Source organism: Lactuca virosa, chromosome 3 (genome assembly GCF_052849685.1).
Source record: "Lactuca virosa cultivar CGN04683 chromosome 3, Lactuca_virosa_CGN04683_v6, whole genome shotgun sequence".
NCBI classification, from domain to species: Eukaryota; Viridiplantae; Streptophyta; class Magnoliopsida; order Asterales; family Asteraceae; genus Lactuca; species Lactuca virosa.
This window is the reverse complement of record NC_136428.1, coordinates 30135731-30207819: the sequence shown is the minus strand read 5'-3', so window position 1 is coordinate 30207819 and position 72089 is coordinate 30135731. Positions and strand designations below refer to the sequence as shown.

Here is a 72089-nt window from a genome sequence, read left to right as displayed (position 1 = left end):
TCTAGGAGGTATAAAGTTCTGAACTTGGCTTGCATTTCTTTAGATCATGTTAACTCTTGAGCCTTGAAGCATTTTGGTCCCAAATCTTGACATTTATGAGTATGGCATACTCTAGCCTGTATAAGTTGTCCTTTCAGACGTTTTGAGATGTATAGAAGCATAAAAAAACGATCTTGGTTCTTAGTTCTTCCCCATGCATGTACTAGGATGTCCTAATGGATTAAGAAGTTAGGGTTTGTTGGTATTAAGCACGTCTAGCCATGCAAAGTCATAAAGTTGGAAACTTTATGACTTATAATGATATTTTGGGCTTAGATCTGGATTTAGACGTAATGAATTGATGGATTAAGCTCTTAATAAGAAGTTAAGGTGGCCAGTTGCGTACGTTGGGTGTACCAAATGGTACGTTGCGCATACGCGGTTAAAACCTCGCCTTCTTGGTCAAGCTGAGTACGCCCCTCATAAAGCTGAGTACGCACAACGTACTCAGTTGAGTTGACTTGGCTGGTTTGTTGACTTTTGACTTTGGCCAGGATTTGACCAAGTTTAACCTAAGGGTATTTTGGGTACTTTGAGTTGTATTTGAGATTGATCACTCTTTGGTAAATAGGTGACGGTTAGAGCTGATATTCGGAGCAGAGACCTATTCAGCTATTTGTTCAGACATAAATGTGAATTTTACCTCACTGTACTTATGGTTCGAAGGCACCAAGGTCGGCCCTTTGGATTAGATATCCTGTTTTGTTGCGATACATGTTCATTGGTTATGTGATTAGACTGGTTGTGTAAGACTACTTGTGTTTTGTTGATTACTGTTTGTTATTGTATATGTCGACATGTTATGGGTTGATGGGTTGAGGCAGACCAGCTGGTGCTGAAGGCCAAAACACCCAGGGCGGACCACATAGACTGAAGGCCTATAAGGCGGTCCAGTCAGGCCAAAGGTCTGGAGAGCGGTCCAGATAGGATGTAGGCCTTGGGAGGCTGTAACGCCCCGATTCTCAGGTATTGTTTAAATAAGAATTTAATTGGTTTCAAGTCCTACTCGACGAGTTGGTTGCCCTACTCGTCGAGTAGCAGCGGGCTTGGTTCGCGTATTTAATGGCCTACTCGCCGATTCCATGAAGGGACTCGACGAGTAGGAGCTGGCAGATGAAACCCTAAATCCCGAGGTTTTGCACTCTATTTAAGGAAGCATAAGCCTCCTTTGGCCTCTTTGCAGTCCTTTGAGAGCTCAGAAAACCCTAATTCGTGTGGTGTTTCATTCTTGTGTGTCTAAAGCTTTGGAGAGGAGATCTTTTGAGAAGAAGAGCTTGGAGAACAAAAGGCTAGGAGCAAGGAAGTGTGGGAAATCAGAAATCTACCTCAGATAACATCATTTGGAGGTATCAAGTCGTCACCTTTTTTTTTTCCTTCTAGACCTCTTTTGGTTGAGATCTAGGGTTTTTATGGTTTGATTGAGAAGATGAAGTGGGATATGGGCTAGATCTGAAGTCGTAACTTCAGATCTGGACCCTTCTGGGGTTCTATAGTCATAAAGCCCCGAATTTGGTCATGTATGAAGCCTCTTTGAGTATGAAACCCCCATTGTGAGCTTGGATTTGACATTAATAGCCTTTGTAGCTATGCATGCACGTAAAGTTTGCAACTTTACGTGAAAAGCATGCCTTAGAAGCTTGGATCTGTAGTTTGGAGCCGCTGCATGGCTCAAATGAGTCTGTATGGCAAAAAGGATTCAAGGGACTCGGCGAGTCGCATGGTCCACTCGGCGAGTCATATGAAGATAGGCATGGACTCGGCGAGTTGGAAGAATAACTCGGCAAGTCCGATGAAGATTGCCGTAGACTCGACGAGTGGATGAACAACTCGGCGAGTCGGTTGAGGTTGCCCCAATTTATGTATGCGCGGGTAACTGTCGAGTTGCAAGAAGGAAGCTCGACGAGTGGCCTTAGGGTCTCGATCGTAAACCAAAGGAACTCGATAAGTCACTCAGGTGACTCGGCGAGTGAGTTAGTACTTCAAGGAACTCGACGAGTAGCCGAGGGTACTCGGCAAGTCAAGGTCAACATGGACTGCTGACCTTGACTGATAACTTTGACTTTAACCAGGGTTTGATTAGTTGGCTTATGGGTATGTTTATACTATGGTAATAGGTGGTGGAGTTTGTGGCAGTGATCCGAGGGTTGAAGTTTATCTACCGAGACGACATCTGCAAGGTGAGTTATCCTCACTATATCGATAGGGTCTAAGGCACCAAGGCCGGCCCTTTAGTTGTTATCGTTATGGTATGTTACATGTGGATATGATCTGTTAGATCGGAATCAGGATAGACAGTATGTTATGCTCTTATGATCCGTAGGGATTAATATGTTAGTGACCTGCTAGGTCAGTGCTCTAGTTATGAGAGATTGCTATGTTTGGTGATTAGTGAGATAGATATGTTTGATGTTTGTATATGCCAGTATATGTTAGTTATGCGCACATGGTTAATTGCTTGTTGCTTAGGTTGAGGCGGTCCTGCTTTGTGCTGAAGACCAACACACCCTATGAGCGGTCCGGGGAGACTGTAGGCCCACGTGGCGGTCCAGTCATGCCAAAGGCTCAGTATAGATTCAGTTAGATTGTAGGCCCTGTAGGGCGGTCCAGTCAGGCCGATGGCCCAGTATGAATGTTGATTGATTGATTATTACGGATATGGTATTATCAGTGTGGTATTGGTATTTTGGGGGTAGCTCACTAAGCCCTCGGGCTTACAGTTTTCAGTTTATTGTTTCAGGTACTTCAGGAGATCATGGCAAGGCGAAGGCGTGACCGTACCGCTCCTCATCCTTATGATCTGGCTTTTGGGACACTTTGATCGAATAAAGATTTGAAAACATTTTTGTAAACAATACTATTGGGTTTTATTTATGATTGAAAAGTTTAAATTTGGCGTAAATTTTATGGGTGTTACAGAGGCGGTCCAGTCATGCTGAAGGCTCATGTATGAATGTTGTTGTTTGTTATGTTGTGTGGTGGTACTTTGGGGGACTCACTAAGTTTTGGCTTACGGTTTTAGTTTATCGTTTCAAGTACTTCAGAGGATCGTGGGAAAGCGAATGCATGATTGTGTACATCTTCCTGTTTTTATGATATTGGTTCTTAGGATACTCTGATTATGACTATACTTTTGAAACAATGGTTTTTCTTATAAATAATTATGGTTTTTGGGTTGTTTTTGAAAAGTTAAAATTTATTGTGATTTTTGGGTCGTTACACACATTTTCTTTTCTAGTGGTTATGTGTCATTGATGTGGAAGTGGCTTGTGGAGTGGTTTGGAATTCTTCCGGAACAACCCTTTTCATCTCTTGATTTGTAAATGATGCTTAATCAGGTTAACATTGAAAAAAATACTCAAAATTTGAAGTTGACATTAATCTATTGCACCATTTGGATGATCTGGAAAGCTAGAAACGCAAGTGTTTTGAGGAATGAGAAGCGAGCTACAATGGCGATTGTTGATGATATTAACATGTTTACGTTTAATTGGATTAAGAATAGGTCTAAATTTAATGCTATTAATTGGCATATATGGTGTAATTTTTATTTATCTTGTTTGTCACGTACTTTGTATTGATTTTGCTTAAACTTTTGTTTTCTCTTTAATGAAATGTTTGTTGTTAAAAAAAATGAAAGAAATTTTAATTGGTTTTTAACATATCTGTCAAAGAAATTTTAATGTTTTGAGAAACTAATAACTAAGGTTTCAAGAATTAATAACACATAAAAAAGTCAATTTTAATACCATCACCGTTATCATCACCATCACATTTTCCTTTTTATTATTATTATTATTATTATTATATGTTAGCATGTTTTCTATGGGTCTTTTTTTCTTATATATCAAGTTAGGTTTTTGTTTTTAGTCGCATTAAAAAAATACCAATAAATATGTTTTGAGAATGAATTATTAACCATACATAAAAAATTAACAATTGATTTCTAACTATAGTTATGGTTATTAATATACTTAAAAAAAAAAGTTTATTAAGAAACAAACGTATGCGACTTTTTGAAACAGACTATAAATGCACAAAATAAAATTCTCTACTCTTATCATTCTTTCCGATAGCTTCCATTATACTATAATTTATTTATCATATACAAGTTTTATCATTTATATATTGTAACAAATTCTAAATTAAAATGAATCCATTATTTAAAAATATAATAATTATTCCGTTTTAATTAAAGATCGATATTTTTTTTATTATAAAGCATCGAACTGATGTCACATCTCTAAAAACAGAATGATCTTTTTTTTTTTTTATACTGTTTATACGATCTTTAATAATATATATTTCGTACAACAATAGTTTAATTAATAATTCTAAAATTAAAATGAATCCATTATTTAAAAATATAATACTTATTCCATTTTGATTAAAGATCGAAAATTCTTTTATTATAAAGCAGACTGATGTCACATCTCTAAAAACAGAATCATCTTTTTTTTTTTTTTACTTTATACTGCTTATACGTTCTTTAATAATACTCCGTATATATTTTCGTACAACAATAGTTTAATTAATAATTAAAGTGTAACATTGAGGTGGAAAGTAGCTTGGGTACCATGATTTTGATTTGTCTACCTAAACCTATCACGAGCACAAAGCGTGCCCCACGTTCTTATCCAAGCCACACAAGTTCTTATCAACAAATGTTACATTTATATAATCAACTTAAATCCACAACCTTACTTGTATTTTCTATTTTAATATTCTGAATCGTACAATTACAAAAACACATTATCAAAACAAAACAAAACAAAAGCTAATAAAATAAATCGAAGTTCTATTAAAATTTATATATTTAAATGAAATAAATTAACTTAACCAAGGATAAACCACTTGGTATTTCCAAAAAGTAAAAAGTAAAGGGAAGCGGAGAAAAAAAGTTGGGAAGTAACAAAAGTATAGTCCGCCAACCAAGTAGGAAAGGTTGAAGCTTCCTCCAGACTTCTGGGAAGTGGTGTTGGTGTATGTTTTTCTTTGGTTAATAACTTTTTAATATATTTGGGAACTGGGCCAAAGAGAATGGGATCAGGATTAAACTCAAAAGATTCATGTTCGAACTTTATTTAGTGTGTGAGGCCTGTCTACAACATGGGCTAAAAAAGAAATGAACTCCAATCAATGAATTTGTAAAAAAAAAAAAAAAAAAAAAAAAAAAAAAAAAGAGAGATAGAGAGAGATTGAGAAATTAGGGTAATCAAATAATGTTTTTCAAGAGTTAAACACAAATTAAGAATATTCTAAAAATAGTCCGATAAATATATGTTTTTATTAATTCAAATGATTTCTGTAGATGGCAAATCCAAATGACATGTTTTGGCTGTGAAAATGTCATTTTTGACCATTTTGCATTGCCGTCTACTAATGTCTGCGAAATAGTCATGAAATGTATTTTTTAATACAGTTAAAATTAAGTAGGAAATTCCCGTACTTTAAAATGTGTTGATTTTAGCTATTAAGTTAAAATACAAAAGGGAATCTATGCACATATGTTGATATAAATATTAATTTATTAAGTTATAATATGCAAGTAAAGGTTAAGTGTTATAGTTGATATATTTTATTTTACGTTTGAATTTTATTGCGTATAATATAAAAAGCAATAGTACAAACAAGTGACATAAGTGTTATACACATATATGTATTAGACACAATTTATCGTAAAATGGAATTTGCTCAAGATCCTAAAAAATAGAAGCCGTTAGGGAGGAGGGAGTCGTTCCCTCCCAACCCACTGAACCCACTGCCACATCAGAATATCTCTTTGATTTTTTTTATCTTTCCCAACCCATAACACACGGAAATCCTATCTTTCTCAACCCACTCAACCCACTCAATTAAAAAAATATATTAAACAACTAAAGTAAAATCTTAATTAGCAATAGAGTTACCGCCGGTACTATTCTCTCTTCAGCGTGTTGTTTAATTGGTTTCACTAACCCACTTCATCCTCTCTCTCTCATTTTCTCTTGTACCATGTGTTTTAAGATTTATACCTTAGTTGTTTACTATTTTTTTAATTGAGTGAGTTGAGAAAGATAAGATTTCCGTGTGCTGTAGGTTGGGAAAGATGAAGATTAATCAAAGAGAAAAGATGATATGACAATGGGTTCAGTGGGAACGACTCCCTCCTCCCTTAGGGAGGAGAGAGTCATTCCTTCCCAACCCACTGAACCCACTGCCACATCACTTTTTCTCTTTTATTTTTCTTCATCTTTCCGAACCCACAACACACGGAAATTCTATCTTTTTTAACCCACTCAACCCACTCAATTAAAAAAAAATACAAAACAATCAAATGTAAAATCTTAATTAGGGAGGAGGGAGTCGTTCCCTCCCAACCAACTTGGATCTGGATACCAACTTGGATCGTGATATCACTTTCCGAACTGATATTTCTACTCTATGACTGGGTTACAAGAAATTCAGCCTAGGATAATCCAAGTGGACACTTACGTTTCTAGGCACAGAAAACGTAAGCCAAAATGCTAGAGAATTCTGTGAAAGTATGATGAAAAATGAGAGCTTAAGATCGTAACCCTTCTGTAGAGGAAGAGCTGTTTATATATTAAACAATATTAGGGTTTCATTAGCGTTGGACCGTCATTAGTCGCTTTGGAAGCAAGTAATATTAATCCGAATTTAATGAGGATTTAGGGTTACCAAAACTAACGAGTTTCGTTAGTTTTACCATAATCACCCTCAAGAAATTGAATTTTCCACTATGTTCCCATATATAAAACCCCGCGGGGGTGCTGCCCCTCGACCCCGCCCGCTGACCTGGCAGCGGGACCCCAGCCAGGGGCTCTGCCCCTTGGACCCCGCTAGGGGCGCTGCCCCTAGACCCCGCCAAAGGGGCGCTGCCTCCGGACCCCCGACTAGTCGTCGAACCGGCTTCTAATTCAATCTTATACATGCGTGCACTCCGCACCACCCCGTACATATATTAGAGTACAAATTATAAAGCCCCTTAGCTCACATGTTAGTTCCAGTTACTTAAAATGACGTGATAACACTAAAATCACCAACACTTCATCATGTCTCTCTACTTTCTCTTTCTTATTTTATCTTGTAGCATGTGTTTTAAAACTTGTACCTTAGTTGTTTTGTATTTTTTTTAATTGAGTGGGTTGAGTGGGTTGAAAAAGATAGGATTTTCGTGTGTTGTGAGTTCGGAAAGATGCAGAAAAATAAAAGAGAAAAATTGATGTGGCAGTGGGTTCGGTGGGTTGGGAGGGAACGACTCCCTCCTCCCTTATAAACAAAAGATCATAGTTGATATTTGTGTTGCACTCGTCATACTCATATGATAGTCACACTGGTTGTTCTAAAAACATGGAATGAGAAACACCACAATCTCTTAAGTCACTCTCTCTTGTTGAGGCGACCAGTGACCAAAACAAAACACATAACGACGGGTCTTGGGGTTATGTCGACATTCCTCCAATAGTCGGTGTGATCTAAAAGTACGATGACTTTACTTTAAAGGTTTTCGAAAATTTTCATACTCAAGTCTCTCAAAACTTTTATTAGAAAGTTAGCAAAAAGCTAACATATAATTACAAGGGAATCGGAAAGAATAGGGTTTGAAAAGCACGCAACCCAACTAATAGAAAGTTTTTTATTTCTACAAACAAACCAATTATAAGAGTAATTGATCAAACTATCAATCAACATATTTTTTTTTTATCTTTTGATCACTAAAAATAATACCGTTCCTAAAATTTCAATGCAACCACAACATAATCATGACAATCTCTTCCACCCATAATTAAATTATTATATATTAGATGTATGATGTATCCCCAGAATTTTGGTGCTACTAAAGCACATAGTCTATATTTCTGAAATTCAAAGAGGTTATCATTTCCACGAAACAAAGATGATTTTAAATATTCCATGAGAAATTTGAATTGTCATATAGAAGTTAGTATTGTATGAAGATTACAATTTTATATAAACATATTATATAGCTATCAACTTTGCTTTTCAAATACTCTACCAAACATAGGCCAATTTAATAGTATATCTTTTTGACCGGACATTTATTAAAGCAAACAATGTACAAACAACCAACATTTGTTGCTCAATTTTTATTGACTGTTGCTCAACTTTTATTGACTGTACAAGCTTCCAGGTCCACTATAATAGAATTGGCTACAACTAAGTAACCAAAAACGAAACAAAATAGTGGTTACATGTATAACGTGTACAAATAGCATATAAACTAATTAGACATATATATTGCCTGTCCCAAAGGCTGTATATAAACGAATAAAGTTGACTTTGTCATTTAAGACACTAAAATAAGTTGAGAGACGCCTTTTGAAACTGGCCCCATCTTTGTTCAAGTGTCCCAGTGTAGCCGATCGACATCCTGACCAAACCAGGTGAAATTCCAGCCAACGCCTGCTCCTTTTCATCCAATTCACTGCTTGTGCTATTACCCGAACAAGACATAAGAGTCTCATGGTAGCCCAAGCTAACAGCCATGAGCCCAAATCGGGTGTTGCTTTGCAACCCATTCATCAGCTTGTTGGCCCTTACTTCAGTCTCCATGTCTAAGCACAACATCCCACCATATCCATACTCCTTGTTGAAGATAGCCTTGGCAAGATGGTGATCAGGGTGGTCTTCAAGGCCTGGGTAGATGACCTTGAGTCCCATTTTCTTCATCCTTTGGGCGTATATGAGAGTCCTATGAGAGTGCTCTTTCATCCTAAGACCCAAGTGAGGGATTCTTTGTGATAGCTCGAATGCAACCTTGGCATTCATGGTTGGACCTAGCAACATCAATGTCCCTTGGTGAAGGTCCATCATTGAGTTCACCAAACTTGCAGCACCACATACGGCTCCTGTAAATTAAAAACAATATAAAATGAGGATAATGCATTTCATGCATAATAGATAATACATACACCAAGAGCAATCTTTTTACATCGTGTCACATAATCAACAAAAAAAAGATAATAGCAGCAATATGTCTACCACAATGACACAAACTATCCAAACGTGTGACATAATCAATTCATAATATTTTTATATTTATAAACCCACTATTTAACTTACAATTTTTTTTAAAAAATAATCAAATAAATACATTAACAAGGTGGTAAATTAAAATAATCTAAATATAAATAATTTAATATTAGTATCCTTTTATATATATTCATGAAATGTTTTTAATGATATAATATGTTCGAAAAAGTATATATCTTTCAGCTTATACTTTTATAAATCAAAGCAATACATTTAAATATTAAGAGTAAGAAACAATATAAAAAACAAAGACTAGAACAAATAAGCTATTATGTTGTTAAAATTGGTGTGACTGAAACTTTCAAATTTATAGTTAGCTTTGTGAAATGAAATATAAAACCGTTCGTATTAAATCGAATAACAATAGTATTTAACTGATAACGTTAAAATAAAACTAAATGTATTTTTATGTAATGAAAAAAAAAGTTTTCAAGTATGCAACTCTGTAAGAAATTAGTACATATCTGAATTCTGATGTTATATAAGTGTAATATATTAAAAGTAAGGGTGTAAATTGTAAAAGAGAATATAAGGGGGTGGAACTAAAAAAGTTTAATATAAATAGAAAAAAAAATGGATCCGAATATCTCTGTAATGATAATTAAATGGGTTTAAAATATTGAGTGGTCCATACCAATATACCATATTACATTATTACCAGAACAATTTCATGCCACTGATAAAGTAGGTTGCATGGGAAAGTAGCAATTTCACACTAGGGTTGCATGGGAAAGTAGGTTGCATGGGAAAGTAGCAATTTCAGAGTAAGGGTTGCATGGGAAAGTAGGTTGCACAATACTAAAAAAAAAATAAAAATTTCGAAAAATTTTTGAAACTTTTTTCACGGGGGCCGAAAAAGTCAGGGGTTGCCGTCGCCACCATGGACCCCCTTAGGTCCGCCCCTGACCATGAGCCCAATCATGTTTCAGATACGAATTATGATTTGTTCTGATTAACCGAACTCTAAATAATAATTCATATTATACTTTAGCGGCGCAACTTGTTGTCCGTTTGTCATATACGATGATAACTAAAATATAATTTCAATTTAAATTGACTTTTTCGGTTACAGAAAAATGTGAATTATTTAACTTGGCCTTTGGTTATCGAGAAGAAACTATACTTTAATAAAAACATATTCAACAATTTTTAAGGATAAATTGTTTAAACATATCTTAGTTTTCGTATTTCAATATTTTGGTATGAAATTAATCATCCAAAATATAGACTAGAAGATTTCTTGTGTTTGTTTTTATATATTTTTTAGTTTTTGGCAGTTTTTCTAAAATGCAAGAAATTTGTAGTATTTAAGGGTGCGTTTGGTTGTAGAAAAATTTCCAGTTTTCTAAGAAACTTTTTCAAGAAAAACAGAAATTTTGGAAAAGCGTTTGGTTCGTTCAGTTTTCCAAAGTTTTCTAAGAAAATGAAAATTTTCAGTTTTCCAAATTGTATGTAAATTAGAAAAGTGATTTTTACAGTTTTTCAAAATTCTAAGATGGAAAATGAAAACTCCACCCGTTCCAACCAAATGCGTTTTCATTGAAAATTGAAAATGAAAAGTCAATCCTGTTTTCTGAAAACATTTTCATAGAGAATGAAAACAGTTTTCCACAACCAAACGCACCCTAACTTATCCGTTATATATATATGATACGGTTAATAATATAGCCAGAAAATTGTAAAGAAAGTAAAATTTGGAGTTGCATGAGTGCATGACGTGCATAAGAAAGAGACATGAATATTGTCAAAAGATCGTTTGGAACGTACCAGCAATTATGTCTCCTCCGCCGCTGATATACTTGGAAATACTATGGACTATAACGTCGGCACCCAGCCTCGCCGGAGAAACCACCATCGGAGCGAAGGTATTGTCAACCACCACTGTAACACCCTTCTCATGGGCTATCCTTGAAAGCTCCGGAATGTTGGCCACAGTCAACGTCGGGTTAGACATGGACTCAAAAAACAAAACCTTGGTGTACCCTTCCACGATTGCCTCCTCCACCTTCTTCAAATCCCTTATGTCAACAAACGTCGTTTTTATATTGGATGACCTAGGAAGAAAGTGTGTGAGAAATGCATGTGTCCCACCGTATAACGTCGGAGACGCCACTATGTGCTCCCCGCTGCTCACCAGCTGCAACAGAACCGATGAGATGGCGGACATGCCGCTAGAGGTGCAGTATGCCGCCTCAGTCCCCTCGAGAGCTGCCATCTGACGGCCAAGAGCGAGGACTGTGGGGTTGAAATGGCGGCTGTAGATGAAGAAATCCCGATCAGGGCCTAGCTCTCCGGTGAACATGCGGCTGAGGGTTTCAGGTTCCATGACGGTGAAGGTGGCGGAGGCCTCAATGGACATGTTAACTCCACCATGCTCTCCGAATTCATGTCGAGCATTAGCCAAAGCCGATACAGGGTCTTCAAATGTTGCTGCTGGTAGTTTCTTGGTGATGATATCATCGTCCCTGTTAAAGTCATCGGGAGTCATCCTCTTCTTTGAGGAGGAGGAGGAGGAGGAGGAGAAAACATGGGTGTTTTGAATAGTGCCTGCCATTGACGGAAATTTTGTAGGAAGGGAATTGAAACCAGTTGCAAGAGAGCAGTAGATGAAGGAAATGTAGGAATGAGTGACTGCTTTTATAGGGGCATTTTTAAAAAAAATATATATATATTTTCTGATAAACATGGTTGTTTGGTGTGAAAGGATGGCACATGAGTATATCCATATGTATATTTTGATTCAAGAAATATATGTAGTTTAATGAAAAATACATTTGACTATCTCTATTAAATTAATGTGTTAGCATTCAAGAAACACTCTACGCAAATTCTGTTGAAGAGTTCCTATGGGATGATTAGTTTATTACCATTACCATCTTTTTTAAGTTTTTGATTCACATGTCTTAATAATATTATTATGTAATGATATATTTTTATTCATAATTGACAAATATCACCTTTTTTAATCAAAGCAGCGTTTAAGAATCAAATAATGTAGCTTTTGATTTGTTTTAAATATAAGATTTTTTTTCAATAAATAATTGGATATTAACAATATCAACTAGTCTTGGTATGTATTGCCCCCTAACTAAAAATCAGATCCAGCAGACGAGAAGGAAAATTCCGCACTGCTAATCGACTAATAATATTGTGATTTTTGAAACTCCATGGTCATTGATACAAACAAGCAGAAACGGGATACAACTTTTGATTCTGTAGTTGAGACTCTTTTCATTAGTTTGCCAATATGAACCTTTAATAAACATAATCAAAATATATGTTTTAGACACGTTAGACTTGAATTCTGCTGCTTATCCTATCTTGTTTAAAAAAAGAACATAAAACCTAAGATGCACTTGCATTTGATTAATATTATCTGCTGAATTGTTGCAATATATATAAAAGTTAACACGCAAATTGTGTAATATATATGTTTGTTAATTTTTCATGTTTATATTTGAAGGATTACAAAATTGATGTTGAATAACAACCATGGTTGACTTTATACGAACGAAAGAAAGTAATTGTTTGTTTTGATTGTCTCTTTCAACACATGATTATTACGAAAGAAATAATATCGTGATGTTATAGGCACATGGTTTTTTCATAGACGTCTAGAACCTCTTAAACAATCATTTCGATGTTAAAGCCTTGGGAGTGGTCTCATAGTTTTATCATTAATAAGCTAGGATTTTTATATTTGAATCATGTTTAGTTTATATGAAAGAAATAATTGTTTGTATTGATTCTTTCAACACATGATTATTATGAATGAATAATATCGTGATGTTATAGGCACATGTTTTAAACGTAGACATCTAGAACCTCTTAAACAATCATTTCGATGTTAAAGACTTAGGAGTAGCCTCAAGTTTTAACATTAACCAGCTAGGATTTTTATATTCGATTCATGTTTAGTTATTTGGTTGAAGATCGTCAATAAAGATACTTAATTTCAAATGTATATTTGCTCCATGTGCTTTGTCTATTGGCCATGAAGAGTAACTCAATCACACTAGCATCCAAATAATTAGTTAATTTTTTATATTAAAAATTTCTAGAAACATCAATAAGTTTAATATCTAACAAATATTAAATATACATGTTGAAACTGCAAAAATTGTCTATGTGGTTATCAAAAATATATAGTTTTGGTCTAAAAAGTTTTGGTGGTATATCACTGGTTATATTGTGGATACCTTGTGTGGTTTTGGTCTTTATAATTGATTTTTTTATGTGATTTTGATCCATACCCAACCTGAAACGACCAATATGCCCATAAAATAGTTATTTTAATTTCCTTTTATTTTTTTCATATTTTTTAATTAAAAACCAAAAAAGAAAATCCAATTTCCACTCCCTTCTTAAGTCGCCGTCTTCCCCATCCTAACCTTACCCTAAAACACATCATCATCAACCTTGTTGCACCATCTCAACAATCGAGATATAAACTAATGTGATTATTACCATCTTCACGCTTCATCATCATCTTCATCACATACGAGTGCAATTGGTAGTGAAGGTTAGATCGATTTCCCCAAAATTGGAACCTAAGGCTTGGGTTGAATGCATACTCGATAATGGTAAAGAAGGTTAGATCGATTTCCCTAAAACCGAAGTTTGGCGGCCATGATGATGGTCTAGGGGAAGTCTAGCTTGTCTCGCCTCTCATTCTCCATCTTGTCTTCGTCGTCTTTGTAACATCCAACAACTATGTTTCATATTCGTTTGCACCAAAAGATCTCGAAGAGGAAGGGTGCGACATTTTTTAGATCTTCATCACTATTGAATTGTGGCTTCTATGAGCCTCAATTACCACCTTCCTGCTTTCCATGGGGTTGTTTCCTAAGTTATTCTTGTAATCAAAAGTTTGATTACCTTTTTTATTCCCTAATCTTTTCTCGATTTTGAGTTTCAGACTGATTATTGACTTAAAGAACCTTCCTGTTTTCCATTAGATTTGTCTTGAGGCAAAAATCAAATGCAATTTTTATAAAATTCGATGAAAGCCGACAACAACAATCTAGGTTGAGAAGATAAAGACGAGATGAAGTGGGAGTTGGATGCATCCTACCCGGAGAAGAGGAGTAGACGACAGTGATGTGGTTAGGAAAGGTCACGCCTCCGATGAAGGTGGTTTGGGTAGGTGACGAAGTTGGTGCCGATGGTTTCCGGTGGTGGTTCCAAACGAGAATGGCGGAGTTGGCGTTGGTTTTCGACAAGAATGGCGATTGTGGCTGTAGTTGGCGGCGTTGTCAATGGTTTCGTGTGAAAGAGAGGACAGTGAGAGTGGGATAATTTTTACATTTTATTATTTAAATAATTTAAGTAATATGACAATTAGAAAATATGAAAAAAATAAAGATAAAATTGTAAGAATGGTCCCTATGTTATGTCAAAACTCGCAAGTTTGGCCCAAAAAGGTTTGGACTCGCGCCAGTGGTCCAATTGTTTGGTTTTGTTGCGAGTTTGGTCCGTTTCATAAGTGAAAGTGTGTAAAATGACCTTTTTGCTCTCTCTATTTGGTTTTCCCTTTTCTTTTTATTAATTTTGTATTTTTATAATTAATAATTAAACAAAAAAGAAAAGAAATATAACCCTATCCCACCCAGCTCCATTTTGATGTTTCTCTCCCTCTCTCTCTAAAGCATCACTGGAAAAATTGGAACATCGCCGAAGCTGTCACCACTACTGGAGTCACCACCGCCGGAGATTTGGAACACCGCCAGCTTCGTCTTGATCCTTCTTCGAAGACGCTGACGATCCGCCATCCTCCTTCCCACAAGACTTTGTGGCGGCGCTGAAATCGACCTCATCGACGACGACTTCCTCTCCCTCCTTCTCCGACGACAGTGTCGAATTACGAGTTTGTACTGGAAGACAAAACATATATGTTCACCATACTCATCGGCTTCAAATTCGTGGCTCGATTTTCAGATATGTGGCTCGAGGATCCATCGTATCTCTTTCTTCGCCGGTTTTCCCTTCTTCTCCAACATCGCTACCCTCACCTTTACATCTGGGTTTTTGCGTTCATCAGATTTCGTGTGTGTGTGTGTGTTCATCAGATTTTGTGTGTCTCTGTGTGTGTTCATCAGATTTTGTGTGTGTGTGTGTGTTTATCTGATTTCATGGGTGTGTGTGTTCATCTGATTTCGTGCGTGTATGTATGTTTCATTTGATCTGATTCTCTATGTGTGTGTGTTCATCAGATTTGGTGGAGATGAAGTGGAGAAATAAGTTTAGGTGGAAATGGATGTGGAGGACGGTGGTGGTGGCATACAGTGGTGGTGGCGGACGATGATCGAACGATGGTGGTTGCGGAAGATGTTCGTGAGAGTTATTGAATCTATGAATATGTTCATCAAACACAAACTCAGAGAGAGAGAGAGAGAGAAGGAGAAAGAGAGAGAGATAGGTGAATATTTTCTTTTTTATTTTTATTTTTTTATTTATGTAATAAAATAATTGAAAAAAGGGAAAATACCAAGGGCAAATCTATCATTATAAAAAAGTTTAAAACATTTTGGACCAAACTCGCAACAAAATCAAACTTTTGGACCACTGGCGCGAGTCCAATCTTTTTTGGACCAAACTTACGAGTTGTGACATAACACAAGGACTATTCTTGCAATTTTGTCAAAAATAAGTTATGAGGACATTAAAGTAATTTCAAGTGTGTAGGGACCAAAATAACTAAAAAGATCCAAAATTGGACCACTAATGCACCACCAAACTTTTTGGATCAAAACCACAGTTTTTTGACAACCACATGGACTATTTTTGTAATTTTGTCTAAATATAATTATAAACCTACAAAATTTAAAATATTTCAATTTCAGGATAAATTAATCTACATAGTCGTTACATAACGAACTTTAAGTTGTAATGAAATCATATATACTAATAATTAAACTATAAGTATTATAAAAGACTAAATTGGACAAATGGTCCCTGTGGTTTGGTCAAAATTGTCACTTTGGTCCAAAAACGTTTTGACTAGCACCACAGGTCCAAAGTTTTCATTTTGTTGCGATTTTAGTCAAATTTAATTTAGAAATATTTAAAATGACGGATTTACCCTTTGTACTTTCTTTTTCTATTTTTTTATTTATTTAAATGTTTTTTCTGATTAAAAGAAAAATAAAAAAGAATATCTCTCTCTCTCTCTCTCTCTCTCTCTCTCTCTCTCTCTCTCCCTCTCTCCAGTTTCGTTCCAGTCAAGTACAGCAGCCCCAAACATCCTCGACCCTTACTCTTTCCTCCCCTCATCTCTCACGCGTTGACCTCGCCGGAAGAAATAAACAGAAGCAGCAGGAGTCGCCGGAACGAGCACCATCGGCTGCCACCGTTGTTCTCAGCCCAATCCGTCCTCCCCCTGTCGTGACCTATTGCCACCAAACACCCCAACGTCGCTGCTGCCTTCCACCTGTTGCCTCCGTTCCAGCATCTACCAGCAGCTCCCACCCATGTACAAACCACTTTTGAATTCGATTTGTTCAGATACAAAAAAGGAAAACACCACCGGTTACCTGTGACCTAAAATCAAAATCAATCTTGAAACATTAACCAAATTGAATCATCCATCGGAAATACATCAAACAAACTGGGTCAACAAAGATCAGAGAGATAGACAAGAGCAAATCAACTAGATAAAAGAGGGAAGGACATGGATTCCACAACCATCGCTTAATCTGAATCAATTTCTGATGTGAACCCTAAACCTAAAATTGATTTTTGTAGATGTAGGGATGATCTTCACCAAAACGAATCTCTCAATCGTAACAATCAAGACAAATTCCACAACAATCGCTAAATCTGGAGGGTAGGAAACTGTAATTCGCCGACCACCGCCTTCGCCTCAACCGAGAAATCCAAAAATCGACATCAAGCCAGTGGTGCTCGTCGATTCTCAGGAGGTTCGAGATCCAAAGAGTATGTCGACCCAATCACTTTGGGGTTTTCCTTCACGATGGATGGCCACCATAGGAGGTGAGTGTGCCTCTCGGTGGTCACCACAGTAACACCACCCTTGGTGGTGTTTGTCCTCGGCGGTGAATGGAGAGGAATGGTAGCAGGTGGTGGTGGTTCTTGGTTTGAATAAGGAGGAGGATGGAGGAGGTCGGGAAACGGTGGTATTGGCTGGTGAGATACGAACGAGAGGGAGAGATGGTTTGAGTGAGGGAGGGTTATATGTTTCTAGAAAGAGAGAGAGAGAGAGAAAGAGAGAGAGAGAACTATTTCTTTTTAATTTTTATTTTAATCAGAAAAGATTTAAATAAATAAAAAAAATTGAAAAATAAAAAAGCATAAGGGCAAAACCGTCATTATAAAAATATTTAAAACAAATTGGACCAAACTCGCAAGAAAATAAAAAGTTTGGACCTCTAGTGCTAGTCCAAATCTTTTTGGACCAAAGTGACAATTTTCAGCTAACCACAGGGACCATTTGTGCAGTTTTGTCATTATAAAAATATGAATGGTTTGGGGCCATAAATGGGATTGGTCAGGTAATAAAACACGTATAACCGTAATCGTACAAGTATCCCAAACCTACGAAAACTTTTATAAAACATCTCATGTTTGTTCTCGTAACCATATACCAGGCCAAAATCCAGTCCCAAAAGTGTGTTTCTTCCGTTAGGTTCTAGTACTTTTACCATACCTACTTTTGGCGATTGTCTAGACATTTTAAGGACTCTCTTTAAAGACTCGTGTCACTTAAAAGATGTTTTAGTCATGTAATAAATGTTGAAATATCTAGAAAACAGAATAATCATCTCAGGATATCTATCATGTATCATGAACGAATAATGTTTTGTAGAAAATAACTCGTTGCCCTCGATACGAGGGTATAGTTTGTTTTCATAGTGATACTGATATATATATATATATATATATATATATATATATATATATATATATATATCAATTACTTAGATTGATGAACTTAGTAATGAATTATGTTATAAGGGGTTAACTGTTTATGAATTGTGTTATAAGGTGCCGATAGCGATGGGTGATGTATGTGTCATAGTGGGCATGGATTGGATGAGCCGGTTTGGAGCCGTGATTGACTGTGAGTGTCAGATGGTGACCATACGAGACCCTAGTGGGGGAGTACTTATTGTTTATGGTGAGGGAACTAGATCGAGATCAACTTTCTGCTGATTTCGTGTTCCTGCAAAATTTCAGCAAAGGTAGTTTCTGAATTGTTAGTCAATTCTTGATTGGGTACTTGGACTTCACTTTAATGTCTGGTTCGTACTGTTTCTTTGGCATTCCTCAGTTGATTCTAGCCGGTAGCCTTGATTCTGCTCTTGCTTCGGGTTCCTGCAAAATATCAACAAAGGTAGTTTTCTGAATGGCCTTTTGACATAAAAGTCCTTCAGTTTTGTGATTTTTGCCGGTTTTGTCCCTGCAGCGATTTTAGGTTCATTTATGCCTAATATTTGAGAAAACCTGTTTATTTTTTTACCTTTAATCGGATTCAGCAGGTCACCTTTAGACTTATTGGAGCTGAGTAGGACTGCTTGCTGGCGTGGTCGCTGACTTGGAGAGCCACGTCAGCGATGCTTCGTTTTTGAGAAAAAAGGAACGCATGAGGTGGAGTAGGGGTGTTACGGGTTGCGAACTCGTGACCTTGTATTCCCCAAACAAGATGGTGTAGGAGGGGTGTTACGGGTTTCGAACTCGTGACCTTGTATTCCCCAACACCCCTATAAATACGATGCCTCCACCTGCATTAGAACATTTCTGGCCAAAAACTCTCTTCTTCTCTCTCTGAGAATCTTAACCGTAAACACTCAAAACGCCTTCAAGCTTTGGAAAACATCGAGAAACCACGTTTGGAGTCACTTTGGAACGTCTGGAAACGCTCATCTCTTCGAAATCAGCAATCAGAACCCTGTTCTTGAGTTTACGGTCCAACCTTCAAAGACCATAAACTCTGTTCTTGAGTTTACGGCCGTAAACTCGCCGAGCCTTCAGAAACCGTAAACTATAGATCACGGCCGTAAACACCTTTTTGGTGGTGCTTTTGGCTGAAAACTCATTTTCTTCGATTCAATCAAGTCCCGGTAACATTCCTCAACCAAATTCAAGTGTTCCTCTAACACGTTATCTATCGAAATCGCTAATTTAGATACATATATGTATTTATTTGATAATAGGATTCCGTTAAGTGTCACGTGCAACAACTCAAGGATCTTCATTCAGTCAACGATTTCACAACAAGAACCGTGAGTTCATACCCCTACATTTTCCGTATTTTTAATGTTTTCAGGGGGGGAATACAAGCTAAACATAAATGTTTTCAAAACTCATGCAATTCTCATACTTTAACCCTTTTGTACTGTGTTGTGCATAAGGGACGTTTTCACTAAAATTGCATAGTTTTCCGGATTCGCTATTCACTATTCATGCAAACTATAATCGGTATAGTTTGGGATTTTTCTAAAACATATCAAGTATAGAAACTTTCACTACTAAACATATGTGCTGAAACAGAAACCGTTTACAGTTTACATCACTACTTTATCATGGTATTCATAACTGAAATTATCACTATATACGGTATACATACGGATTTTCACTACGGTAGAACGCTACTACACTACATGTAAACTAGATTGTACGATACTGTGAGGCGCTACTTCACTACTGTACCCTTAGGTGTACAGGGATAAATCCTACCACTGTATAACCAGAGTCTCCTGGAGGGAGAGCGTGAGATTTGTGAATAGATCTATTCGGGACTGACAATCCCACATCTGGACTGCTAGCTACAGTTAGGCGGGCACGCCTGAGATGTACAAATGCCATTTAACTCGACGCCTGAAGAACGTTGGAAAGGTCTCTAGTCATATCAAGCATGGTTATACGACTCACAATATGTATAAATCACCTTTAGTTTACAACTTAACACTCTTCAACAGTTTTATTTTTACTAAATAGAACTGATACACACTACGTAATCTGGCTAAGGCCAGGGTTTTTCAAACAGAACCGATTATGCAATGGTTTCACATGCAAAATACTCATACTTCATGATTAGTTTTAGCTAGTCACATGAGGTAATATTTTCGCACATCACTACGGTTTTCCGTAACGAACATTCATGGTTTTATACGAAATCGATAACGCTACCTTTTCACTAAAGAAAATATCGGATTTTCTTGGAAACATACAGATATTCATGGTTTATTACAGAATTGATAATACTACGTTTTCACTAAGGAAAATATCGGATTTTCTTGAAACTATTCAAATATTTTCCGAACTCATCAACGATTTTCACTACAAACCACCGCTTATGAACTCACTAGCTTTATGCTGATACTCTTTTAAACTGCTTGTATTCTCAGGAAATCAGTAGACAGGTGCCTGCTGGGTTTTTGAAGAGTTGAAGCAATAAGAGTTTAATGTTATATTCATACAAGTTATATGATGTAATTCAAACAAGTTTCAGAATTGATGTAAACATTTTTACTTAAGTATTTACTGTAATGGTTGTGTTGCTATGATTGCTGTTATTCATTGGTTGTGATGCTATACATGACGTCCTCCACCCTGGAACGTTTCCGCCATCGGTTTCGGGGTGTGACAGATAGGTATCAGAGCCCTTGTTTATAGCGAACTAGTATACCGTACCTTACGTGGTATACAACTATAAACACTAAGGGGCCTAAGTGCTCTACGCTAAAAGTATACTTTCAAAATATAAAGTATTTTTATAAAAAGTATACGAGCATGCATACATAACAAAATTCGTGTCGCTAGTAGAAAAGAACAAAAGTATTTGGATGCTGGAACGTTGCGGTTAAACCTGGGCAGTTATGTAATCATGTCTAGGGTGGATATAGCCTGATCAACTATATTCAGTCGAGACATGACCAACATGTGCTTGGGAGTGACTGTGGTGTTACAGCAGGCCTAAAACTTACCAAACATCATCTCACATAAAATGCTATAGGAGTATTTTCGCTAGAGCCAAACTTAGTATACAGATTCACTCTAAGTGTTGATACCTCTTCTTCCTTAAGCGATAACTTACTTGTATTAGTAACCTTTTTGTGTTTATCGCTCGGTAGAATACTTTCATTATTAGGATGAGATATATTTTGTTTTATATCTCGAGGAATTACCATCCTCTTCTCCCTGATTGTTTCTAGAACAAGATGCCTCCTCGACCAAGACCCATCAGAAGGAACGACAACACTCCGCCACCACCACCACCCCCACAATTCGACCCCGTCATGTTTCAGGCAGCAGTTACAGCCGCCGTGACTGCAGCAATGGCACAAGTGAATGCTGGTGGGGCTGGAGGTGGAACCGACCCACAGAGACAAGATGGAAGTCAGGGACATCAAAAGGAGTGTTCCTACAAGGACTTCATGACTGCGAAACCCAAGCCCTTCGAGGGAAATGGAGGTGTCATCGCCCTGACTCGATGGTTCGAGAAGATCGAATCCATTTTCAAAATTTGCGTTTGTTCTGAAGCAAACAAGGTGAAGTTCGCCGCCTGCACCTTCACCGACAGAGCCTTGACCTGGTGGAATGGTCGAGTCAAAACCCTAACCCTGCCAGTGGCTAATGTCATGGGTTGGGAAAGATTGAAGGAGCTCATGCTCGCTGAGTACTGCCCGAGGGGCGAAGTGCAAAAGTTGGAGCACGAACTTTGGAACTTGAAGATGAAGGGTTCTGACATTGCTGCTTACACTGCTAGATTCTGTGATCTGGCACTTCTCTGTCCGGGAATGGTCACCCTGGAAAGCAAGAAAATCGAGAGGTACATCTGGGGGCTGACACAACCAACAAAAGGAAATGTCTTGGCTGCGAGGCCGACCACATTTGAAAGCGCCAAGGATCTGGCACAGACTCTGATCGATCATGGAATCGATCTGGATGAAGTGGCAGCTGTCTCTGAACCACAAAAGGAAAGCAGTGGGAAGAAGAAGAAGTTTGGTAACAAACGAAGCAGGAGCCCTCCAAGAAACAACAAATAGTGGCAGTTCATGTTGTTATTGCTCCTGTTGCTGCTCCCACTGCTGTTCCAACCACCCAATCTCCTACCGGCGGTTATGCTGGAAAACTACCCCTGTGCAACAAGTATAAACTTTCACCATCACGGACCCTGCCGTGAGTTGATTTGCAACAACTGTGGAAAGAAAGGACACACAGCTCGATACTGCAAGACACCAGCTCAACCAACCAACCAGGCTCCGGGACCGGGCGCTGGTCAAACTTGTTATGGATGTGGAGAGGTTGGGCACTTCAGGAGAAACTGCCCCAAGGCAACAACTGGTGGCAATGCAGGGAGAGTTCTGGTGATGGGCCAGGAGGAAGCAGTTGCTGATCCTACCGTTGTTACAGGTACGTTCCTCCTTGACAACTCTTTTGCATGCATTCTCTTCGATTCTGGTGCAGAGAGGAGTTTTCTTAGTCATACATTCAAACATCTAATCAAATGTAAATCCCAACCTCTAACCGAAACATTTACCGTCGAGATGGCTAACGGAAAGAAGGAGAGCACTAACGACATATTCATAGGCTGTACTCTTACCCTAGGCAATTATTCTTTTCCTATCAATCTTATGCCTGTGTCCATCAAGAGTTTCGACGTCATTGTCGGCATGGACTGGCTAAGCTCCAATCGTGCTGATATTCTTTGCTTCGAGAAGGCTATCCGTCTCAATCTTCCCTCTGGCGAAGCTCTCATGATTTATGGAGATAAGCCTAGCTCGAACCTCCGTATCATTTCATGCATCAAAGCTCGGAAGTATCTGCGAAAGGAGTGCCATGCATTTCTAGCTCACGTTATAGACGTGACGCAAAAAGTTAAAGACCTCGAGAGTCTTCCCGAAGTCTGCAACTTCCCTGATGTCTTCCCTGAAGATCTCCCAGGAATCCCTCCCGAACGCCAAGTCGAGTTTCGTATCGACTTGATCCCCGGAGCTATTCCCGTAGCTAAGTCTCCTTACCGCTTAGCGCCAGCGGAAATGCAAGAATTATCTAGTCAGCTCAATGAGCTGATCAGCAAAGGATTCATAAGGCCGAGTTCCTCACACTGGGGAGCTCCGATCTTATTCGTGAAAAAGAAAAATGGATCCTTTCGGATGTGCATTGACTACCGAGAGCTGAATAAGCTGACTATCAAGAACCGATATCCCTTACCCAGAATCGACGATCTCTTCGACCAACTTCAGGGAGCCAGTTATTTCTCAAAGATCGATCTGAGATCAAGGTACCATCAATTGCGAGTTCATGAGAATGATGTGCCCAAAACAGCATTCCGAACTCGCTATGGACACTATGAGTTTGTAGTAATGCCCTTTGGTCTAACCAACGCACCAGCAGTATTCATGGACCTGATGAATCGGGTGTGCCGCCCTTTCTTAGACAAGTTCGTGATTGTGTTCATCGACGATATACTTGTCTATTCGCGGAGTGAGAATGATCATAAACAGCACTTAAGGCAGGTGTTGGAAACATTAAGGGCAGAAAAGCTATACGCGAAATTCTCGAAGTGCGAATTCTGGATCAGGAAGGTGAATTTCCTTGGACACGTGATTAGCAAGGAAGGAGTACACGTGGACCCTTCTAAGATCAAGGCGATTGAGAACTGGTCTGCACCAAAGACACCCACCGAAATCCGGCAATTCTTGATTCTCGCGGGCTATTATCGCAGGTTCATCCAGAACTTCTCCAGAATCGCTAAGCCCTTAACTACCCTGACGCAAAAAGGGGTAGCCTTTAATTGGGGAGTCAAGCAAGACACTGCGTTTCAAACATTGAAGCAGGCCCTATGTAGCGCACCTATCTTGTCCCTGCCCGAAGGGACAGAAGACTTCGTTGTCTACTGTGATGCATCCAATCAGGGCCTAGGGTGTGTGCTCATGCAGAGAGGAAAGGTCATCGCCTATGCCTCGAGGCAGTTAAAAACACACGAAGTCAATTACACAACTCACGATTTAGAGTTGGGAGCAGTGGTCTTTGCGTTAAAGATCTGGAGACACTATCTCTATGGAACCAAGTGCACTATCTTCACCGACCATAAGAGCTTGCAACATATTTTCGATCAAAAGGAGTTAAACATGAGACAACGGCGATGGGTAGAGTTACTCAGTGACTACGAGTGCGAAATTCGCTATCATCCCGGAAAGGCCAATGTGGTAGCAGATGCACTCAGTCGAAAGGAGTATTCAGGACGTAAGGTGAAGGCACTAACAATGACCATCCATTCCCATTTAACCGCGCAAATCAGAGAGGCTCAGCTGGAAGCCTTAAAACCCGAGAACGTGGCAAATGAGTCACTGCGAGGAATGGACAAGAACTTGGAGGTCAAAGGAGACGGAGTGTACTATTTCATGAACCGGATCTGGACCCCAAAGTTCGGCAGGTACAGAGAGGTTGTCATGAATGAGGCTCACAAGACGAAATACTCCGTTCACCCAGGTTCGGATAAGATGTACTTGGATCTCAAACAGCTCTATTGGTGGCCAAACATGAAAGCAGGGATCGCTACCTTCGTGGGCAAGTGCCTGACTTGCACCAAGGTGAAGGTCGAATATCAGAAGCCCTCAGGTCTACTTCAACAGATGGAAATACCTGAGTGGAAGTGGGAAAGGATAGCCATGGATTTTATCACCAAGTTACCCAGATCTCCGAGTGGGCACGATGCCATCTGGGTAATTGTCGATCGATTAACAAAGTCTGCCCACTTCCTGCTAATCAAAGAAAACTTCAAGATGGAGAGACTCACCCGAATCTACATTCAAGAGATAGTTCGCCTTCATGGGGTACCTGTATCTATTATCTCCGACCGAGATAGCAGGTTTACCTCGAGATTCTGGCAATCACTACAGAAGGCTCTTGGAACTAAATTGGATATGAGCACGGCTTATCATCCGCAGACTGATGGACAGAGTGAGAGAACAATTCAGACCTTGGAAGACATGTTGAGAGCCTGCGTCATCGATTTCGGCGCGTCATGGGACACTCATCTTCCTTTGGTTGAATTTTCCTACAACAACAGCTACCATACCAGCATCAAGGCTGCGCCGTTTGAAGCCCTCTATGGTCGTAAGTGCAGATCCCCTCTGTGTTGGGCTGAGGTGGGTGACACGCAGCTAACCTGGGGTCAAGCCCTCGACAGAAATCTCACTGGTCCTGAAATTATCCGAGAGACAACCGAAAAGATTGTGCAAATCCGAGAACGACTGAAAGCCTCTCAAGATAGGCAAAAGAGCTACGCCGATAAGAGACGAAAACCCTTGGTGTTCCAAGTTGGTGACCGCGTCCTTCTGAAGGTCTCACCCTGGAAAGGCATGATACGTTTTGGGAAGCTTGGAAAGCTAAACCCAAGGTACATTGGACCGTTCGAAATCCTTGCTAGGATCGGTCCCGTGGCATACAAACTTCAGTTACCCCGAGAGCTCAGCAACATCCATCCCGTCTTCCACGTCTCGAACCTAAAGAAGTGTCTATCCGATGAGACACTTGTGATGCCTCTCGACGAGATTGAAATCAACGAGAACCTCAACTTCGTGGAAGAACCTGTCGAAATCATGGATCGAGAAGTCAAACGAACGAAACAAACTCGCATCCCGATAGTGAAGGTTCGCTGGGATGCCAAGCGGGGACCTGAATTCACTTGGGAGCGCGAAGATCAGATGAAACAGAAATATCTGCATCTCTTTCCTAATCCATGATTTGTATTATATGTTCAAATTTCGGGACGAAATTCCCTCTAACGGGGGGATGATGTGACAACCCGAAACTTTGTCCGTTTCCGTTACGCGAGTTTCGTTAATAAAATTTCGAATTTGTTAACTTTTCCGTCAAACTTCTTGGTTTTGAAAATAATCTAGTTATGTATATAATTAAATTATTTATGAGTTGGAACCAAAAATCGCGCGGAAACCCAAAAATCTCAAAAAATTAACATTTCCGGTCTAAGTGAGGATTACGACCGTAAACTAGCTTACGACCGTAAACTCGTTTACGACCGTAAACTCGTTTACGACCGTAAACTTGTTTACGGTCAGTGAAGTGTGGACCCCCCACAACACCCCTATAAATACGATGCCTCCACCTGCATTAGAACATTTCTGGCCAAAAACTCTCTCCTTCTCTCTCTGAGAATCTTCACCGTAAACACTCAAAACGCCTTCAAGCTTTAGAAAACATCGAAAAACCACGTTTGGAGTCACTTTGGAATGTCTGGAAACGCTCATCTCTTCGAAATCAGCAATCAGAACCCTGTTCTTGAGTTTACGGTCCAACCTTCAAAGACCGTAAAGTCTGTTCTTGAGTTTACGGCCGTAAACTCGCCGGGCCTTCAGAAACCGTAAACTATAGATCACGGCCGTAAACACCTTTTTGGTGGTGCTTTTGGCTGCAAACTCATTTTCTTCGATTCAATCAAGTCCCGGTAACATTCCTCAACCAAATTCAAGTGTTCCTCTAACACGTTATCTATCGAAATCGCTAATTTAGATACATATATGTATTTATTTGATAATAGGATTCCGTTAAGTGTCACGTGCAACAACTCAAGGATCTTCATTCAGTCAACGATTTCACAACAAGAACCGTGAGTTCATACCCCTACATTTTACGTATTTTTAATTTTTTCAGGGGGGGAATACAAGCTAAACATAAATGTTTTCAAAACTCATGCAATTCTCATACTTTAACCCTTTTGTACTGTGTTGAGCATAAGGGACGTTTTCACTAAAATTGCATAGTTTTCCGGATTCGCTATTCACTATTCATGCAAACTATAATCGGTATAGTTTGGGATTTTTCTAAAACATATCAAGTATAGAAACTTTCACTACTAAACATATGTGCTGAAACAGAAACCGTTTACAGTTTACATCACTACTTTATCATGGTATTCATAACTGAAATTATCACTATATACGGTATACATACGGATTTTCACTACGGTAGAACGCTACTACACTACATGTAAACTAGATTGTACGATACTGTGAGGCGCTACTTCACTACTGTACCCTTAGGTGTACAGGGATAAATCCTACCACTGTATAACCAGAGTCTCCTGGAGGGAGAGCGTGAGATTTGTGAATAGATCTATTCGGGACTGACAATCCCACATCTGGACTGCTAGCTACAGTTAGGCGGGCACGCCTGAGATGTACAAATGTCATTTAACTCGACGCCTGAAGAACGTTGGAAAGGTCTCTAGTCATATCAAGCATGGTTATACGACTCACAATATGTATAAATCACCTTTAGTTTACAACTTAACACTCTTCAACAGTTTTATTTTTACTAAATAGAACTGATACACACTACGTAATCTGGCTAAGGCCAGGGTTTTTCAAACAGAACCGATTATGCAATGGTTTCACATGCAAAATACTCATACTTCATGATTAGTTTTAGCTAGTCACATGAGGTAATATTTTCGCACATCACTACGGTTTTCCGTAACGAACATTTATGGTTTTATACGAAATCGATAACGTTACCTTTTCACTAAAGAAAATATCGGATTTTCTTGGAAACATACAGATATTCATGGTTTATTACAGAACTGATAACACTACGTTTTCACTAAGGAAAATATCGGATTTTCTTGAAACTATTCAAATATTTTCCGAACTCATCAACGATTTTCACTACAAACCACCGCTTATGAACTCACCAGCTTTATGCTGATACTCTTTTAAACTGCTTGTATTCTCAGGAAATCAGTAGACAGGTGCCTGCTGGGTTTTTGAAGAGTTGAAGCAATAAGAGTTTAATGTTATATTCATACAAGTTATATGATGTAATTCAAACAAGTTTCAGAATTGATGTAAACATTTTTACTTAAGTATTCACTGTAATGGTTGTGTTGCTATGATTGCTGTTATTCATTGGTTGTGATGCTATACATGACGTCCTCCACCCCGAAACGTTTCCGCCATCGGTTTCGGGGTGTGACATGTGATGAGAGGCCGAGTGCATTCTGCACTGAGATAACAGTCATGATAGAGACTCGTACGTTGATGTTTCGGGAATTCAGAGTTTGTGAGGCTTCAGATTGTCATGGGGGTTAGGGACCCCATTGTTAGCAGCAGATGGTTGGCAGATGTCACCAACATTTTTCGTACCAGACGTTGTCTCGAAAGGAGACAAGATCTGACTTACTTCCTGTCTCCTGAGGGATAGAGCACGAGATTGATATGAAGAAGTTGGTAGTGAGTTGAGTGATGATGCGGTTAATGCTATGTCATGGGATGACTTTTAGACCAGATTCTGGGCAGAGTGTGCCCAGGCGATTGAGGCGCAGCAGTTGGCGCAAGAGTTGTTAGATCTCAACCAGACGACTGAGACTGTGGCAGAGATCACTGCCAAGTCTCGGGAAAGAGCTTATATGGTACCACAGTATGCAGCAGATGAGGAAATGAAGAAGGTAAGTTATCAGAACATACTCTAGAATGATAGCAGGGAGATCATGAGTATCTCGGGGTGCAAGACCCTGAATGATATGACTTCTTGAGCTTGAGAACGAGATATGGACTTGGAGCACATTGGTAAGAGGGAACCAGATCAGTTGCTTATAGTAAGGGGTCTCGGGAGGAGACCGTAGATTTCAGATTAACTTCTGAGAGGCCAGCAGGGTCAGATTCGGTGCAGCACTTGCGGGAAACTGCACAAGGGAGCCTTTTGTTCCAAGGGTTGAGTAAGTGTAACCCTGAGTTATCCTTGGTTTGTGTCTGAATTATATTTTCAAAAGATGTCATATGCCAATTGCATGCCGAGAAGCATTAGCGAATTGTGATAGAGCAATTCCCCAGATTACGGGATTGGGAAAGTACAGCGTCATCTTGGTTTATTCCAAGACTGAGGAGCAGCACGAGAAGCACCTGAGGGAGGTGCTAGAGACTTTGAGGAGGGAGAGAATTTTCGCAAGGTTCTTCAATTGTGAGTTCTGGTTGCGAGGGGTGCAATTTCTTGGGCACCTTGTCAATCAGAAGGACATTCTAGTCGATCCGGCCAAGTTAGAGGCCGTGATGCAGTGGGAGATTCCGAGGTCTCCAATTGAGATTCAGAGCTTCTTGGGTCTAGTGGGTTATTACCAGAGATTTATTCGGGTTCTTGGAGGTGGTGTGATCTTTTGGACTGGCTAGTATTGAAACACTAGCAATGGTAAGCGTGGTTTTCAGCAGATTGGGCATAGAATGGTAAGAAGGATTGAGAATCCTTCCAGTATTGTGTGGTGTAAGACGTTAGTTGAATCAAAGTGGGGGGAGAATCATCCAAGGATTCAGAAGTAGGAGCAGTTTTGAAACTGGGATAAGTTTCGCATCCTTGTTAGGAAAGAAGACAACCCAAGCAACTGTATGGTTTGCAGATAGTGTGAGATGGAAGTTCGGAAAAACTTGCCAATAAGGAGATCGCGTTCCCGCAATGTTTGCTAGAAAGCCTTAGGGAATCAGGTTGGGGATTCCAGTCAGGACAGGAGTTCAGTTGAGTGCGGGTCAAGCGCGTGTTCGATCCAGTATGGAGAGTGTTGTAAGCCTGCGGGTGTAGTCGTAGCATTCACTAGCAGCCAGATAGTGTTAGAGTGTTGTAAGTCTGCGAGTGTAGCCATAGCATTCATTAGCAGCCAGATAGTGTTAGAGTGTCGTAAGTCTGCGGGAGTAGCCGTAGCATTCACTAGCAGCCAGACAGTGATAGAGTGTTGTAAGTCTGCGGGTGTAGCCGTAGCATTCACTAGGTTGGTAGATAGCGTGAGTGCGTTGTTAGGACGCGGAAAGAACAGTAGTACCCACCAGTTCGGGTGTAGCGGTGAGGATATCCACGGATTGGATTTCAGAATTACCCAGACGGATTAGACCTGGTTAAGCCAGCGATAAAACTATAGGAGCGCCACTCTAGTTATGGGATTAGAAAAGCAATGGACCATGTGAGGTCGTTTGTGATTTAAGGCTACCTTTGGTCATGTAGCAATCACTTTTAGTCTTGGATTTGATGACGTCAGGATTCGACACATGGAACCAATCGGTCAGATCAAAAGGCCGTTAGGGCCACAGTGACAAGATAATTAGTAGCAACTAGTTCCAGAGAAGGATTTTGTTTAGAAGTCGTGTAAGGCGACTAAGTAGGGAGTCCTTTGGCTCCGCAGTCGGGCTGGAACCCGGTATTTCAGATGATTCGCGAAAAATTGAGACCAGGTAGGTCTCGGTAGATGTTGGGAAGCAGCCATGTGGCAGCATACAGTTTCAGGCAGTTCAGTGTGTCAGGCAGTTCAGTGTTCAGGCAGTTCAGTGTTTCGGGCAGTTCAGTGATCAGTTAGTTCAGTGTTTCAGACAGTCGGTGTTTCAGGCAGTTCAGTGTTTTCAGGCAGATCAGTGTTTCAGACAGTTTTGGGTCTCCAGTAGTAATGGTATTTGAGGACCTCATGTATGATAAGCGTAACAGATTGCTGAGTAATGCTTAGTAACCCATCGCGGGGTTCATCTATAATGATTCAGTATGAGTGGTTTGTTAGGGATTCAGATCATCTAGAGACAGCAAATTTCAGACAGAGTACATGTGATCTTGTTGCGAGGAATTCGTTCACCTGTGGATTTTAGGGCTTTACGAGGATTGGTCATGGCTGACCTAGGAAGGCTAAGGTGTGCCCAGGATGGTGACCATTTTACTAGAGTAGGTGGGCGTGTAAGGAATGGTAAGGAATGATTTCGAGGACGAAATCTAATTTAAGTGGGGGAGAGTTGTAACACCCCCGTTTATTTAAATAAATTAGTAAAATGTGAGTCCCGGACTGATTTGTGAAGAATTTTAGAAGTCGGGGGTTAAAGGAGTAAGTTTGGGATTAAATTGAATATAATTTCGGAGGTCAGGGTGCGTTTGATAATTTATGGACTTAAATTGAAAAGATTTGAAGGCTGAAGGGTTTATTGGTAATTTAGGGATCTATTATGGAAGAAATTTATGGGATCAGGGCTTAAAATGTAAGTTTTGGATTCAGTTTGTAAAGATTTCTGAAGGCAGGGTTAAAGTGTAAAATATGACCTTATTTTGAAAGAAAAGAAGGAAGGAGGGATCGAATCTATCAATATGGGAAACTTATTTATGGGATCAGGGTATATAAGACCCTTCACCCGGTGACTCTAACCCTAGCTCATGAAGGCAGCCGCCATCATCGGAGATCCTCCAGCAGCCACCCTCGCCTCACCTCACCTCCCTTCCAGCCGTCGCAATCTCCCAGCCGCCGTGAAGACAGAAATCGGTGAAGCCAAATCGCCGGACGTAGCGTGTAGAGGGGGAAGAACCACGGTGGCCGGTCGAATAAGCACTGTGGAGGCGCTGCTACCGTTCTCGTTGAAGAGCACCCCGTCGTTGGACGTTCTCCTGTTGCGGCTGGCACTTTTTCCCGGTCATTGGCGTCGCCGCTGTGGACGCTAATCTCGCTGCTGCTGTTGTCACCATTTCCCTCGGCCACAGCTGAAGACGAAGGCTGCCATGGAGCGCCATGGCAGTAGATGACCAGAAGAGACCCTTAGTGGCTGTCGTTGCTGCCCTTTTCTTCCCTATTTCTTCCGATGACTGCCTCATCGTACCTCCGTTGCCGCCGCCGTCACAGTTCCTCCTTCAAGACCGAAGCCCAAGTGTGGGTATATTTCTGTTGTTAGTGGATGTTGGGTGTAGTGTCATTTGGCCGGAATTCACAAGAATCGCCACCACCACCACCGTGAGTTGGTGGCTGCCGCCTTGTACCGCCGCCGGCCACCATGGTGTGGCTGTGTGTGTGTTAATTAGTGTGTGAATTAGTTAGTGTGTATTTTAGTGAGTGTGGATTATTTTGGATAAAGTTTGTAACTGTAATTAGCATTGAATAATAAATAATAATAACCACCACCGTAAGGTGGTGGCCGCCGCCGTGAGCCGCCATGGACCACCACTACCCGAGGTGGTAGTGGGTGGTGCCCCACAAGCAAACCCTAAATTGACCTAGCAAAACCCTAATGGGCTTAAGGATTAGTTTTGGGCTTATTGGGCCACGTTTGGGTGAAAAAACCCTAATTAGGGTTTAGAAAACCCTAATTGTGAGTAATTGGGCCTTAGACTTATTGGACCCACTTTTGGGCTATTGAGATTAGATTGTGTATTAAGCCCAATTTCTCCATATCATTGATCTAGTAGAGTAAAGGACTTAATGGATTAAGTCCTTAATGGGTTAAGTAAGAAACACTTAACCCTAATCATCATTTTATGTGAAACCCTAATTTCACTTGGGCTTTGTGTTGGGCCATCCAAGAACAAGCAAATGGACTAGAACAATTTAATGGGCTTTAGGGTAAGGCCCATAAGAGGGTTCGGGCCCAATTTGGAAAATTGGGCCATCGTTGGGCCTAAATGGTTGTATGGTATTGGGCCCTTAGAATGAGACATGTTGGACCGGACTAAACAATTGGGCCTTATGGGAAGTCCATGTAGAGGTTTGGGCCCAATTTGGAAAATTGGGCCAAAGGTTGGGCTTTGAGCCATAGTTAGACTTTGGGCCTTTGGATTGGGCCTTGGGACCGAGTCAAGCTAAGTTAAGGGTAAAGTAGTATTTTACCCCAAGCATGGAATTATAGATATGTGATAGAACCCAATTATTAATTGGGTGTTATTTTGGTGTTGATAGTTCGGGAATCTGTCATCCAGCAGCTGGGGTTGAGTCTGCGGGACTTCAGCAGTGTGGGATTGTGTCTACGGGACTTCAGCAGTGTGAGGTGAGTCCTCTTCCAGTAGGAACGGGTCTAAGGCCACAATGTCGGCCCGTTTAGATGTTAGTAGTACCGGACTTCGGTCCGATGTCGGGCGGGGCCCGATGCAGTGATTTAGCTTACGTGTTATATGTTATGTGTTTCGGACTTCGGTCCGATGCCGGAGTGGTTCCGAGAAGTATTTTAGTATGCTTGATGTCTTTGTGATTCAGGCATGTCTATGTGTATGTGTTCCGGACTGCGGTCCGATGCAGTATGCAGTATATGTGTTATTGTTATATGTTATGATTATGTTATGTTATGTTCAGTCAGTTCCGGACTTCGGTCTGATGCAGAGGGAAAGACCCTAGTTAGTTCCAGACTTCGGTCTGATGCAGAGGGCGAGGCCCTAGTTAGTTCCGGACTTCGGTCCGATGTAGAGGGTGAGGCCCTAGTTAGTTCCGGATTTCGGTCTGATGCAGTGGGCAAGGCCCTAGTCAGTTCCGGACTTCGGTCCGATGCAGTGGGCAAGGCCCAGTATGTGCTTTATATGTTATTGTATGGTATGTGGTAGTTTGGGGAGACTCACTAAGCTTCGTGCTTACAGTTTTCAGTTTTGGTTTCAGGTACTCAGTTTTCAAAAGAGGAGCTCGGAAAGATTGCAGTGCACACACCATTTGTTCAGCCTGGGATGTTTATACTCTGATATACATAACAGTTGTTATATTATTCTGAGGTACATTGTTGTGATTTTTCTATGACGTATGATGACTATGGTTTTATTACTGATTTAAAACGAAAATTTCAGACTGTATTTTTGGGATGTTACATCTCAGGCCCTAAAAGTGCATGATAAATACCGCTAAAGGGGCGAGGGTTCGAAACTCGCCAGCCCCCGTTTTTGCATATATGTTGCTATCATTTTTCTAATAAAAAAAGAGAAGGTAAATTTAGGCTAAGGGGGGAAAATGAACAAATTTTCAAAAATATTAGGCATAAATGAACCTAAAATCGTTGCAGGTACAAAACCGACAAAAATCGCAAAACTTAAGGATTTTTATGTCAAAAGGCCTTTCTGAATTGTTAGTCAATTCTTGAGTCACTTCCTCCATTTCATGGTATGATGGTTCTGACGTGGCATCAATTATACTATCTTGTAATACTATTTCTTCTTCTTCGATTGTTTCAGCCTCATACGGTTCATCTTCCATTATCCCGTGATCATCTAGGTTTTTCACAATCGATGTCGAGATTCATGTTTTCACCTTCAGATAGTGATTCTCCAGGAATGTCGACACTAAACTCACTTAATTCCATTTGTGATGTGTATTCGCTTCATCTCTTGTCTCCCCCTGACATGGATACTCATCTCCAAAGTAAGATTATGATCCATGGAAAGCAACATCTCAAGTTATATACATTTTATCTTTTGTGGGGTCATAACATCTATAACCTTTTTTCTTATCTGCATACCCAACGAACATGCATTTGACTGCTCGTGGTTCAAGTTTACCCACATTTTGATGAACGTATGCACTACACCCAAACACTCGAGGTTCGAGACCATTACTTTCGGTCAGATTTGTGAGTTCTTGCATTTTCTGTAATGGGGTTCTGAGTTCGATAACACTTGAGGGATTTCTATTCATTAAGTAGGTTGCGGATCGTACAGCTTCTCCCCAATATTTTCGTGGTACTTTAATGTCAAACAATGAGGCTCTTACAATTTCAAGTATTTGTCTGTTCCTTCTTTTTGATAAGCTATTATGTTGAGGTGATCTTGCACAAGAGGTTTGATGTCTGATATTATTTCCTCTACAAAACTGTTGCATTCTGTTGTTTATGTATTCGCCACCATTATCAGATTGTAACACATGGATTTCTTTTCGGTACAATGTTTTAACAGTGTGATGTAATTCTTTAAATGCCTGGTAAACTTCATCTTTGGTTTTTAAGAGGGGTATCCTGATCATCTTTGTGCATTCGTCAATAAAAGTCACAAAATATTGAGCACCATTTGGTGTAGGAACCTTAGTTGGTCCCCACACATCAGAGTGAATCACCATAAAAGGAACAATGGTTTTATTATTACTTGGAACATATGAGATTCGCTTGTTTTTGGCTAACTCACACACTCCACACTTGAACTCATTGCCCATTACATTCAAAAATAAATTGGGTTTTAACTTCCTAAGATAAGTAAATGATAAATGTCCTAGTCTTCGGTGCCCCAGCCATGCCACGAACTTATTTTCTTGCCAAATTCTGGTATTGAGAGCTTGACTTTGATAATTCTCTTCAAGATAGTACAACCGTCCCTGCCTAGTACCATAACCAAGAATCTGATTGTAACACCCCGTTTATATATATAATAAATAAATAAATAACTAAAGGAATAGTAGCCTAAGATTTATAATCATATGGCAAGGTGTTGGTCTCGAGGAGTTAACTTGTCACAATTTTAGAAGTCGGGAATTAAAAGTGTAAGTTTCAGACTCAATTTGTAAATATATATGAAGACAGGGGCTCCATGGTAATTATTTGGATTTAATTTGAAAGCATCTTGAGTGACTGGGGTTAAAAGAGTAAATTCTGGACCTATGTTGAAAGGACTCGTTGAGTGAGGGGTTGTTGTGTAAATTACGGATTAGATTTGGAAAAGATTCTTGAAGCCAGGGTAGAAATGGTAACATTTTGGACTTGATTGGAAAGATTTTCTGATGGTGGGGTCTAGTTGGTAAATGTGGGATTTGCTTTGAAAAGAATATTACAAGGAGGGACTAGTCATTTGATTATGGGAAAATGTTTGGGAACCGGGTATAAAGTCCTTGCTATTCCCGTCACTTGCAACCCTAAACCTAGAATCAAATGCGGCCGCCACCATCCCTTTTACTCCCCCGTTTTCCCGATCAGCAAGGCCGCTACCCTCCTCCTTCACTTCCGATCGCCGCCATCACCATAGAAGCCTCTCAACAGCCGATGACATCACCGAGTTCGATAGCTCTCGTCTTCGCCTACTGCTTCATCGACGAAGGCCACCATTCCGCCGCCTGATGTCGTCGGTTATGTTGTATATGGCCGGAGATGGCCTGTGACCGCTGCCCGTTTCGGAACTCGTCTCGCTACCACCGTTCTTTTCTTTTCCTTTTGCTCCATTCGCCGCCAAGGGTGCGCTTCTGTAAGTCCCCAATCTGCTTGTGTATCAATCAGATCCGTTTGATGGTGCGGAATCCCAATCAAACGGATGATGCCAGATCACAATAAGAAGAGAAGGAGAAGAAGAAGATGATGAATCTTGTATTATTTGATGATTAGAATGTAGATCCAAATACAAGATTCACACACACTAACACACACTCTTCTTCTCTCTAGTTTCTCTCTCTACAATATGCTCTCTTCTCTCTTCTAGCCGTACACTTGCATGCACTCCTCACCCTATATATATTAGACACCAGCCGTACACAGGTGTGCGGCCGTACACACGAGTACGGCCGTACACAGCCACAAAATTACATATTACATTATAGAAAAATATATTTTCCTAGAAAAGCAAAGTATAAACCATATTTTTGACCCAACAGCTTCTGTTGCTCCGGTCATGGTCGCCACCCCAAAGGGATGTCGAGTTCGTGTGGGTTACCACCTGTCGAGTTGGGGTGCGTTTCCTTGCTCAGCTCGTCTCTGTGCGTGTATGCCTGCTTGCTGTTGGCCAGAAAAGCATGGAAACCACCATGGCAGCCGCCATGGTGGCCATTACCTTGCTACCGCCGCCTTATGCCACAAAGTGGGTGGTTGGCTTCCCTCTCCGAGTAAAGGAATGAAGAAGTGCATGGTTCAGTCGATGTGTGTGTGGGTGTATGGCCGGAGTCCTCGGAAAAGGCATTACCACCACCATAGGGTGGTGGCTGCCACCATCTGCCGCCGCCGGCCACCACAAGGTGGCTGTGTGTGTGTGTTTATTTGTTTAGTGTGTGTTTATTTTGATATTTAGCATTGTAAAATGTAAATCACAGCTTGGAATAATAAAAGAAATTGAAAACCACCACCTTAGGGTGGTGGCTGCCGCCTCCTGCCGCCACCGGCCGCCGTGTCGGATGGCGGTGTGCTTTGATGGTGTTTCGACTCGTTTGGATGTTTGGACAAGGGACTAAGAAACCCTAATGGGCCCAAGGAGGCTTAATGGGCCTAATAAACCCTAATGGGCATAATGAAGATTAATGGACCTAAAAGCCCAAACAGATGACTAATGGGCCTAGTGAAACCTTAATGAGTCTAGTGGACCTTAATTGATTAAAAGACATATCAGTTGGGCCTAATGGGCTAAGATGGGGTTGGAAACCCTAATTAGGGTTTAGAAAACCCTAATATTGGATTCATGGGCTTGGATTTATTGAGACCCACTTTTGGGCCATTGGAATAATGGAATTGTGTGATTAAGCCCAATCACACCATATGACTTATTTAGAAGAATGATGGACTTAATGGATTAAGTCCTTAATGGGTTAAGTGAGAAACACTTAACCCTAATCGTCATTTTATGTGAAACCCTAATTTCACTTGGGTTTATTGTTGGGCCTTTTATTGGGCCTTGATGATTGGATAATTAATGGGCTTTGAGGTAAGGCCCATCTGAGGAGTTGGGCCCAATTTGGAAAATTGGGCCATAGATGGGCCATAGTTTGGGCCTTTGTGATTATGTGATATTGGGCCATTGGAATGTTGAATGTTGGACTGGACTTTTGGTTGGGCCTTAGAATAAGACCATATGGGGGTATGGGCCCACTTTGGAAAATTGGGCCATATGTTGGGCTTTGATTCCTAGTTGACTTTGGGCCGATGGATTGGGCATTGGGCTTGTATAAAGCCAAGCTTGGGGTAATGTAGTAATTATCCAAAGTATGTACTCATGGTTATGTAGTGGAACCCAATTATTAATTGGGTGTTATTTTGGTATTGACAGTTCGTGAATCTGTTATCCAGCTGCTGGGGTTGAGTCTGCGGGACTTCAGCAGCAAGGGATTGAGTCTTCGGGACTTCAGCAGCAAGGGATTGAGTCTTCGGGACTTCAGCAGTGCGAGGTGAGTTACCTTCCAGTAGGGGTGGGTCTAAGGCCACAATGCCGGCCCACCAACAGGGGTAGTTGGTAGATAATTGTCTTTGTGATAATTATCTTGTTATGATATGCTTGTGAGATATGCTTATGTGATATGCTTATGTGATATGCTATGTGTGTTAATGGTAGTAGCAGGGAATAGTTTTTCCCTGACTCGGTCGTTAGGACCGAAGGGTAGGTCAGTACCCCAGATATGCCTGACTATATGGTTATATCCTGTTATTGTATGATAGTGGTAGGGGTGCAATAGTCCCTGGTTACCGGTTGAAAGATACCGATGGCAGATACCGGTTGAAAGATACCGATGGCAGATACCGGTTGAAAGATACCGATGGCAGATACCGGTTGAAAGATACCGAAGGGGTATAAAGAACTCATGCAATGCTTATCTGTTTGTTTATAATGTTAGTATGTAATCAGTATGTTTATGATGTTAGTATGTGATCTGTATGGTTATGATACATTATTATGTGATAGTGGTAGGGGTGAAATAGTCCCCGGTTACCGGTTGAAAGATACCGATGGTATTATGTGGTATGTGGTATGATGGGGGAACTCACTAAGCTTTGTGCTTACGGTTTACAGTATTGGTTTCAGGTACTCGTTTTCAAAGGAAAGGAGTCGGCTTGATTGCAGCGCATCACACCATGTTTTCCGCACAAGAGATCATTGGGATTACACTCTGATATTATTTTATGATAATATGTTTTGATTACTGACACTTTGGTTTGACACGAGATATTATTATGAATGTGTTTATACTGATGGATTTTATGTAATAACTTATTTAAAAATGAAATTTTTGGCCTTGAATTTTGGAATGTTACACTGATGAGTCACTATATCTTGAAATACACAGTCGTTTGGCCAAAAAATCACATAACAATTCAAAGCCTCAGTAATTTGACTAACGGATAACAAGTTCGAGGATAGAGATGGAACTACGAGGACTATAAAGGTCCATTGAGCGTGACAATTTTACCAGACCTTCACCTGTTACAGGTGCCATACCTTCATTTGCTATATGTACCTTAGGTTTTTTTGGAATATATGAAGTTAATAATTTCTATGAATCATTGACCATGTGGTCGGTTTCCCCTGTATCTATTATCCAACTATCATTCTGAGTAAGATTACTTTGATACATACCGATGTTAGTGGATGTGTGAGCAGCCACTGGGATGTTCGGTTCATTAGTTGAAGGTGTGATGCTACAGTAGCTTGGCTCACCTTCTTTCGTGGTTTCTTTATGAAGTCCCACCAGTCTGGGTAACCAATAATCTCATAGTATCTGAGATTTGAGTGTCCCTCTTCCCCACAATGTGTAAATGAGAGCCTCTTCCCCACAATGTGTTGCCTTTGTTGTTCGAATTCCTTCCTTTTTGGGGACGATTTCTGGTGGCTAAATGAACCATACTATCAGGTTCAGGTTTTTGTTACTCCATGGTTTGTCTCTGACTTTGATATTTTCGGATATAGGCATAACAAGACTCCAAACTTAGTGGCGGATCTTTCCTAAGGACTTCACTTCGAGCTTAACTAAAGTCAGGGTCCATGCTTGCCAAGAAGATATCGACACAGAAACGAGATATGGTTTTGTTCACGGAGATAGTTTCGTCCACAGACTCTTCTTGTGTGGTTAGTCGAGTATCAATTTCTTGAAAGATGCTTACCAACTCATTGTAGTATGTTGATAGGGCACGTCCAGATTGTCGTGTATTGAACGATCTCATGTTTAATTCGAACAACTGAGTTTAATCAGACCCATCGTAGAAGGTCTTGGATACTGTTTCCCATATTTATGTTGCTGTTTGGAGGCGAATAAATCAACAGATGAGCAATGGGTCCATTGAGTCAATCAGACAACTTTTGACCTTATTGTTATCAATCAGCCATGTTTCTATCTCCTTTTAACCCTGTGTAGGCTTCAGTGTTTTTCCGATGAGGTAACCATATTTGTTTTGTGCTCCAATCCTCATCTCCATTAGCTGAGACCACAAGGGATAATTTGTGTCATCGAGAATGACTCCTCCTGTGGGAAACGACATGTCTTGTACATTATGAACGATGACCATTGAGGGATTTGATGGTCCTCCTTTGTCACCCATTCTTCAAGGCTTTGATCAAACGACTTCAAAATACGGCGATAGGTCCTTCGGATGGATTAGGTATGCTCTGATACCATGTCAAAAGGAATACGAGTGCGAGTGGAGGAAGAATTCTTCTGTGTTTTTCATTTCCTTCAATAACTTGTTGAGTTACACATTTTATACAGCAAAGAAATACCAAACTATCCTAATATGCAGCCTTAACCTTATGATCTCAAATAATGACCTTATACAACAAACATCTATCACCTGGGACTTATCTACACTGAGTCTTGCTCTCACCGACACGAATGGTGTTGAATTTCCATATAGACTCCAAATCGAATTCAATGATAACAAAATACAAAGAGAAGATCTTGTTTTTTGAACATTTGCACTCCTCATCAACTTCAGCTGCAAGACAATACTTGTTTTCCCTCTTACTTCCAGTATGAACATGGGCATAACTTGAGTAAAAGACAAGATCTTTGAGCTACAAAACCTAATAGCGGCATAACCAGGATTAAACTACACAATGATTTGGGGATAAAAATGAATGAGGATCAGATGGGAATCCAAGCTCATAACAAAAACTTCAGAATCCAAGTTTGTTTTAAATAAGATTTTGTCCCTAAAACTCAAATAAAGTGCAATGTTCTGTAGATCTTGGTTACATAATTTTCCCATGTGATAAACACGATAATGGATTAGCAATGAAAATGAATAAATAATTCAAATCTTACAAAAAAAAGTGTGATTACCTGCAAAATCAATATACCCAGTTCAAGAAAAGATTCGGCTGGATCAAGAACCCAATTTCATTCGACACAAAGAAATTAAAACACAAAGATTATAGCAATAAACCGTAAAACTCAACAAAATTAAGGAAAATACACAAACCCTAAAACCAACGGTGATCTCTTGTGAGCGGCGTCGGCGCTAAGGGAGGTCGGAAAAGGGCAGCGACGTCAGAGGAGAGCTGAGGGAGGCAAGGTCGGCGTCTGTGTTTGATGGAAGGAAGAAGGAAAACATGTTTTGGGGGCAATGAGGGAGAGCGCAAGCTATTTTTTTTCTTTCAAATACATGTATATGATAAACAAACACTAGGCATGTTTCATATTCATATATCAAAATAAGAGGTAAACAAACACTAGGCGCTATTTTCTTTTGTTAAGTCCTGAATTTATAAAGGAGCTGAATTGTTAATGATATTTGAATTTATAAAGTGTTTCTCATATAAATGGTGTTTCTTTTTTGGACTGAATGCACTTACTGAATCTAAATAATTACTACTTTACCCTCCTGTTTAACATAAGACTGGAGAGAGTGGTGTCACACTCCATTTTACCACACTGTCACGTACGCGTCACATCACATTTTACCACAGAAGTGTGGTTTCTGGCCACACCCAAGGAGTGGTACCACAATTGTTTTTTTTAATAAATAAAAACTTTACTTTTAATTAAAAACATAATATTTTATTAATTATAAAAACATAGCATCACATTAAAAAAAATCCTAAAAACTTAGAAAAAATTACAAATCTTAAACCTACAAAAAAAAAACACCAAACGATTTAAAAAAAAATCTACTTAGCATAACGTTTTTTGACATCGACTTTCATTGTCAAAGCAATTTCAAGCTCTTTCCCGGTCATCTGTGATGTGTTCATCGTTAGTATTTTCAAGTCGTTTTCCCTTTGTTTTCGAACCTCTCTTTCGGAAGCAATTTGCAAAATTTTGTCCGGTCTATCTTCTATACCCTTCATATCGTCCCCGATGTCTTTCAAATCATCTGAATCCGATGTTTTGCCTTTGCGTTTGTTTTTTGATTTGTCCTTTCCCATTGGTCGGGAAGGTGGTGGAATTTGAACCGACTCATCTTCATTGAGGTTGAAACCAACACGAGCATCGAATGTAGTGTGCTCGGATTCAGATGTTCTTGACCATTTTGGACCACTCACGATATTGTCGTCGGATGTTTTGTTTAATTGCCATTTTTTGTTGTCTTTGATGAGATTCCAAACTTCAACAAACTTGAAACGGAAGCGAATAAATCGGTTGATCCATCACAGGTATTATGGTTTTGGTGTTTCTAGCGGTGTTTTTTTGGTTGTTTGGGTTGTTGCAAAAATACATTTACAATTTATTGAAGTAAATTTGGTAAAGGTGAAGCGCATTGAGAGAGATTTGTTAAAAAAAAATAGAAGGTATATATATGTTAATATATAGTTAAAGTATATATATATATATATATATATATATATATATATATATATATATATATATTCAATTTCCGACCGTTGCCAACGATCAACACATTTTAGCCAATCAAAAATCATGGTAGAAGGGGAAGAGGTCCGATAAAACCGCACCCAAGACCGCATAGGGGGCGGTATTCCCCTGTCTATGTGGCACTTGGTGCGGTCAAACCGTAGCACACTTCCCTTGGTCGAATAAAGGGAAATCTCCAGAAAAGTCCTAATATTTTAGTCCAATTTATGAAAAAGTTCCAAACTAAATTTTGTTTACAAAAAAGCACAGAATACCGGCTAAAACTTCGAAAAAACCCTTTTTGGCCAGTTTCACAGATTTAGCCGGTATTCTGTCCTTTTTCGTTAGTTTGGTCAAAATATTAGGACTTTTCTGAAAATTACTCAATTACCAAAATATTGGAAATTTTCTGACAACTACCATGAAATTCATTAATATTATTAACAAATCATTTATAAACATAACAAATTCCTTTGAAAAACATTTGTTGCTAATTTCAAGAAATAAAATGGTGGACTAAGTACTCATTTATTGTTTGCCGACCACTTCAAACTCTCAACGTTCCTCCTATGCATCATTGTGGGTGTTATGGTGAGATGTACTATGTACGTTTCTCTAGCTAAATACAAGAGTTGATATTATTTACTAATAATCAGATTAGTTAATAAACAATCAATAAGTGTTTATTTGCTATAATATGTGACACAATAGGATCACATGTTATTAGAAAATATCTTTACACAATGATTCTTAAACATATATGTGACAACTGTCAATTTCGGGTCAAACAAAGTCAACAGGTCAACCAAGCCAACTCAACTAGTATTAGGATTTTAGGATTTATGCGATGTTTCCTAATGTGCTTAATGACTCAAAACAGTGAGTAAACTACCCTTTTCTTACCCTTTTTCTGTGAAGTTTTCGTGACAGCAACATAGCCAAAACAGTGGCTGTTTTGGAGCATCAAACCAACACCCAAAAGTTTCTTCATTTTACTACCCATTTTCGAGATTCAAAGTATATCATATGTAGCAACTTTCAAACACTTAAAACCCCTGAGAAATTTACCCTTTCATCTCTCAAGAAGCTTGTGTTTTCCATCACCTTTTGGCAACATACTATAGATCCAAGTTATAGCTAGGTATATTCTTGATTTCTACTCTTTCTTTTAATCATCAAGTCCACTGATTTTAAATAACTTAAGACATGATAAAAGTCTAACATACATGTAAATATATGTCTTTATGTGTTAAGATATCCAAAGAATACTCAAATCACGAGCTTGAGTGGAATCGGAAACCGTACAAACCATTCTCAAACCGACTAACTCTACGCGACAAAAGTGAGTTTTCTACGGCCCCTATTTTATGTTTTACAAGTTTTGGGGGAGAATACACACTAAACAAATCCTAGTTGGATGATTTAAAGGATTTGCGAACTAAAAATACAAGTTATGCCTTTAAACATATCTAAACTTAAATTTCAGCTTTTTACAGAAAAGTTGTGGTCTGATCACGGACTGTTTTGCCCTTCTTAAACTTAATGGATTTCAAAAATGTACAATATGCAAATAGTTCAGGTCTATACTTTTTCAAGAACAACTCGCACGCGTTTATACGATGTTTCTACAATTTATAACGATTTTTACAAAACTGTCTATCATTTCAGAACATTTTCGGACCAATCTGTAAAAATGAACATTTTCATTCTGGTTAGGAATCACGTAAAGTCAGGATAAAAATTATGGACAAAGTAGACTCATTTTCTAAGCTCTGAGAGTTTACGGATCCCTATTTCGACTTACGATGATTTTTCTATAATTTTTCTAAAATCATGGACAGAATTGCCCTTTTGATTTATCTTGCTATTTGGTTTTCAAGTATATATACAAAGGTTCTCATTACAACACGTAAACTCGTTGAATCAATTTTTGTGAGTCAAAGTCTTCATCGTACCTATCAGGGTACCTTCAAAAGTCATGTATTATAACCAGAGTCTCCCGTAAGAAAGCGTGATACTTGTGTATAGATCTATACGGGATTGACAATCTCGCACCTAAGTTGCTTGCAACAGCTAGACCGGCAGGTTTGGGGTGACAAATGTCATAACATTCCGACGCCTGAAGAACGTCGTAACATGCCATCTATGTCTTTAGCACGGTTATAATAACTCACATGGGGAAACAACGATACATTTCGTTTACAGGGAAACATTCATTCAAACAGTTTTATATGAACTAAAACTGCATATTACTATTTTAAGTATGGAAAATACTTGTACATTTCAGTCTTAGGGTTTCTAAGACTACATCTCATTTTTAAGGAAAATATTGGATTTTCTGGAAACAGACACTATCATTTTATAAGGAAAGGTTTACAATTACTCATACGAACTCTTATGAACTCACCAACTTAATTGTTGACACTCTTTCAAAACTACTTGTATTATCAGGAAATCACTAAAACAGGTAACTATAAGCTTTTGAGGATGGGACGCTAAGGCGTCAGACAAATCTTTTTATCATCATATTGTAATTGATTTTGAAACATGCAACTCTTACAACAATGTAACTTTTTCATTTATATTTATGATGGTTGCGCTTACTTTGGTCACTATTATTCATTATGTTATGATACAATACATGAAAGTCATCTTCCCCCGGACGTTTCCGTCATCCTGGTTTGGATGTGTGACAATATAAATCTTTTATTATGTTCTTTAACCTAACTACCACCTAACCTCCGGACATTATCATCGAATTACATACATTTATCGAGAATAAAAAGTGAAATTTGAATGACAATTTAAATAGATAATCACCCTTCACTTGGTTCCATATAAACTCTCATTCACTGTTCACTTTTCGGATTCGATAGATGTGTATTAGCCAACGTTTGTTATCAGGTAAGGTATGGATGTTGAGTGGTAGTTAGGTTGAAGAATATAAGAGAAACACCAACATCAAAGGAACAATCACATAGTACATCTCACCATTACAACCACAACGATGTGTAGGAGGAACGTAGAGAGTTTGAAGTGGTCGAAAAACAATAAATGAGTATTTAGTCCACCATTATATTTCTAGAAATTAGCAACAAATGTTTTTCCTTTGTTTATAAAAAAAATATTTGTTATGTTTATAAATGATTTGTTAATAATAATATTCATTAATTCCATGATAATTTTCAGAAAAGTCTCAATATTTTGGTAACTGGGTAATTTTCAGAAAAGTCTCAATATTTTGACAAAACTAACGAAAAATGATATAATACCGACTAAATCTACGATACCGGCCAAAAAGGGTTTTTTCAAAGTTTTAGCCTGTATTTTGTGTTTTTTTGTAAACAAAATTTAATTTTGGATTTTTTCATAAATCAGACTAAAATATTATGACTTTTTTGGAGATTTCTCGTCTGATAAATTACCATTTCTTTAAAACTTGTTATAAAATATAAAAAAAATGACCATTTATTTAAGAACCATTATAAATTAAAAGTATATACCATCACATTAAATAATTTTTAAAATTTTTAAATAATATAATAATAATGTGATACTTAACTAATACATTATAATAAAAACAAATCTAACATATTCGTTATAATAAATTGGGATTAATGCAGAAAAGTCTCATTATTTTGAGAAATTTTTTTAATAAAGTCTTAAAATGAATTTTGAACAAAAAAATCCTGATTATTTAACATTTTGCCCAAATAAACGAAAAAAAATATTTTTTTATATTTGAACAACAAATGACAAATTATGTAATTTCCTCAAAATAATAGGTTTTTTCTGTTAAAAAAAAACTTTTAAGACTTTATCAAAAATTTTCCCAAAATAATGGGACTTTTCCGCATAAAACCCTATTAAATTAATAGTTTTATAAAGAAAAGTAGACGTATGTTTAAAAAATATTCCTAAATAAATTAATATGTTTATAGAATTGAAACTTACATGACACTTATTAAAAGACATACATGAAACATGTTGCTTTTTATTCTCTTTTTATTAAATGTATTATTTTAAGATATTTTTTATATTGTTATCCTTTGTTTTGAAATAGAAAATCATGAACGTGGCCAATAAAAATAGACTAATTTATAAGTAATAAAAAAAATTCTAAAATCACAGGCATACCCATTTACTTTGGAGGAAATGGTGAGTGGGGTGCAGGATAACTTTGGAAAAACAAAAATAAGATTACCATTTAATGTTAAGGACATCTATTTTTCAACTTAATCCACTAAGATAATTTGTTAACATTAAGTAAAGAAAAAAACAAAAAAAAAAAAACAAAAAAAAAAAGAACGATCTTATATAGCTAAACTTATTAAGTTTTTCTAAACATTAAGTCCATTAAGTCAAAAAGAAACGACACTCGATAGATTCAGATTCAGAGCTACCTCTTATTAAGAGGCAATAAGAGGTAAACAAACAACCCCTAAGTAGTAAGCAGTATAGGTAGGGTTGTAAACGAACCGAACATTCAACGAACCATTCGGCGGAAAGTTTGTTTATGTTCGTTTATTTAATAAATGAACGAATATGAATAATGGTCTCGTTCATTCTTTTACGTTCGTTCGTTTTATTTTATTTACGTTCATATATGTTCAATTATTTTTATATTACATTACTATATTATATGTTCGTTTATGTTCATATATGTTTAATTGTGTTTGTTTATCTTCGTTCATAAGTTTATGTTTGTTTAGCATGTTTACGAACATAAACAAACGAACATGAACAATGTACTTTATTATACGAACGAACATGAACAAGAAAACTTATTCGTTTGTTTGGCTAACTTAAACGAAAGAACAGAACCAAACCTCGTTTGTGTTCGTTCGGTTCGTTTACTGTCCTAAATATAGATGCACTTTATATACCTACGTTTGAACTTTATGTATCAACTTAAAACACCAAATCATAAGAATCCATGTGTCAACTTAAAACACGGAATCATAGGAATCCGGTTACTTTAGGTGATATGTCAAGTGTCCATGATGAAATTAGAAATTTAAAATCTTTGGGTAAATTTCTACCAAATCAAACGGGTGTTGTTGGATTGGTTCCCCTCAGACATAGGTTGAGGGAGGGGTTCAAGTTTCGTTTGAGACAAAAGAATATAGATCTATGAGTAGAGTATGTGTGCCATGTGTGAGCAATCTTTTGGTCATATACTATAGTTCTTTCTTGTCACATATTCTTCTAAGTATAGCAGGGGGTGCATACTTTCGCTAAAAAACCACATTGGCAAACCTAATGAGAGCATACTATTTCCTCAACATATGATGTCATAAAGCATATTCCAGGATGAAAAAGATGATTTTATTATATGAGATTGTGCCATGAATGACAAAAATCCTAGTCAAGAATGTATGTATGTATTTGCTTGACAAAAATTGCTTCTTTCACTTTACAGTTGCTTCTACTGTGTGGGAATTTTCGTTTGATTTGGATAAATGAACAGATGTTGATTTTGTTCTTTCTAAATATTGAAGAAAATCCATGACAATAGGATCAGTCCATGGAGCTCCAAAGGGAGCTTCATCACCTCCAATCCACCCTAAGTGCCCACCTTGAGGTGTAACTATCAGCATACATTTTGAATTCTCCTGAACCAATTACATCAAGTAACAACATGTAAAAATTAAAATTACTTCTTTTCTTTTTATAACTTATGAATCTATTATTATTATTATTATGTTGGAAAGAGAGAGTGAGAGACACATACTTTGATAGCTTGACGTGGGATTCCTCTAGCAGGGGCAATGGGGTCATTTTCAGCCTGGATGCAAAGTAAAGGCTTGGCAACATCCTTTATAGACCCTGAGCTGCCTGATTTTGAGTAGTAGTCATGGACCGACTTAAAACCGAAAGAGACTGCAAATGCAAATAGTAATTGCGTTTTTCCATTATCAATTAATCATCATCAAGGTGTTCAAAACTTCAAATTAATTATAGAAATTTGTGTTACATACCACGTGTCAAAGATTCATCAAATTCCCTAATCGACCTACAACTTGCAGCTGCTGGGATATTATAATCGCCCTCCAATTCTTCAAATAGAAGAGCATGCCTATATACAGAACACAAGTAATGAACTGAATTGTTTTTAATTTTTCTTAAAAGAAAAACAGTTAGTAAGTTACCTTTTGAAGATTTTCTGAAGAGAAGAAGAAAGAGATTTGTCATAAACTTTGTTAAATCCCTTTTGGAAGTCCTCGTCTGCAATGACCAAATCAAAAGGATTACACAAGGACACACCACCAGAAAGGGGACAGCTACCAGATTCCTGTAAATGTAATCAAAAGGATTATAAGTTTAATTTAAGATAAGCAAGAATTAAGAAAATACTAGGAATCAATTAACTAATTTACCTGACCCATGTAATTAACAAGAATGTTGGCGCCAAGAGACCAACCAGCAGCATATAAATTTGCTTCTGGGAATCGAGAGGAGACATGAGCTACTACTTCATTCATATCTCCCAAAAATGACGCCGAATAGAACTGTCAACAGTTTTACAATGCAGAAAAGTAATCATGTCGTGTTCTTCAATCTTGAAGATATGCAAGCGAAATATGATGTTGGGTTGTGATTTTTGATACCTGAGGAGTGGTAACAGGGCTATGACCACAACCACGGCTGTTGAAAACTACCACGCGCCACCCCTTCTTTCTTGCTCTCACCAGCATATGTCTTACGTATCCATCTCCACTCCCTCCGGTCAACCCCGGCTGAAAATTATCAAAAAGAAGATGATATAATAATGGTAATGTTCGTTTGAAAAAGATGGGGGGATCTAGAGAGGGAATATATTTGATTTTACCAATAAAATGAGGGTAGGAGAATTTGGGGATAAGTTGCGATCGTCGCCGGCGACCCAATCAAGGGCGACGGCACCGTTGTCTTTGGTCCTGAGACATTCACGTCGATACCTGACATCTGGTTTTGATCGGAAAAAATGGGCAAATACAGTTTCGAGGTGGGTGTTGGAACAAACGAGGGGATAGGGATCGTATGGGCGGTCGAGAGTGGTGAAAGCCGGAAGGAATGAATCCAGAGCTCCGCCGCTGACCTCGAGAGAAGGGTGAGGTCGAGGGTAGAGAGGATTGGCAGACATGGTTGCACTGATGGTGGTGGTATTGCGAGTTATGGTTGAGGGAAAAGGGTAGCTGCTGGCTTTTAAAGAGTGGATGGCCGGAATAGACGGTGTGAAGACAAAATATTTGGAAGCGAGGGCGGCGATGGAGAATATGGCCATGGATATAAAGTAAAGTATAAAGTATAATACGTAGGATCCACTGAACGGCTATGGATACTCAGGCGACGCCGTAACCGGCGACCCAATCCATTCCGATAGATAGATCGACCGCCCTCCCCTTCCTTCTCTACTGATTTTGTCTTGTACAAACGGACATCAAAACTTCTAACCAACGACGACAACCTTATCACTGTCACATGGTCTCCAATGAAGGATTAACAAATATGAGATCACAGCACATAATAATTTTATTTTGGGAACTCACAAAAACAATTTAACAAAAATTCGGTTTTATATCACGCTTTTTTTCCTTTTTAAATTATACTTTTTTATGTTATAATTGTGACAATTTAACAGTCAACCATGTAAGTTCATATATTATTGTGTTAGTTTTGATGATGTAATATGCTAACATGACTTGAAAACGAGTTATTATTTTGGTTATATCTAAAATTAAAAACAAAATCTAAAACGTACTTACTTTTGTAAGGTAATGTCGTTAATGATTAATCAAGTATTCAGAACTTATAATTTAGTTATCGACAACTATTTATACATGTTATCATCTCTATATAAGTTGAATTATGAAAATGTTTATATTATCAGTCAAATATTTATTCTAACGTGGCATCCAACTAATATATAAATATTATTTAATCTAAAAATTTATTAATTTTGTAATGTTGTTAAACAAAATGAAGTTAATTTAAAACATAATTAATTTATCAGCATGAGTATCATCCATAGAAACTTCATAAAACTCACTATATTTTGGATAACAATCACAAAAATCACTATATTTTGAAAACTTCGCAAAAATCATTGTATTTTGGATCGATAACTATCACAAAAATCACTACAATTTATATATATTTTTTCAATTGTGACACCCATAATATAAAGTCACCAATAGTGTCACATTATCAAGTCATGTCAGCATGTTACATCAGTTGGCAAGTTGGTTGGCCGGTTAAGTGGTTAGAATTGTAAAAAAAAATGTCAAAATTTGAATTTTTATGAAAATTTAATGACGTTTATGTAGTTTGCCCATTTTGTACTTTCTAGAAAAGTTAAAAGTTATAAGCGAGACCTAAAGAATATCATGTAAGATATCTAGTGGGGTGGGGGTTGGGGGGGGGGGGGGGATGACTCGACACGTTTACTAAGTATAAGAGGTTATGTTTCGTGTATATATTTGGTCATTTTAGCTTTAGATGATTTATCATTAATCTTATGTTAAGCAAACATCATTTTTGTCACTAATTGGAAGTCCAACTCGTTAATGGTAAAATACTATAATGCCTATATATTTGATCACTCTTCATTTTGGATACACAATTTTCCTCTTTTTGGTAGACGATTTGTTAAGAAATAAAGTGAATAACTAGCAAAACCAAAAGCACACAAGACACAATATTTATATGGTTCGGTCAAGATGACCTACGTTCACGGGCAGGAGGGGAGTATTTATTATTTCTGAGTTCTCAAAGAGAGATTACAAGTACAATTTTACATAGATTCGCCTATCACTCTAGAATTTCAAGACGCTTCAAATGACTTAGCATGCATCCTTATTTATACTTGAGGGATCAGACTTAAAACCTTAATGAGCCAAGCCCATTGGCCCATAGGCCTATGAAAGGTGTCAACCAATCACAATCTGCCATGCAGCATCTTCTGGAACATTCATACATGTAATACAACCCATGAGCATCAGCAACACACATGATGAAGCATCATGAGCCATAGTGGCACATCATGATGCACAAGTGGCGCATCATGAACACTACTGGAGCTTCATCCATCATGATGACGCTTCAAGGTGTATTCCTTGAGCATCTTCAATTTCATGGCACCCTTGGACAATATTGAGCATCATAGAGGACTTCATAGCATATGGCTCATCAAGGGATACCTTGGCATATCAAGGAACCAAGTGGTGCATCCTTTCATCAAGATGGTGTATCAGGTATGTGGACGACACATCTTGATCAAGGGATGACGCATCATCTCCTAGATTGGCGCATCCTCCTCATGAATGGCACATTCACTCCTAGATGGTGCATCAGGCTTCGGTAGTGGCGCATCCACCTTTAAAGCGACATATCATGTCACTTTGTGACATATCCTGTCACTTGGTGGCAATATCAAGTCACTTGGTGGCATATCAAGTCACTTCGTGACTTCTCCTGTCACTTTGGCATATTTTGTCATTTGTCAGGAGTTCCATTCCTTTGTAAGAAGATCCATTCATTTCTCAGATGATTCATTCATTTGTTACATGCTTTATGAATCTCAAGTGCTCCATTGAGTTCCAAGTGCTCCATTGAACTCAAATGTTTCATGTGAATGCTCCAAATGCTCAAGTTACATTTAACACGATTTGTTGTTAAAAGTGACGTATTTTGTTCAAAAACACTATTAAAATGATATGTGATCATGTCCACTCAAAAAACACTATTAAAATGATCGGTTTTGTTAAAAAAAACACTAGGAAAACGACACATTTTGTAATAAAAAACATTTTTCACCTTTAGTCATTTGAGTATTAGCTAGATAATATCAATTGATTATTGTGATTAGGAGTGACGAAATGTCCATATCAAGTACTTACTACATTATTCATGAAAAAATTGATTTGTTAGACTTCAAATATGTCTTACCAGCTACATATGAGCATCTAACTATTCAAATTTTAATAATTATATCTAGCTCATCACAAAAACTACAAAAAATAATAAAAATAAAATAAAGTTCTAGAACGAGTTTAAAGCTAAAACACATATAAATTTATAAAATTTATTTACAAGTTTTACCACATTGAAATATGATACTTTTCCAAGGATTTGAAGAACAAAATATTGTAAAATAGAATGAAGAATAAATTATATTACGGAAATATAGTTGGTATACTTGGTTGATGGATAATTAGAGTAATAGTAGTGTATGTTTTTTTTCCAAATTTAATCATTTTAGATTGAATTTCTTAGATATGAGGATAGTTTGATAAATTGAATTTATTGTATGATTTTGGTTAGATTGAATTTCAATATAGTTGGTATACTTGGTTGATGGATAATTAGAGTAATAGTAGTGTATGTTTTTTTTCCAAATTTAATCATTTTAGATTGAATTTCTTAGATATGAGGATAGTTTGATAAATTGAATTTATTGTATGATTTTGGTTAGTAAGAATTGACATATGTTTTTTTTAATGGCAAGAATGATCCTTGATTTGAAAGATAACATAGTTTTGATTTTTTCTTTTTTATAATTTTTCTAATTTGTTTTTTTTGTTGTTATTTATTGTTTTTATTTATTACATACAATTAATCATGAAAATATTAATAATATACTGCTTAGAAAAAAGTAATTCCCCCCTTTTCATATCATATATTTTTCTTATATGTTGATACATCATATATTGATTCTTTTATGGGTAAATGGTGTACGTTTCGAATCAAATATATCATTTTAAATCTTTAATAGTGTTTTTTAGGCAAAATATGTTATTTTAATTGTAAATTGTATGTAAAAAAATATCGAATGTTTACACAAAGTATAGTTTTTATCCTATCAAGTCATTAACATCGCATCTAAATTGACTTGTATTTAAATGTAAATAATTTGTCCATTGTTAGGCAGCCCAGATTGTGAACTTAACCCAAACTGTCTAGGCAATCTACATTGACTCTATCGTTAAGACAAAATTTAGTCAACTCAGGCTTACTCCACATGGCAGCTTAAGTGTACTAGTCTTAAACATCATCAAATTAAATGGTTCAATCCTAACAATCTCCATATAGATGATGTCAAAAGTAACTATAAAATCTACAAAATAAAGATTAGTATATTAATGTCACTTATAAATAAAGATCTTTTTTATATTTCAAATTTTCTTATTACAATAAGAGCAAAAGAAAAATACATTAAAAACTGGTTTTAACCAACCTGTTCAAGGTCTTGATACTCGTCAGCTTTATATGTACATAACAATATTTTAATAAAAATACAAAACATACGCTTTGACCATTTAGATACGGGATCACAACAACTAAGGCTATGTTTGGCGAACAAGCTGAAAAGCTAGCTGTTAGCTGAAAAGCTAGCTGATAGCTGAAAAGCTAGCTGTTAAATAAAAAGCTAGCTGATAGCTGAAAAGCTAGCTGATTAAAAATAACGTTTGGTAAAACTAGCTGAAAAGCTAGCTGAAATATATAAAATTACATAAAATGACATGTAGGAGTATGTGTTTCTATAATTAATTAAGGGGTGTATTTGGAAAATTTTAAAAAAGCTCCTAAAAAGCTAGTCTAAGTAGCTTTTCAAAAAGCTAGCTTATAAGCTACTTTTTGGCTTACCAAACACGACAACATAAAAAAGCTCAAAAAATAAGCTATCTTATCAACTAGCTGTGGCGCGCCAAACAAAGCTTAAAAGCCACCATACATCTTGTCTATAACATGTCAAATACAACAAAACAATAAACCAAAACACTTTCTTTTTATTTTCATTTTTGTAAAACAATGGAAAAATTCCTTAAATGAAAGATAAATATACCACAATAATACGAGATAACCAAACCAGACAGGATTAAAAATCGAACTCACAAATAAGCAAGTGATTTGTAACAAAGTAAATGATTAATGATACATAACCAGCTAAATGGATCTGTTTTCTAGAAGCTATTTTCAAAAAACAAAAACCCAATGTAGCTATTAGTCTATGACATAATCCAAGAAGGTGTGACAAAATGGTATCATCGGCCTCTTGATGCATAAAACATACAATATTTATCGATATCTTATGATATTGCATCTTCTTGACTTCTTGTATCCAAAAAATATACCCTCAATCAAAAGTAGTTATATATTATATACACACCAATGTATTACATTGTAACATAAAAAGAACATCTAAATCAACTAAGTACAAATAGTGGCCAATGAATCTAGTCTATGCCTCTAGTGGCTGTAGCAGGCTATTAGTAGCTTCTTGTATGCCTGATTTTTCATTTTCAAGATGTTGCAGGAAATCCATGACCATGGGATCAGTCCATGGGCATCCTAAAGGAGCATTTTCACCTGCAACCCACCCTAAATGACCTCCTTTAGGTGTAACTATCAGCAAACAATTAGGGTTCATCTGAAAAAACAGATACAACAACACCAGTTAACATATGATGAACAACAAGTTTGCAACATCAATTTTTTTTTTTTTTTTTTTTTTTTTTTTTTTTTGTTTAATCGTACCTTTATATCTTCACGAGGTATTGCTCTATCAGGTGCTATTGGATCATTTCTTGCCTGTAAATCACACAAATCTTTAATATAGATCAAAGATCACATTTTTTTTTCTATAAAAATGAAAAAGAAAATATCAGGATAAAAGAAAGATTGCCTGTATGCAAAGCAAAGGTGTTTGAACATTCTTAATGTGATCTGCACTGCATGACTTCTGCAAATACTCATCCACTGACTTGAACCCAAACGAAACTGCATGGTGTTCAAGGGAATTAAAACGAAAAACTCATAAAGGGTAAAATGGGTAATTCAACATTTATATGTATACTTCGAGTCAGTCCTTCATCATACTCCCGGATAGTTTCTGCATTTGCAGCCAATGGGATATTGTAATCGCCACCAATGTCTTCAAACAGAGGAAGATGCCTACAAAGAAAGACATAAAATCTCTAAACACATGAACACTAATTTATAAACATTCAAGAACAATAACGAAAGGATGAAATATGAATACTTCTTTAAAATGCCACCCAAAGCCTTTCCAAGAGATCTATTATAAATTTTGCTAAACCCTTGGCATATATCCTCATCCGACATAACCAAATTGAAAGGATTACACATGGAAACTGCACCAGAAAATCTCCTTGCACCAGACTCCTGCAATGGAAGAACACATAATTTTGTATTAAAGTTGCTTCTTCAATCTTCATATTCAAAGAAACAGAAATGGTAGAATGAATTTCTACCTTCCCCAAGTATTGAACAAGAATGTTTGCTCCCATGGACCAACCAGTGCCGTATAAATTGGCTTTAGGGTACCTGGTAGTAATGTGTCCTACCACTTCATCGAGATCTCCTAAAAATGAAGCCGAATACATCTGCATAAGGATAAATGGGAATATACAGTCTTTGTATAAATGGAAATTACTTGAAGATAACCGTTTTTTAATAGATCAAGTTCTTAAAACTGTTAAAACATAAACATAAACATGCCTGAGGTGTGGTAACAGGGCTATCAGCACAGCCACGGCTGTTGAATACCACCACGCGCCACCCTCTGTTTCTTGCTCTCACCAGCATATGCCGTACATATGCATCTTGGCTTCCTCCCGACAAACCAGGCTGCAAAATTAGTACTCAATGAATGGTGGGTTTGCATTTTGAAAGTTGAATTTGAAGAGGGGGAAATGTGGACTGACGAGTAAGAGTAGGATAGGGGAGGTTTCCGGCAAGTTGCGCGCATCGCCGGAGACCCAATCGAGGGTGACTGTTCCGTCGTCTTGGGTCCTGAGGCACTCGCGCTTCAACTTCACATCGGGGATTTTTCGGAAGAAAGCGGCGAATATGGTCTCGAGGTGGCGGTTTGACCCGAAGACCGGAAAGGAATTGTACGGACGGTCCAAATGAGTCTTGATAATTGGACAGAAGGAGTCACAAGCTCCACCCAGAACTTCCAGCGACGGGTGATGGTCTTTGAATTGATCCACCGTCGTTCCTGTAACAGCGACGGGGGTCGCCATGGTTGCAGGTAGTCTAACGCGCGATTGCCGGAGCTTTAGAGATTTGACGAATAGCGACTGGGTGGTGAGATTTGGAGCTACTATCGCCATTATTGGAGGATTCCCAGAAATCATGTGTCCATCATAGCTCACGAAGTCACCAGACTTATCATTATAATATACGGTATATGATAAACGTGGCACAAAGTACAAACTTCAGTTATATTTGAACAACCACATAAACCATTTTCGTGTTTAGATAAATAGATAATAGAGAAAATGACTAGATTTGCTAGTATTAAAAAGAATAAAACTCAAAAAGTTCCACGACTTTAGATTCATAACATAAATGTTTTTAATAACGAACATAAATATAATTTATATTCTTTCACAACCAATAAGATATATCATATCCCTTCCTCGATGTACTTTTTTTTCTCCTCTTCGGTCATAAACGCTGTAATGGGAAAGGATTTTCCAATCCCAACCGGAATCTTGAAATATATTTTCTGACTATTAGCATCTTCCATGCTCATCTCAACAATAGGCACCCACATTAACATTTGTTTACTTTTGATCCCAGTAATTTTCTTCATCTTAGATTTTTCAACGTAAGCAGTCACCTCTGTATCATAACTGACACGGGTATTAGTCTGCTCAAAGAAGTGTTCGTATGGAGCCTTTAGCTTCATCCAAACAAACCCGGTCTCTCGAACCCGACCACATTCTTGGAGGTCTTTAAGTGGAAGAACGCCTCTAGGGAAACCAAGCTCCTTGAGGAGCTCGATTGAGTGATTGTAGCACTCTTCGGACCCATATACGATCTCGGCTCCGGCTCTATGTGCTTCCATTTCCTCAAAGAAATTGGTATGAAGTTTTTTTTTTTCTTTGTGATGTTGTGAGCTTAGAGTTTTGGAGTGAAAAATGAAGGTTTAATATGCATATATAGTTTTGTTAGGTGAAAGGAGTAGATGAGCTACAAATGGAATCATTTTGAAACTTGGAAGGGTTGGTTCACCTAATTGGATGGTTATGGCCTATTGCATCGATTTGGTTGGTCGTCTAACTGAAAAAAGAAATAATTAAAGTGGGGTGGCGTGGCTAGCTTGATTGCATCCAGTTATATATGATGTTGTAAACATTTTTATGTAGTTGACATCTATTTCTTTTAGGTAACAAAATATGTTTGTTTGTAAAGTTGGAAGAACGAGCAATGTATGTTGAAGGAATGAGCAATTTCAAAGGACAAAAGCAATTATTATATTTTCTTTTTGTCTGAAGTTACTGTCTAATATAAAATGTTTGGTTGATAAACGTTGTTGTGGAAATTCCTAAGGAAGAAAAAAGTTTAAACTTATTAATTATTTAAATAAAAAATATTTGACATAATATAATATTATAAATTCAATGACATTTAGTTACTAAAAAAATAGTAGTAACGCAAAATATATTTTTTTCTAAAACGGCTTACATATATATGTGAGAAGAAAAATAAATAATAACAACTGAGATTTAGAAAGTTTGGTTAATTTGTTAACAAACTATTCGTTTTGTGCTCATATGGTCTCTAATCACTTTTTTTTTCGCATTGTAAGTCACTAAAATTTTAAATTTGGTGTCGAATAAATTATCAAGTTGTCCTCTTTTTTTTCTCCGTCGTACATCAAAGAAGAGAAAACCGATGGGTGTGTATTTTAAACATCATTAGGCCGTTGGAATTCATATAACTTTTTTTGGGCTTCTACAATCAGCTTTATGGGCTGGCTCATTTAAAGAAAAAAAAAAGTTTACTTTCCTGGACAGATTTGTTAGTTGTTAATGTTATTCATGGATTATCATCAAAGGTAAATTCCAATATTATTATATACTAGGAAAATATTTCCGTTGCGCAGATTAATACCATGTAGTTATTCATATTACCTATGAAATAATAATTCATACATTACGTTGATATATAAAATTATAAGTTTTTTTAGCAATATGATAAGATAAACATATATGATAATCAAATTTAGCTATACAATTATTCATTTAACGATGCTTTAACTATTGTTATGATTAACTAATTTAAAAATTATTTATTTGATTGAGCATTATTTTTAACTATTGTTATGGTAAACTAACTAAAAAACTTATTTTAAAACATTTATAATAAATGTATCATGAACGCTTTTGACAAATATTAAGTAAATAAAAAAATCATTTTCATAACTTAGATCATTTATAATGATAGTTTTTTTATGAATTATTATTATTCATTTAAACACTCAATAACATTGATAACTTTATTTAATATACTATATGCACAAAATAAAATTCAATATAATATGGAAACAATATATAAAAAACATTTTTAAGTCGATGAAAATAACATGTCATCTAATTTTAAAATTGAAAGTCAAAAAATAGTATTTTGTAAAACATATCAAATATGTAATAAAATCAATAAAATTAATCATATTTATGTGCATTGAATTATATTGCACAAGCATCGAAATATAGATTTTTCCTTAAACCATTTTGTAATTAAAATTTTGGAAATTTAAGATGTTGAAATATTTCAAAGTATAACTCTTAAAAATATAATAATGAAAAGAATTAATTCATTAAAATAATAGTCATAACAACGACAAATTTTTTTTTTAAAAAAAAACATTGACATTCGTAGAAACTCCATACATTTTGGTGGTTGTCGAGGCCAACAAAATTAATAACCCTAAATCTTACACTAAAATAGTGTATAGTGGTAAAGGGGTCGAATCCGCGGAGATTGGTTTAATTTTATAACTCTATGAAAATCTCTTTATAAAAATACATGTAAAATGACAGGGGTTTTGGTCTTTTGAAATACTTGAAATAAAACTAGAATTAAACTAAGATTTAAATAGACAATTCAACAAAAATAAGAGTTTGATGTGAAATCAATAAGAGAAAGATGGTTGACTTAAGGTTTCCTCACTTGAATATTTGATGAACATATCATTAGAATCCAACGGTGCAATACTTGTTTTAAATCTTTAATTTGACTATAGTAATTCAAGAAGCTTGAGATTACCTAGACTTTTCTTAGTTGTTAAAATAGTTAGAAAAGCTCACAACAATTTCCTTAGTCAAAGTCACAATTTTCATTAAGCATGTAATTAGTGAAAGTCAATTAGCATTAAGAACCAAAAAGTCACCAAGTCCAAGAGGAGTCAAATGTTTTCACTTATATGTTGGAGAAAATGTTTTGATGATTGTGTGAAGCAAAACTAACACAAGAACCACTTGTTGCTTGCTAATTTGAGGATCATTTACTTAATCAAGAAATTAGCCAACTAATCACTACAAATACATTTAAACTCATGAATAAAAACATACAACTAGTAATAAGATGTTAAAACACAAAATATTCTCATAAAGATTCAAGAACAAGTTCATGGAGTCTTCAACATTCAAATGATTTCACCAAAGTCAACCAAGTTTAGTTTAGCCTAGCATGGCTAAACTCAAGAAAACAAAGTAAGTGTAGATTGTACCAAACATTTAGCAAGAATCAAGAGTAAAAAGATGATGTTCTTGAGGTGTTCTAGGTCTTCAAAATGCTCCAAAATCTCCATAGAATCCTCTCAATTTCGGATGTGCAAGAGTGTGCAAAAGGTGCACACCAACATTCCTCAAATATCCTTCCAAATGAAATTCTGAAATTACCCCTGCAGTGTCGTGCGCGGCCGCGCAGCCCTGCGTGGGTGGGTCGGATTGTGACTTCTTTGAGTTTTTGGGCCTCCACATCTTAGTCCATTGGCCCAGTTCGAGTCTGATTAGCTTCTAGCCCATTTTTCTTCAAGTTCTCTTCATTTTAAGCCCAATTTGGCTTCTCCAAATGATCCATAGCTCACGTAATCGCCCGATCAATAATCTACGCACGCTCGAATATTCTCCCGTATCTTGCAAATTTAAAGTTTATTTCTTCCAAACCTTTAAATAATCAACAAGCCCAGTCCATGCATCAACTCCATTAGCTATCAAGCCCAAAATTCTTGTTGTCCTCTAAGTCCAATCGCTTACCAAAGATCCCGCTCCGCTAGTCTCCTTAAAATCTGCAATTATGCTCACGAAACTAGAAAGTGCCCGAAATAGTCATAAAATAACAAAAAAGGAAAATATGTGTAACATCCCGAGATTTTGCAGGTATTTCTGAATCCTCACTTCTATTATTATTTTGTCATTCGTAGTCCCTGTGGTTAGAAGAGTCGACCCATGAGGAGCCTAAGGGCTAAAGTTGCAACTTTGAGAACAATACTAGTACGTTAAGCGTACATAAGGTACGCTAAGCGTACTAGGTGCGCCCTAGTACGCTGGGCGTACACTTGTGTACGCTAGGCATACTCGCGTCAGATGGAAACCCTAATATTTAGGGTTTGAGTGCTATATAAACATACTTATGAGCTCAAAACCCTCCATCATCTCAGCCTCTATAGTTTTGAGCCGTTTTCCCCAAACCCTAACCCCTTTCTTGAGTTTATGAGCTGAGAGTGGGTATTTTGAGTAGTTGGAGAAGAAGGTGTTGCGTTAAGAAGTTGGAGAAAGAAGAAAAGCTTGTAGATCTGAGGTTTATTTGTGCTCTAGAAGCTCCAGGAGGTAAAAAGCTCCAAACTTTATGCTTGTATGATGTAGATCTTGCCATGCTAGCTTTATGGAACCATTTCTTGTCCCAAAAGTCCCAAGTTGGTGCATGTTATGATTTGAACGAAATAAATTGTCCTTTCAGACCCTAGAGAGGGTCCTAAGTGATAAAAATGATGTCATAATGGTTGAAAGTGTCCCATGCATGTAGTAGGAAGGTCTTAATGGGTTAAGACCGTGTATTAGGAACTTTCTGGACGTCCAAAGTCCTAAAGTTCAAGACTTTATGGTTCTAAGGCACATTTGGTCGATGGATCTAGAGTTTGGACTTAAGTGCTTAAGGCATTAAGCACTTATTAGGGTTTTGGCAAAATCTCGCGTACGCCCCGCTTAATTTCTGTACGCCTAGTGTACTGAGTCAACCACCTCGATGGTGGTCAACGCAAAATGGAAGTACGCCCAGCGTACCAAAGGAGTACGCCCCGCGTACGCCCTCTGTTGGGCTTTTAACGATTTAGGCTTCGGGATTGGGCTCCTTTTTGGGCCAGTTGGACATGGGCCTTGTTGGGCTTTCTGAATAAATGTGTTTTGGGTCATTAGTTGTATAGATCTTAAAATGAGGCCCGATTTGGGAGTTGGGGCCCAATTAGGAAAATTGGGCCAATAATGGGCCTTAAGTATATGGACTTCACAGTGGATTTGATAATTAGGCCTTGGCCCAAATTAGAGAAAAGGCAATATGGACTATGTGGACCTTTAGTCAAGAGTGATATCCCATGTGTTGACTTAGTAATTGTTATTTTGGATAGTTCGGGATTTTCGATGAGACAGCGATCGGAGACTTTTGATCCAGTTCAGCACTACTTGCAATGTGAGTTATCCTCACTATACTAGGGGGTCTAAGGCACCAAGGCCGACCCATTGGATTGATATCCTAGTAGTTATCGATATGTTGAGTATGAGTTAGATATGCATGTTAGTTTGATATGCTAGTCTGGTAGATCTGTAGGACTACCTGTGATACTGTATGATTATCTGTATGAACATTATCTGTTACACGTCGACATATTATGTGGGTAGGGTTAAGGTTGCACTGCTCCGTGCGGTGACCAACAAACCCTGGAGTATGCCAGCTATGGGCTGCGGACCAGGGAGAGCATGCCAGACTCATACTGAGGACTCCTAAGCATTCAAGATGCAAGTTGAGGGCCAAGGGAGCATACCAGACTCGCATTGAGGGCTAATCATTTCGTTACAGTCCAAGGACTGAGGGAGCAAGCCAGATATGAGTTGTGGGCCTGTGAGGCAAGCCAGACTCTTAATGTGGGTTCAGGGGTAATCCAGTCTGAAGAGCTGTGGACCCATTACATGTTGTTATTATGTGTACTATTTGTTATGTATCGGTATTTTGGGGGAACTCACTAAGCTGCGGGCTTACAGTTTCAGTTTTGGTTTCAGGTACTTTGGATGATCGCGGGAAGGCGAAGGCGTGATCGTACAGCTCCTCACATTTTATGATTTTGATTTTTGGGGATACTCTGATGTTTAAACTATTTTGAAAACAAATTGTAATAACTTAATGGTTTTAAATGTTTAAAAAGTTCAAATTTGGCATGATTTTTATGGATGTTAGAAGTTGGTATCAGAGCCTTAGTTTGAGTGAATTGGAGGAAACACTCACGTGTATCCAATCTCAAACTAAGGACAATATTTTTAAAATGATCTTCAAATGGTTTTCAAAATACTAAAGGAGGATGCAAGTGTACGATCAGCCGGAGCCAGTAAGTAGACCCCAAAATACCTTACGGATTATTTGATTTTGTGATATGTTAGAACAGCATGCTAGTACTAGGCTAGGGATCTTCAGGAATTGCATGATAGAATTGCCTGATTATATGATGCCTGATAGCCTAGGGATTTCCTTATATGAAATTGACATCATTACTGTAGTTGCTTAGTGTATGCATCACGACTGTACATAATTAAGATCTTATAGTCTGAGAATGTTTTGTTTGGCCTTATTTCCTGTTCTTGTCTGTCACACCCCCGAACCAGACGGCGGAAACGTCCGGGGGCTCGTGTGACTAACAATTGAATTATCATCACAATAGATATACATGAAACATAACACATTCATCACCAACATTACATATAACAACAAGCATTGTTCACATCAAGTACATTGTTATAAATTACATAAGTTCAAAGTATTAATAGTACGAGGAGCGATGTTACATAAAATAAAACCATGCATACTTGAAAATCTTCCTGGTTAACGATTACCTGAGAATACAAGTTATTTTGAAAACGGTCAACATATATAATGTTGGTGAGTTCATAAGTATGTTTGAATAAAAGTCTTTGTATCCTTTGTAAAAACCCAGAAAATCCGATATTTTCTGTAAAGTGTCTGAAAATGATGTGAAAATCAAGTATAAATGCATGTGTGAATTTATTAGTTGTAACATATATGAATGTAGTTTTGATATATTTGTATTGTAAGTAAGTGATAAATTGAATAGTAGTATTTCCCTAGAAAATCCGATATTTTCTGATTTGTTATAATGTCGAGGTTCTTGTATCGTTAAATAAGTTGTTTTGTATTGACACAATCGAAGGGTTAATCTACGAAATGTTAAATTTGTATTGGAATCTCTTTATGAGCCGTTATAACCGTACATGATAATGACTAGGTTGCATGTCTTGGCATTTTTCCAAATGCCGGTATTTGCTCAAGGTTTTGTCGCCCTAGACTGGCTTAGTCTAGTTGTAGCGAACAGCTAAGGCGTGGGGGGTCACCCCGTATAGATCTATACACAAACTCTCTCTCTCTCCCTCCAGGAGACTCTGATTATAACTACAAGCTACGATTGTACACTCAAAGGTGCCAACCGACACGTCTCACAAGATTCTCAACCTTTCGTACTATGTTTAATGTTTACGTGTATGCTGTATGTTATCAAATCCAAAGGTACATATATAAGTATACGAAGTTCAACAGTTGTGTAAAGGTATAATTTCAATCTACTAAACATGTAAATTTCAGTCCAAGCCCAATTAGCATGTAAATGGGTCACAAAGGCCCAATAACATGCAAGTGGGTAATTTGGGCCCAATAGGCATGTAAATGGACCACAAAGGCCCAACAAACATGTGACCCCTAACTCAGGCCCAAATTAACATGTAAATTGGTCGAAAGGCCCAATAAACATGTCATGGAAAATATTGGGCTCAATATACACTTGAATGGGCCCTTAAGGCCCATTCGCCACGTAACGTGAATATTAGGCCCAATAAAATTGTTATCGATGTACTTCGTTCATTTGTTATTATTTCGTTGATTGTTTTAGTTCGAGGTTTACCGAATTGAATATAAAAAGTCCTCTTTTGTAAAAACGACGTTGTTGACCAATAAGCCTCAAATTTTCAATTAAGGCCCAAAGTTTTGTACAAATAACACTTTAGTCCATAATTTATAAAAATTTGTAATTTCGTCCCAAATGTTTAGAAATTCACGGATTTAATCCAAAAATTTATATTTTTACATTTATGGTCCAGTTTTGCAGAAAGTTACATTTTCAGCCCTTTGTTTTGAAAAATTGACACTTTCGGCCCAATTTTGATAAAAATTACATTTTTGGTCCAATTTAGAAATAAATGTTATTTTTACCCCTAAATTTGGTTTATTTACATTTATGATTCAAACTTTGGTCAAATAACATTTTTAATCCCAAAACCTCCATTTTTTTCCCAAGTTTGGGCCCAAAACCGTGAGGCCCAAATATTTGGCCCATTAAGCTAAAATTTGTATTTTTGTCCCTTTGGAAAGCATGTTTATCATAAAAATCCATTTTTATACAAGTAGGACCTTTTTTATCCTTATAAAAACATAAATGTCGCTTTTTACCCTTATCTTTTGTTTTCTTCACAATTTTGACCCTTAACAAAGTTTTTGCCTTAGATTTTTATATCTTAAACATATAACACTTTTAACTTGATAATATGATGTATAAGGTGTCTTAGTTCATGGATCTTAACTCAATGTTATTTAAGATGTCGAGATTTACTAAGATTTATAACATTTTTACAAAATAAACTAATAAATCACACAAGACATGCATATAACACATAGATCTACACATTTTACTTATATTCTCCCCCAAAAATCATGTAAAAACCGAAAACAAGGGCGTATGAACTCACCTTTGCTTGATGTTTCGGTTTTTGAAGAAGAAGTGGAAGAGATTTTTGGTCCTAACACACATTTGTTGTAGATCTCGAGCTTATAGAGGTTTTCTAAGAGTATGTGACATCCCCTAATTTCTCGGCCAGAAAAGACCGATTTAATTTATGCTTTTTAAAATAAAATCAGAGAAATCTTTTTAAAAGATGATGCGAAATTGGTCCCCAAAACAAAACATGATAAAAGTTTATCAAAACCTTTCTTTAAGAAATGTATAGTTTCATTTCATATCAAAACCTCGGGATGTCATGTTCCGATACAGATCAAAAGCATAAACAAGACATTATAAGCCTTACAACAGTTATTTACAACTACTGGCCTATAATCAAAAATCTCTCATCGTCCTCTGACTATGCTCGGGGTCCACTACCTATAACATAAAAAGATGAGTGGGTCAGGCTTGGGAGCCTGGTGAGCATATAGGGTTTTCAACCCACAATAATAATAAACTTATTAAGTTCACCAATCAACAATAACCCTGATTACCCATTCCCGTTGTCCTCACTTTACGTCCCTAAACACCTATCACAAGGGACCTAGCCTAAGGAATATCATCGGGATGGACACCACTGCTAAGGGGACTCCTCAGCCATACATGTCCTAAAGGCAACCATGAGGGGGATTGGAGTACGCCAATGAACATATAGTTCATCAACACCTACAAGTTGCGAACTTGCTAGTGTGCCACTGGACTGTCTAGAAAGTCCGTGATCGTCATCTATACTCCGCTAGACGACAACAACAACAACAACAATAACAACATCGAGACCTCTCATCATTTTAACACCAATCGACTATTTCGTCTACCCATGTTCTACCCAACATATTTGTAGATAAAATACATATATAGTTTAAAACTTGCATAAAACATCTGTTCAACAGTCACCTCAAATAAACAATTAATATATTTACACATAGCATGTATTTTAAGGTAAATACTTCATATCTATGTGTAAAGTGAAAGTGACTACACACTCACATGTTTTGATGAAAATCGGGCAGCAATTCGTTTCCTAAAACGATTGTTTCTAATAAAACCGGGAATTTTATTGAGAAACCGGGCTCTACAAAGGTCGGGCTTCGAAACCGAAAAGATAAATTTTCCGGGCTTCTCGGGCACTTCGTGGCGTATTCCGGGGGTTATAATTGATACCGGGGCTTTGTGGGATGTTAGAATGAAAGAAATATGGGTTTAGGGGCTAAAAGTGACAAGTTTTCAAAATATCCCCGGGAGGTCTCGCACCCTCCTATTTATAGGGGTCGAGGCTGCTGATCCAAGGGCTGAGAAGCCTCCACGCGTCAGCAGATCCGAAGGCTCGCAGGTGGCTCACACGTGGGCTGCGCATGCGAGGGGCTCGCTGTCATCTTCTAAGTGGACCGAAGCCTGGGTCCGAGGGTCGGGTCCGAAGCAGGAGGAAAGGGTGACAGCTGGTGCGAAGGTCGGACACGCGGCAGGCTTTGCGAGGTTCGGACTAGGCTACACACACGTCGCTCCTCGGATGCGCCACAACTTCGGATGACTCAGAAATTCTCGGACACGTGGCATGATTTAAGCGAGGTGAGGTGGCCGAAGTCCACGTATGCGAGATTCCTCGGTTTTGGCAATTTTTCTCGATTTTCGCGCCAAAACTTCTAAAATCCATAACTTTCGCGTACGAGCTCCGTTTTTTACGTTCTTTATATGCACACATAGGTAAAATTACGCTCTACAACTTTCGTTTAGACTTTGTCGGCTAATTTTGACTTTAATTTTTATATTATTATTTTTAATAGACCGGGACAGGAAATCCGTTAAAAATTCATAACTTCTTCATCCGACGTCCGTTTTCATCTGTCTTTTTACCGTTATGCTACTATTGACGAGACCTTCGATTCTCATTTAGGTCGTGTCGGCTAAAAATCATTCGATCTAAAATTCGAGTTTTTAGCTGTCTACTGCTAAGCTGAAACTTCGAAAAATCATAACTTCCTCATACGAAGTCAGATTTGGGCGTTCTTTTTATACCAACTCTCGGTTTAACGAACACTACGAGTTTCGTTTAGATCACTAAGGCTAAAAAGTAGTTTATCAAAAACTCACTTTTTACGACATTCAACACCGTGCCGATTTTGTCGTGAAACTTCGACAGGTCATAACTTCTTCGTTATAACTCGGATTTTGTTATTCTTTATATATCCGTAATCCTTGTCACGACCACTACAACTTTCTTAATAGATATCGGCATTATCTAATATTTATTTTCGACGCTCATTTTTATTCTTAATTAATTAACTCCTAGTAATTAAGCATAAAACACATAAAACACATAATATTCACATAATTCCTTTTCATTTCTTCAAAATGAGTTACAAAGGTTAACCTAGACAATCACATCAATATTAATGCCTAGCCTAGAAACACGGGCATTACAGAGTATGATCACCAAAATGTTTAGGAGAAGTGATTTATCATGAGAAAGGAGTTATATAGCATGGATATGTAAAAACTTACCAAGAAATGATGATATTCTTGTGAGAATCCTCTTGAACACAAGTAAAAATTTGAGATTTTGGAGGAAGAAGAAGAAGGATGCTTGAGAGTGATTGAGGAAGTGTTTGAAAGAGTGTCTGTGTGTGTGTTTTTTTTGGCTCTCGGCCGAAAGTAGAAGAAGAGAGGGGAGAGAGTTGGTGAAGTGACTTGCATGGGAGTATGAGAGTCCTTGCATTGATATATGTTGAACAATATGGAGGTGGCACCTCCTAAGTCAACTCTTATTACATTTCCTTTTTTTTGTTTAATTGATGTTGGGTCGAGATCTTTGGGCCAAGGAGTGGGAATGGAATAGTTTGAGCCCATTAATATTTAGTTAGGATTTTTGGAACCTAAACATGAAATTTTCGGCCCATTGGGCTCATTAGATAGCTCACGGCCCATTTTGAAAGAAAAAGGGAGTTTATGGCCCATTAGGGAAATTAATTCATTAATGGCCCAATCAGGCCCATTAAGGGTAAACTAATTTATTTTGGACCCAAAATGGCCCAAAATACTAAGTTTTATGGAAGTGGGTCCAATTAGACCCCAAATAGGGTTTCCAAGCCCAAAATGGTTGAATTGGATGCTTATTGGCCCATTAGCCCCAATAAGGAAATCCTAGTCCAATATGGACTTAAACCATGGTTCTTAGGGCTTCAGACTCTTTGATGAACATAATTGATGAATCTAAATGAGCATTGAGTGAGATTCACTTAGAGTATATGATTTACAATAGTTGAATGGTTACACAGGAATACAATTTCCTAGCTAAAATGCTAGTTGTGACATTGTCTGATGAAGGGCTTAGGGTAGGATCAGGTATTCGAAAGTCTATAGGGTCCAACGTTATGTATGTCTAGCATACACGAGTGCTGCAGGGTTGGTGGAAGTTTCATGGGTGGGTTGTGCGAGGTCGGTAGGCCAGTATGAGATATTTAGTATTCCTCTAGCAGTGAGGATTGAGAGCTCACTATGTTTATGTATATTGTTAGGGCGTTGTGATGATACTTAAGACAACTATGGGTAGGTGTGGAAGGTAGTATGGGCCCATACTACTGAAAGCACAAAACCTATACGCGTATCAAGGAAGTCACAACCCCTGGGGTTTAGTTGGGAGTCGGTTCCCTATTATTCATACAAATTATCTGATACTTTCCTGGTATATTTTCAGTATGGTGGTTACGAGACGCTTTGTGACTGGATCCTGATTAAGATCAGGATCAGGAGATGGCGGTCAGTAGGGACCGACAGTGCCCGAGGTTGTTGGTCAGATGAGGGTGGATGAGCTGGATGCCAAGATTCGAGAGATCCTGCATGATGAGGTTGCTACTCTGTTCCGGGGCACAGCTGCTAGAGATGTTTGGGTCTATTAAGACCGCAATGGTTGAGTATTTCGACGAGTGCTATGCAGCCCTTGTTGAGACGGCTGCCGCAACAGCTACAACAACTGTAACGACGGCAGGGGGAAGAGCCAGTCAGGGCTTTCAGTACCGGGACTTCGATAACACGAAGCCCCCAACTTTCGATGGGACTCAGGATCCGATCATATCCATGAGGTGGCTGTTTGACGTGGAGGGATGTTTCTTCACGTGCTCATGTCCTGCTGACCAGAAGGTCAGATGTGCCCTGAACTTGCTGAGGTCCGGGATAAAGGACTGGTGGAAGTTGATGACTGGGTCGTATACGGAGGATCAGAGAGCTGCAGTTACTTGGGAGCAGTTCAGGGATATGTTACGCGCTTGCTACATTCCACGGGTCGAGTGCGAGCGACCGTCACAGGAGTTTTTGGATCTGAGACAGGGTACGGAGACGGTGATGGAGATTGTGACATCCCCATTTTCACGGCCAGAAAAGACCGATTTTGTTTATGCTTTATAAAAACCAGAGTACTTCTTTTAATAAAAATGTTGCGGAATTTGTTCCCAGAAAAACATGATAAATGTGTTATCAAAGCATTTCCGAAGAAATGTATTTTTATTCCTTTCAAAACCTTGGGATGTCATTGTCAATACAGAACCATAAGCATAAACAGAACTTACAGTCATTTACTCTAGTGATCTACATCTCTTTTAAATCTCTTAGTGTAAAGTGGCTTCGTATCGACACCTGTGATACAAATAAGCTTGAGTGGGTCAGGTTGGGAAACCTGGTGAGTACATAGGGTTTTCAACCCACAATAATATAGTCAATTTGTTTCTTCACATAATACATGCCAAACAATTAACCCGATTGCCCATCCCCATTTTCTTCATTTAATATTCCCTAGAGAATTATCTTAAGGGTCATCTCCTATATCGTATTTGCCTCTCATCTCTTTACATCACATTTCCTTATATGTTCGTTCCGAAGGACTTTTCCTAAGGATCATTGCCTACAACGCATAGACAGTAATGATTCGGGGATTACCCCCTCAATACGCACTTAGTAAGGGTTGGAGTATCATCGCATGAATACGTAGTTACAACATCGCCTGAACTCGTAATTCATAGTAAGGGTTACAGTATCATCACATGAATACGTAGTTACAGCATCGCCTGGACTCGTAATTCATCACCTACAGGTTATGAGCCTGCTGGTGTTTCCACAGGGTTGTCTAGAATAGTCCGTGGTCGCCATCTATACTCTGGTAGATGACTACATCTCCACATTGCCGGACAAGGTTATGGTATCTTTCATCCTACATCACTGATTCATCATCACCTAATTATCATCACCTATCTCTCATCATTTTCTTTCATCACACACCAACTATTTCATCTACCCATGTTTTATCCCAACATATTTGTAGATATAAAATAAATATACAGTTTGAATCATTTAAAACATGTATAAAATCGTTCACCCAACATAGACAACAAGTATTCAGACAATATGCACACATAGCACGTAATTTATATAAAATACTTCATATCTATGAAAGTAACTATGCACTCCGGGGCTTCCGCCACGTGCTACGGAGTTACCCTAGGCTTTGGGGGGGGGGGGTTGGGGCTTAGAGAGAGAAAGTAGAGAGAGAAAGTGAAGATGGATGGTGTGAAGAATGAAGGGAACCCGACACCTCTATTTATAGGGGGCTGGAGGCCGTTTAACGTCGTGAAACATAAATTCACGTCGTGGCCAGCTGGAGACAGCCAGGCACAGCCTGGTGCTGACACGTGGCATCGCACGCAGGGTGGAAATCAACCGATTTTCAAAAATTCATAACTTTCGCATACGAGCTCCGTTTTCGACGTTCTTTATATCCACGCGTAGGAAAAAACAAGATATACAACTTTCATTTAGACTCTGTCGGCTAATTCTCGACCGCGTAAAAATTCATAACTTCTACATACGAACTCCGTTTTCATCTGTCTTTTTACCGTTGAGTTCCTATTAATGAGATCTTCAACTCTCATTTAGGTTGCGTAGGCCAAAAACCGCTCGGACTAAAATTCGAGTTTCGGGCCGTGCACTGCTATGCCAAATCTTAGAAAATTCATAACTTCCTCATACGAAGTCAGATTTGGGCGTTCTTTTTTATGTATGTTCTCGGTTTAACGTATACTACAACTATTGTTTGTATCACTAAGGCTAAAAAGTCCTTTATCGTAAATTCACTATTTACTTCTCCCGGGTGCCGTGCCGGTTTTGCCGAAAAATTTCGACGGGTCATAACTTCTTTGTTATAACTCGGATTTCGGCGTTCTTTATATGTACGGAACCCTTGAGACATATTCTACAACTTGGTTAAAATTATTTATTCTAAATAATCTTTTGTCGAAAAGTCGTTTTCGACCCCTATTATCTCTAAATTGACTAGCCCGGATCTACGGGCGTTACAATTATCTCCCCCTTAGGATGATTACGTCTCGAAATCATCAACGAAACATGGCTCACATGATGACTACATACGTTATCTCTTCATCCTAAGTAATAACCGTAACTTTGATGTTTCTTCGAACGAGTATCTAACTCTTAGACTCCTTGACTACAGGCGGTGCTCGATCTTGCACTTGCTCCCTATCTCACGTTAGACTCCAAATTATGACCTTCAAGTCACAATCTCGATCCTCACTGGATACGAACTTAAGATAAGTTCTTTTATTACTACAATGGAACGATGTGTCATATTCTAATGACCTATCATCGTATGTTGCAACGCTTAGACTCAGGTCTCTTAGAGTCTTCCAGAACAGACTATACTTTCCTTCATGTTCTAATCTCATCTTAAAAGGTAGCATTTCTAGCTACAAGCAACCGTCGCGATACCTCTACTGATCGCTTTGATTAATTCTTCCGGCTTAAGTCAGATGTTACATCAAACTTGGTTCTCTGAACCACGTAACATACTCATCGTAGTCGGACTCAATTCGATATGACCACTAGGGTCGGAATAATAATCATCTTCTTAGTCATTACCGAAACGACGGTAACGACATACTTGAATAAAACGGT

The 72089-nt window shown here is 38.0% G+C and overlaps 4 protein-coding genes across 4 annotated transcripts; all 4 read right to left on the bottom strand.

Annotated features, from left to right (window-relative positions):
* Positions 1 to 8076: 8076 nt before the first annotated feature.
* On the bottom strand, positions 8077 to 11683 carry LOC145162248 (methionine gamma-lyase-like). The gene is made up of 2 exons (XM_079081448.1): positions 10861 to 11683; positions 8077 to 8909 (listed from the first exon to the last, which is right to left on the bottom strand). The coding sequence occupies exons 1-2, from the start codon at positions 11645 to 11647 to the stop codon at positions 8356 to 8358; spliced, it is 1341 nt and encodes a 446-aa protein (XP_078937574.1). The 5' UTR covers positions 11648 to 11683; the 3' UTR covers positions 8077 to 8355.
* Positions 11684 to 47597: 35914 nt separating this feature from the next.
* LOC145165416 (embryogenesis-associated protein EMB8-like) lies at positions 47598 to 49805 on the bottom strand. Its single transcript, XM_079084151.1, has 7 exons — positions 49119 to 49805; positions 48898 to 49026; positions 48667 to 48798; positions 48439 to 48581; positions 48268 to 48365; positions 48021 to 48169; positions 47598 to 47901 (listed from the first exon to the last, which is right to left on the bottom strand). The coding sequence occupies exons 1-7, from the start codon at positions 49551 to 49553 to the stop codon at positions 47698 to 47700; spliced, it is 1290 nt and encodes a 429-aa protein (XP_078940277.1). The 5' UTR covers positions 49554 to 49805; the 3' UTR covers positions 47598 to 47697.
* A 4599-nt stretch (positions 49806 to 54404) lies between these two features.
* On the bottom strand, positions 54405 to 56496 carry LOC145165414 (embryogenesis-associated protein EMB8-like). Its single transcript, XM_079084149.1, has 8 exons — positions 55996 to 56496; positions 55790 to 55918; positions 55543 to 55674; positions 55311 to 55453; positions 55125 to 55222; positions 54954 to 55048; positions 54806 to 54859; positions 54405 to 54698 (listed from the first exon to the last, which is right to left on the bottom strand). Exons 1-8 carry the CDS (start codon positions 56428 to 56430, stop codon positions 54510 to 54512), a joined length of 1275 nt encoding a protein of 424 aa, XP_078940275.1. The 5' UTR covers positions 56431 to 56496; the 3' UTR covers positions 54405 to 54509.
* Positions 56497 to 56593: 97 nt separating this feature from the next.
* On the bottom strand, positions 56594 to 57200 carry LOC145165415 (DUF538 family protein (Protein of unknown function, DUF538)). Its single transcript, XM_079084150.1, has one exon. It carries the CDS (start codon positions 57144 to 57146, stop codon positions 56703 to 56705), a length of 444 nt encoding a protein of 147 aa, XP_078940276.1. The 5' UTR covers positions 57147 to 57200; the 3' UTR covers positions 56594 to 56702.
* Between the last annotated feature and the right edge of the window lie 14889 nt (positions 57201 to 72089).

Coding starts and splice junctions, on each gene's coding strand:
- LOC145162248 (XM_079081448.1), bottom strand. CDS start 11,647: ATGGCAGGCACTATTCAAAACACCCATGTTTTCTCCTCCTCCTCCTCC. Junction 8,910..10,860: donor CGGAGGAGACATAATTGCTG/GTACGTTCCAAA, acceptor TTTAATTTACAG/GAGCCGTATGTGGTGCTGCA.
- LOC145165416 (XM_079084151.1), bottom strand. CDS start 49,553: ATGGCCATATTCTCCATCGCCGCCCTCGCTTCCAAATATTTTGTCTTC. Junction 49,027..49,118: donor CTCCTACCCTCATTTTATTG/GTAAAATCAAAT, acceptor GATAATTTTCAG/CCGGGGTTGACCGGAGGGAG. Junction 48,170..48,267: donor TGATGAATCTTTGACACGTG/GTATGTAACACA, acceptor TTGCATTTGCAG/TCTCTTTCGGTTTTAAGTCG.
- LOC145165415 (XM_079084150.1), bottom strand. CDS start 57,146: ATGGAAGCACATAGAGCCGGAGCCGAGATCGTATATGGGTCCGAAGAG.
- LOC145165414 (XM_079084149.1), bottom strand. CDS start 56,430: ATGATTTCTGGGAATCCTCCAATAATGGCGATAGTAGCTCCAAATCTC. Junction 55,049..55,124: donor TGATGAAGGACTGACTCGAA/GTATACATATAA, acceptor AACACCATGCAG/TTTCGTTTGGGTTCAAGTCA. Junction 54,699..54,805: donor TACCTCGTGAAGATATAAAG/GTACGATTAAAC, acceptor CTGTTTTTTCAG/ATGAACCCTAATTGTTTGCT.